This window comes from Adiantum capillus-veneris, chromosome 8 (genome assembly GCF_014529385.1).
Source record: "Adiantum capillus-veneris isolate H3 chromosome 8, ASM1452938v2, whole genome shotgun sequence".
Taxonomy (NCBI): Eukaryota; Viridiplantae; Streptophyta; class Polypodiopsida; order Polypodiales; family Pteridaceae; genus Adiantum; species Adiantum capillus-veneris.
This window is the reverse complement of record NC_140938.1, coordinates 154,628,092-154,700,180: the sequence shown is the minus strand read 5'-3', so window position 1 is coordinate 154,700,180 and position 72,089 is coordinate 154,628,092. Positions and strand designations below refer to the sequence as shown.

The 72,089-nt window shown below is 41.9% G+C and overlaps 1 pseudogene; it reads left to right on the top strand.

Annotated features, from left to right (window-relative positions):
• Nucleotides 1-34,900: 34,900 nt before the first annotated feature.
• On the top strand, nucleotides 34,901-39,035 carry LOC147453200 (uncharacterized; annotated as a pseudogene).
• Nucleotides 39,036-72,089: the final 33,054 nt, after the last annotated feature.

Sequence of the window (72,089 nt, the reverse complement as noted above, 5' to 3'; positions counted from 1 at the left end):
CTCCAAGCCATGGACCCTCATCGGCTACATCCTCCCTAACCCTGTTCCTAATAGACGGCTAAAGTCAAAAGTTAAAATGTGTTTAAGGCCTGGTGCACCTGAGAACTCCCATATTGGACCACTTGTTCTCCAAATCAAGTAAGCACTGAAATAGGCTATAACAATGTTCAAGGAAAAGGGACAAACCTTTCTAGAAATAGTGAAGAGGGAACATATAAGGGCACAATATAGGGCACTGCAGAACAAGCAATTGGATAAGATTTGGCCACAAAAAGGACAGCAGCATCAGTGGGTGTTGGCACATCTGAGCCACTACCAAAAAAAAACTTTGAGCTGCTTTCTTGCTAAATTAAAGAAAGTAGCTACAAAATTATCACTGCCTGTTACAACTTAGACCACTGGCACCTCAGCTGATAAACCCATTGAGCTACCAGCTAGAAAAGAAAGTGCGGATTAGAGCGCACTAGATAAGGAGACTGACAATCAAACACAATATGACAGCCAAAACCACGCGGGTCAAAATCAACAGCAGACTCAGCTCTCTCTCTCTCTCTCTCTCTCTCTCTCTCTCTCTCTAATAGGCCACCAACACAACACCTAGAAAAGGGCAAGGGGCTTGCAAAAAGTTGAGATTCAGATAAAGACAAAAGATACTTTCCATTTAAAAAATCTAGAGAATTTTTTTGAAGTCCCACAATTTGAAGAATATTTCTACATTTTTAACAATTTTCTGAATATGTTCTCCAAGACGGGCATTATGGCTCTTGAATTGGAGTCCCAATGGAAGAGATACGGTCTCTTGAAGTTTTTTCAAGGGTTCATCATGCCTTGCTCATCTTGGAATGTGTGCATCAAAATATTTTTTCAACTTGACAAAGTTTCAAGCAGTGGTGCTTGGTGTGAGTTCTAGGATGTGTTTGAATGCTTGTCAATTGCATGTATGCACGCGAAATTATTTGCGGTTCAAGCTGGACAGTGAACAAGGATCTGAAGAGAATTCTCATGTTTCTCAATTTTTGTAAACTCGATACAAATGATCAGGAACCTCAAGGAGTGGAGGGATGCTCAAGTTCATGGCTGGGTTGTATGGCTCAGAGTTGGAGCTTTGAGCAGGAAGTTGCAACCAATTGAAGCTTGCCCAAAATCAAAGTGGATGGGGGGAATTTTATGAGTTTTGGGTGGTGGTTCTCAAAAGGAAAGTTTTCCACAAGCTACCATGTGTCTACTATATACATAAGATGATGCCCGCAGTATTGGTATCTCAAAGTCAAACACTTTGTTTACCATGATACCGAAGTGCAAACATTCAATCTAGCCATATCAACTAGTCCAAAACTCTTTATGTACCTAGATGTCTGACTAGCTACCTCATCCTTTTGGAACTCTTGATGCACTCACAACAATATCTAATCATCTCCTCCAGATAAAAATATTGATGCGCTAAAATCATATTCACTTAGCCATCACATCTAGATCCAGCCAGTCTCTAATAGATGTCTTGATGCACTAAAATAATCTCATCATCAATCAGAAACAATGATGCAAACATGTCATCTTTCCAATACATACTCTATCATAAAATCTTATATCTAACCAACCCAAATGAGTTTCTCATATTAAATTGGCCATTTAATGTGGGATAATATAGACATGTGCTTATGGATCTATCTCAACACGGGGCCAAGGTTAAAGGGTCCAAATGAGAGATGGTCTATCAAAGAGCAATGCTAGTTAATGGAGTTTAAAATATATTAGGGTTAGCTTCATTAAAGACCTCGGTCCAAAGGTTAGTGTTAAAAGTCCTTGGACCGTAGGCAAGCGAGGGTTTTGCATGAGGTGGGAACCCGACCCAAGCTTGAGGTGCCTGTCGTGCTTGTTGACTAAGGTGCTTGAGGTGATTAATGAATAAGGTGCTAAGGTGCTCCATGATTACGGTGCTTGAGGGGCTTAAGGTGTTCCCAAATTCAACCACAATCTCTACTCCGGGGGGTGGGGGGCTTATTGTAGGGATAGGAGAGAGAACAAACGCACCCTCTCACAAGTCAAGCCTTGTCTAAAGAAGCAACAAGGACACATGTCAAGTTCCTCTCCATGTTGCCCTTATAAGGTGTGCCTAAAGCCTATTGGTTGTCCTCTCAAGGGGTCCCATGATAATTTAGCTAATTTAATTAATTGTTTTTGCATTTATCAAGTCCTCTCTCTCAAAGGGGAAAGGGGGACACTTGTCCCAAGGCTAGCATTGTTGCTTGATATACACTATGCATGTGATTGGCTAGGCTTGTTGGGTCCAATCAACTTCCAGCATGAGCTACAAAGGAAGGGGGGGGGGGGGGGGGTGTGGAGGGGGGACCAAAGCAAGCTGGGGGTGTGCTTGGGGGGTATACTCTCTCTCTCTCTCACACACATGCTCATTCTTGGCAAAGTGCAAGAGCTCCATCTCCTTCTCCAAGCTTGTTTAGAAGTTGAGAGCCTACACCAACACTCTTAGCTATAGAATGCAAATCCAACCAAGAGCCATGCTTCAATTCTTAAGCTTTCCATCTTCTTCATCATCATTTATTATGCTATTATGCTATGCTATGCAAGAAGAGTGATGATAAGTGAGGAACTATCTCGTATGTTATTTATTCTTCCTCTTCCCTACCCTCATTCCTTGCTAGCTCTCTCCACCTTCGATGGTGTTTGAGGCCTTGGGACTGAGGCCGGGGATGGTTAATGCTTTTACAAAGTTTATGTTATGACCTAGGTCACAAGGAACACAAATATTGTATTGTATCAAGATTCTCTTGATGGGAGAATCTATAATACAAAAGCCTATTGGAGGGGGGACCGGCTCCACATAAATCCGGTCCTCAACTCTTGTCATGCTCTCTAATTATCTCTCTTGCAAAAGTATTGTTCATGCCAAGCTAATTAAGTATAATGGTTGTGTTACTACCGCTAATTAATTTCACCCTCTATGTTCTCAAAGTAGTCTCATAAGAATTCTCACTATAATTCTCTGAATTCCGCTATTTTCAAAGTTCATAGGCCATTTCCATTACATTGGTATCAGAGCTATTGGTTTTTCCGTTTTTTCATCGGGAGAGTCTCCCCTTATGGTTGATGTAGCCCTCTCTAGTAGAGGTGGTTGTAGCCCTATGGGCAGTTTTATTAACTAACAGAAGGATCTTTTTCTCAGAAAAAGAATTATGATGGAGTCCGCTTCAATAATTGGTAACTTACATTCGAAAGGAACTCCTCATAAATGGGAGTTTAGTACCTTTTATGCAAAGCAAAAGGCTCTTACTACTGAGACATAAAACTCCCCTCGAAAGCGGCCTTTAGATCAGCCCAAAGGCCTAGAAAAGAAGCCAGAGGGAGCAAAGAAAAGTAAATTCCTCACTTCCTCTCAAAAGAAGGTGTACATGGAAGAGAGAAAATATTTCCATTGTGGCCAAATTACCCTTAGCTTAAGAAAGATTCTCCTCCTCTCGCATCAGATTCAATACCTGACGTACAAGCCAACACCAGGAAGGAGAAAGGAAAAATGCAGCTACTCGAAGGGTGAGGTAGCTTGAATGGGCAAAGAGTATCGATCTTATTTGATCCAAGCTCCACTGACAACTTCATTTCATTAGACACCTCAGAATCTCTTGGTCTCAGTCTCGAGAGATTAGGAACTGCCAAGAGATTGGGAACTCTAATCAGTTCAGGATCAGCCTTTGGAGGCTTGACTACAAATTCCACTCCAATCCAATGACAGTTGAATCTGAAGATCGGAAAGTAATTGATCGAGAGTCTTTCATAGTTTCCCCTATACAAGGATGTGATGTCATCTTGGGTATGCCATGGCATTCCCAAATTCATCCTATCCCAGATTATGTAAGCAAGAAACTGTCCCTTTTCTTTTAAGGGCAACAGTATGATGTAAATGCAAGTTCTAGTGATTGGCCTATTCGTTACATCACTGATAAAAGAGAAATAAAGAAGTATATTTCTTCTTACTGATTTTTGTCAAAGATAGAGAGATGAGTGCTGAAAATGTCTTGTTAAATTTAGATAAAGAGCGGCTAACTTTTCTTAATAAGTACAAAGATTGTTTTACTGACACCCTTCCAGATGAATTACCTCATGAGAGACTGGAAGATCGTCGTATTGATCTAGTCCTAGGGAGTTCACCCCCAAATCAGCCACCCTACCGAGTTAGTCTCTTACAACATGAATAAATTCTTAAACAAGTGAATGAACTTCTCAAGAAGGGTCTTGTTCGACCTAGCACTTCTTCTTATTGTTCACTAGTCTTGCTTGTGCAAAAGACAAATGGCACATTTCGCATGTGCATTGATTATCGTTCTCTAAATAAGATTACAACTAAGAATAGATTTTCGATTTTCCAAATTGTTGATATCTTAGACAAGCTACAAGTGGCACGAAGTGTTTGCTCTGAATCATCCTAGATATCATAGTAATCAACAGCCTCTCCATCGACCTCCATCCATCATAAGTACAAACCTGTCTGCTGCGATGATCCATATTAGGGCTCCATACCTTGACCTTATATACCATAGTAGCTGTGACTATAGTGTCAAATATGTCAAAGGTGCACTCGACAAGGGTGAACCAGGCGCCAATCTCATTTGCAACTCCGAGAAAACCTCATTTCGGGACCGAGGAGTCAAATTTATTCCTTTAGAAGTTGTGTGCATATTGATTTCTAGGATTAGGTCTTTTTTTTCCAAGAAAAATATCCTTTTATTAGTTAACAAACCTGCCGAATGGTCTACAAACTGCCCCCGTAATAGAGGGCTACATCAACAAATAGGGAGACTCTCCCAATGAAAAAACAAAGTCCGTACAAAGTCTAAATCGGGAAATAGGCAGGGGGAAGAGCCACACTGGTGGTCTGTACTACCATTGGGGCACACCCTCAACCATGGTGAAGAAGGGTGCTGGCTGCTACAATCTCAAAAAAGACTCCTAGCGCTCCCGCATGCGGTTAGAGCTACCCTCGAGTCGCTCGAGTTGGCCCCTGAGTGTGTGGACCAGCTCTAGCCAGAAGTCACACACATCTTTGCCGGAGGGACAAGGTGAGCCTCCAAGATGCGAAAGCAGTGGGCTCTCCATATGAACCAAAGTGTCAGTCCGCAAATGAGCTCCCAACACCTCTCTCTATCCCTACTCTGGTCCTGAGGTAGGATCTTGGTGGTCGGTTGAAGTGTAGGCCTGCCATCCTGTATCACAATCATCCTGCTGACTGAAGCCATCTCGAACTGAATTGTTGGGCCTGAAAGGGTGGACTAGGCAGCAGCACCCCAAGTGTACTATTGAACTGAAGAAAGCGTAGGCATCAGTCACAAAATCCGAAGCCACATCTACTGTGCAATGGGACAATCCCACAGACAATGTCATTGGGTCTCAAGTGGATGGCCGTAAGCTCTGCATGCTGCCGAGAGGCCACTCTGTACCATCCAACTCCCAACTAGAGTCGCTCTATGCGCCACTAACCACTAAAACAAGGTGATTCTCCTCGGCTGTCAGCTATCTCACAACTGCTTCCAAAATCCTGACAAAAACTCTGGCGTGAGACCCTCCTCCTGCTAGTCAATCGCTGCAGTGGGATGAGCTTCTCTCCAAGCTATCAGTATGTGGCACCCCAACCGAGTTGTGTACTGAAAGAAGGGAGTCCGGGGGTGGTCAGCTGAGGTAAAGGGGTCCTGCCAAAACCACTCCCTTGGATCCCACTGCACACGATCCAAGGGGCGGCTCTCTCATGCCCAAAGGTGTCAATGGCCAGTCTCCAGAGCAGCAGGATTAGGATCAATGACGCAGGTCCTCCCATAGATACCCACTACTCTGATCCTCTGAAAGCAGCACTTGGCTACCTTTGGTGCCTTGATAGAGATGCTGTGAAGTTTGCCCTCTCCCCGTATCTCGAAAAAACTGCAATACCCTGTGGATGCACAAGCGCTGACTGAGATGAGGACCTCCAGTTACGTGAAGGCCCCCATCCATCGAGGTGCTCTTGACTCCAAAGGGGTGTGCCACTCTGTAGGGATAGCCCTCTGTAATGTCCTGGCACATGCTCTGCGCTCCTTTCATGCCACTCAGCTACAAGTCCTGCATCTTCTCGGTAAGAACTGAGAACTGCAGCCAGTCGCCAAAAGTACGGGCGGGACCCTCTGCTATGGACCCCCAAGAGACGTGGGGCCTGCTACCAACCAGGTGACCTCGCTGTGTACTGACCAAGGGGTTCCAAACAAGTGGCTGCCTCAACCGCTCCTCTATGCATGTAGGCTGATGCTGCTCAAGCCCCTCCCCCTGCAACCGCTCCTAGGACCAAAGCAAGTTCAGCACAAAACGATCCTCCCACCTCTTGCTCAGGCCTACTCTGCTTATCTCTGTAAAGATCCAGTGGGTGGAAGACCTCCAGGTTGTGCCGCGTGTCTGGGGGACCCGAGCTTGAATTCTGTGTAGCAGCAACTCCTTCTAGGGCTCTATCCCTTGGAGAAGACCTCTGACCACCAACTTCCCAAGGAGGGCTCTGCACTGCCGTGCTGGGTCTACGATCCCCAACTGTCCCTGAGAGCAAGGTAAAGTAATGACCTGTCAAGAGACCTTGGCCCAAGCTATCTGTGTGTCCTGTCTTGTCTACGAGAAGTTCGTGACCAGCCACTCAAGCTGGTTGATGCAAGAACTTGAAAAGATCCAGCAAGATGTGATGTACCACATAGTAGCAAAAAACAACTAGTTGACCATGAAAACCTTGCTTGCAAGAGAAAGCTGGGTTGAACTCCAGTGAAGTAGCTTCCTCCTAATGGAGAGAAGGAGGGGAGCTATCTGCTGCTATGTTGAGAAATCCAAACCAACCTGATAGCCTAGGTAGCATACATGAGTACTTGGAGGGATCGATTGAAAGCCCTCGCCAAGTGACCACTTAGGCACATGAGCATTGCCAACCTTGAAAGCCACTGTCTTCTCCAGTTGATCAATGCTCTTGATGTGTAACAAACACCTCAAGAGCATGCTCACACCTGTGAAAGTTGGCCTCTCAGCCCTGCAAAAAACAAACCTGAGTCATTAGCAAACTCAACGTCCAAGAGCTCCTTGCCGCGAATAGGCAGCTGTAAACCGTGTAGACGAGCCTCCTGTGATGTCAGAAATCGGCTCATCGCCTCAGCATAGAAGAGAAATAGGAAGGGAGCAAGAGGGGCAGCCTTGACAAACTGAGTGTAAGTGTCACAAGATGGGCACCACATGCCAGTAGAAAAGAACAAATTGAACAATTTTAAGAACTTCAAATAACAACTGAACTGAAAGAGATGCATGACACGACATAGGGAGTGGCGAAGTTCCACCCCAAGAGAGCACTGGCCCCAAACGTTGGCGCCCCTTTCGGTATTTCTTTATTATTACTGATTTGCAAAGTACAACAGCCAAGGAGCACCTCCTTTGCAATCTGCACACTGAAGAGTGCCAAAGACGGCCAAAGACGGCCCCCAAGGCTCATGTTTAAAGGCCCAAAGCTTGAAAGCATCAAATATGAAAAGGTAACTTCAAAAAAGCGCTTTCCTTAAACTTTGGGATTTTCCTAAAAAGCCGTTGCGAATTGCAGAACGTCCGTATAGGTGCCATGTCATCGTATTTTGATGTGCAAAGTCTTCTGAGTGTGTTCTGCTTTATTTTTTATGCCTTTATGGCACTTGAGCCCTATCGGACGGGATCCCGTAAGTTGGTGGGAACTCTTCTTTAAAAATAGGCCACTCGTCAAGGCTTTGTAAGTCTGTAAAAGTTCTTCTTCTTCTTCTTCTGCTTCTTCTTAGGGTTTTGACCCCTTGGCTAGGATCTGAAGGTTGGTTCCGTTCTTCAGTGGTTTGACACATTAGCAGTTTGTGATAGTGAGATTTGAAAATGCTCCACTCTCCCCCCTGCCAAGAGCACCTGGCTATGAGCCATTCCCCTGATCCATGCATCTGAGAATCCTATGCGCCATAAAGTGCCCTCAAGAAAGTCCCAGTCAACTCTGTTGTACGCCTGCTCAAAGTCGAGAACGAGTATCACAAGGTCCTCGCCTCTGAGACGGGCTAATGCTGATGCCTCCTAGAAGGTGAAGATGTTGTCAAGGATACTGCGCTCCTTGACAAAACCAGTCTGTGTCTCATGGATAAGGCTCTCCAGTAGAGACAAAAGTCTTAAACTCAGAGCCTTGGCTAAGATTTTGTAGGCTGAGTTGAGAATGGTGATAGGTCGCCATTGTCGGATCTCATCCAAGGAGACACCCTCCTTGGGGATAAGATTGATCAACCCCTTACTCGTGCTGTCAGGCATCTTGTCAGTGTGTCGAATGTGTTGATACGCACTACAGAGATCAGAACCAACCACATCCCAGTAAAGAAACTAGGAGTCAAACCATCATCTCTTGGGCAGCTGCCCCTGGGAAGTGCCCTGAGGGCCTTCTATAGCTCCTCTACCGATAGTGATTGCTCGAGCTGCTAACGCATCTCCTCAGTAACTAAACATGGCATCTGTGCGCACACCTACTCGTTAGATGCCTCTCTACGCTCTGATTGTGGGTCAACTGAAAGAAACTCTTTGTAAAAGTTAGTGGCAATTGCACGTATATCCTCTGGCTCAGTTGCAATGGAACCATCGGGTCTGCACAACTGATTAACACTAGTCTGTGTGTGGCAAAAACCCACAATCTCAAAAAAGTCTCTAGTGACTCTGTCCCCAACCTCTGTCCACTGGGATGTCTCTCGATGAAAGGCAAAGTCGTGACGCTGCTCCTCTATGGTGATCAACTCCCGCCGAGCCTGCTGCAACTGTCCCTCTATCCAAGGGCTATCCTGGTGGTCCTTGTAGATCCATTGTAAGGACCCAATGCCCCGTCGGGGTCGCCTCTCCTCTTCCCTGTTCACAACCAATCGAGATGCAGACTCCTGAAGAAACGGCTAATCTCCCTGAGGCCAATGACTGCTCTAGTGGTTGGGTCCACTTGCATGGCCAAGCTATTTGTCCATAGTGTCACAACCTGCTCTCTCAGCTCTGTATCCAACAAGATCCTCTCTAGGATGCGAAGCATGACATTGCCACTCCTCTGTCTATCTACCACTGTGAGAATCACTGGTGCATGATCTGAAAAGGTGGTCTCTGCCAGTATGCCAACTGAGCCACCCAAGTCACAAATATGGTCACTAGTATAGAAGCGATCTATCCTGGATAGATTCACGCTTCCCACTCTACGATCCGACCGTGAGAAGGAGAGGCTGTCTGAGGGTCGTGCAAAGCTTGTATGTTGCCATACATCTGTAATCCGCAAAGTCATACATAGGAGCTCCCAAGCAAGTAGCTCTGGCCCATGAATAGTAATGTGACTGCCTCCAATCCTATCTGAGGGGCCCTCCAACATGTTGAAGCGCCCCCGTATGCACCACTCCTCAGCATGAGGCAAAGCCTCCACAAGAAGTGACCACAACTCAGCCCGTGCACTTGCTTGGTTAGGCGTATAGAGGTTTAAGAAGCCTATCAGGCTGTCCTGAACCTGCATGGTGACCCATTGGGCCTTGCCTGGCATCACAATGCTTGTCCACAATGGCCTGCTGCCATGAATCTGCAATGGTCATACTGACTCCTCTCTGGTTACCACCAGGCCCAAAGGCTGCTGATCAAAAGGTCTCATAGCGGCTACGCAAAATCTGTGCACAACACTTAATACGGCCCTCACAAAGATGGTGCTCCTGTAGCATGATAATATCAATGGGACCACCCACTAAGCATCACTGTAGCTCTTGTCTCAAACGGTCCCGGCTGCGAACAAACTGAGGTCCTCCAAGGCCCTGTATGTTCCATGAGACTATCCTCATGGGATCAATGGGAAAAAAACTGTTATTGTCGCTGCAGCCAGGCGTGCTATCTTTGAGGCTGGTTTGGATGGGGAGTAATCCGCATCCGAACGAGCTCGAGATAAGCGAGTCTGCAACTTAGGTCGAACCCATGTCCAAGAGGCTCGTGCAGTCCTCAGGGCCACATCCTCTGCCAAGAGTCCTCATGAGTATACACATTTCACGGAGGTAGCTGTGCATTTTCAAAGAAGTAAACAACAATGTGCCTGCATCCTATAGCATCTGGCAAGGTCACTGTGAACTTGGCCAGAGACCACAAAGTCTGTACCAAATTGGTGGCCCCAAGCTCCCTTGTGTGGTGGGAGAACTCCATGGCTTGAGTCTGAAGCCAGCCAAGGACAGAGTCCAGAGTGTAGTCCTGCTGGTCACGATCGCATAGTGGAAAAGAGTATCCCACTGCCGAATCCACAACGTCTGTACCATGTGCCGCCAAGAACATAACATGGACTTTAAAATAGGCCACCTCTAGGTCGGCATGGGGGTCGCCCAAGAAGCAGGTAAAGTCCTAGCTAAAGAGGTCCCAACGTCTGCTGACGTTGAAGCTAGAGAGGCCCACTGGAACCTCCGCAAAGACCAAAGTCTCCACCAAAAGAGGAGATCAAAGAAAGGGTTGTCTCTCCCGAGCCAGCAGACTCGAAGCGAAGGCACTACCCAAGGAACGGCGAGCAGTAGGAGGAAGAGAAGACTGTGGAGGCGGAGGCAGAGGGAGAGCAGGAGGAGGAGGTGATGAGACTGAGGAAGGAGAAATGGCATCTGAAGGGGATTCAGAGGGAGGCTGAGGTGTAGGTGGTGGACCGGAGGACTGCGGGGGACTAGGGTAGCAAGAGTGAGGCGGCTCCTCCTGTGCTGGCGAAGAGGAGAAGGGAGCGTCGGTGTTGGTCTCCTGCTTCAAGGTCCGAAGCGGTTTCCTGTAGGAACCCACTCCTGGCGAGGAACAGGAGGGGGGCCACCAGGGCGAGAAGGCTGACGACGGCGGCCGCGAACCTCGTGCCAGTCCTCCTCAAGCTGGTGAGCTGCCTCTACTCGATCTGGATCTCGAACGGTCTCCGAGGCCCCAATAGGGGGGATCCTTGAGCTTGAAGACAGGCCGCTCTAGTGGACTACGGCGACGGAGTAGGACGGGCTCCCTTGGGTGGACCAGGTCCGTGCAAGATGGCCTATCTGTCTGCAGATTAAACATTGTCACGACACATGCACCACGTGACAACGAAAAAGAACATACTGAACAACTTTAAGCACTTCAAATAACTACTGAACTGAAAGAGATGAACGACACACGAGACGAGGAGTGGTGGAGTTCCACCCCGAGAGAGCACTGGCCCCAAACCTTGCCGCCCCTTTGGGTATTTCTTTATGCTACTTGAACTCAGTCAATGCCGGTACTCGCACTGTGCATCGTCACCCGAAAGAGTACCAGAGACTGAGCGCTTTGCACATATTTAAAGGCCCTTGGCCTCTCAAAAGCAGTTACATGAAAAGCATCAAACTCAAAAGCAACAGGTACAAAAGCTGTCAGCACAAAACAGGGAATTTCGTACAATGTGCCACGCCAACAGTCAGCGTAAAGCACGAAAATCTGTACAAGTCTGCCACATCAGCATGTCAACGCAAAATCCGAAAATCGGTACATACCTGCCACGTCAGCAACTGGCTGCGCATTCTTCAATACAGTCTTCTATTGCTTCCTTTTGTTCTTCTGCTACTTCTTCAATTCGGATTTAGGCCCCTCGTTCGGAATAATCAAGTTGGCTCCGTTCTTCAATGGCTTGACACGTCAACAGTTTGTGACAAACACTGGTTTGGGAGGCCCGAATACTTGACTCTCTGACTGATCCACCCTCCATCCACCCATGGAAGAAGAACCTCCTTCGGGAGGGTGTGAGTGTCCCGAACTAAAACCCGTACAGTGGGTAACCCAGCGGCCTTGGCCGCAATTGAAGCTGAAGTGCGTGGAGCTTCCAAGACTGCCGTGAACATGGAGCCAATCTTAGGAAGCTGAGAAAGATATTTCCGCCTCAATCTAGGGAAGCAGATTGAGATGGAGATATCTGCCTCCTACTCAAGAAGTTAGAACGTCTGTAGTCAGCGGGTCAAAGCTGTGGCGCCACTGAAGGAAAAATGCTTGAGCCGCCCAAATGCCGAGCGTGCTCATCGAAACCGCTTTGGCCGCCATCTCTGGAGACTCAAACTCAATCTGGTAGTAGCCTCTCTGGAGAAGCTTCACATCAGTGATCTTGCCCACTTCCGTTAGGAGTCGGGCCTGGAGTAGGTCTCTCACCTCGCCAACAATCTTGCAGATGACCAAGGCGGCTGAAGCCGTTTTACCTCGGCCAGTAATCTCGCTTGCTTGTATGGCAAAAGAGCAAGTCCAAGGGTCGACTCCGCGGGGTCGGGTGGAGCAAAAACTGCCATTCTGTGTCTACTGCTGAAGAAGAAGAGTTCAGTAGGCCAGGACGAAACGCCGAATCCCTGAAGAGCCGGAATGCCCCAATTCAAGACTAATTAGACAAGAACTTGCAGCGAGCAAGGGGGCTAGAAACAAGGAGGGGGGAGGGGGATATCTTTGACAGGATGGGGGGGTGAGTTGACGGGGTAGGCGGCAGTAAAAGAGACGGGCAATGTTGACGGCAGGCTGGGGGCAACGTTAGGGGGGAAGCAGCAAGTAGGCAAGGGAGGGGGCGAGCACTGGGGGAGAAGGGCAGCGGGCGGGCGAGCAGAGGGATGCAATTCGATGGGAGAGGGAGGGGGCAAGGGGCAGGGTGGGAGAGTTCAGCGCGAGGGGGGAGCTGCGGGGCAGGAGAAGCAGCAACAGCGAGCCCTCGATTCTCTCTAGGATACAGATCGATTTGATGTGTCTATTTTACAGGACTGTAGGTCAAAGGTGCTAAACAATGTGGTTATTCAATGTAATTAGTAAAAAATCATCACACGTCTTAAAATTTTGAGGAGATTTCAGACGGTGATGTCAAATATTGGGAGGAGTATACCCTTGAGTAGATGGAGAGTTGCCGAGCAAAGAGGTCCAAGTAATTTGTGTTGTACCTGTGCTTGGGCACATGAGTATCCTTTCCATGTTCTAGGAAATTTTCAACAAGATCGCGTATTCCATTCGTCATGTGCAGAGCACCAAAGCCCAAAGTGTTGGATACACTTCCAACACTTCCAATATAGTGTTGGAAGTGGATTGATATTGGAAGTGCTAGATTACCAATTGTGCGGACTAACCTAACAAGGTACATCAGTTGCGGACTAACCTAACAAGGTACATCAGTTGTCGACAACCTAACCAGCATATCATGCTCTTTTGAATGCAGGTGAGATACAACATCAACAATGTATCTCACCTGCATTCAAACAAACTGATGAGCATGACATCCAACACTCCATTTCAAGCATCTTGACCTCATGGATAGCTGTACGTGTGCCTAAATTTTTTGAAGCTATGCCTAGTTGTTTTAGATAATGTCCCTTAAATTAAAAATGAAAATATATGGGGTGTCCAAGTCCTTACTGTTTTCATTAATATCAGTACTTTGTAAATTGTATTTAGCTGGTGTGCAAGTATAATAACATGATGCAACCTGTTTTCAATACTTTGTGAATTGTATTTAGTGGAGGAAGTAACTCAAAACGGTTACTCCCTTCGTGGAGACACCTCCTAAGTACATTTTAATACACTCGCAAACCAATTTTCTATTATGCTTACAACAAATCATACAACACTATATTCTTTATTTGTATAGTTCACGATCATGGTAAGATCAAAACTCGGAGACAATAGTTAAAAACTAGTCTTGGTTGGTGGGCGTTGCTATAGACATACACAGATTGACATTAAGTATCTAGCACTAAAGTAAACGAAGTACAAAGCGCATTCACAAAATTTTAAAAAAGAATTGCATATAGGAAGACTAATTACCTCTATAGCTGTTTGTAAAATGATCCAATTTCATGGCATTGGCGAACTTTTAAAAATAAAATGCATGTGTATTTATTACTCCAAATCAAGCGTAGTCAATTTTCTCTTATATATGACTCCACACACACACACACACACACACACACACACACACACACACAGAGAGACAGAGAGAGAGAGAGAGAGAGAGAGAGAGAGAGAGAGAGAGAGAGAGTTGTGTGTTGTCACAGTCGGAGGGAGCAAGGAGTCTTGACTTCCGGAGGACAATGTTTGAATCAAGCTACATAAAAGCAATGTGAATACTTAAACATTTTGTTTTGTGGTTAGGCACAAAGTAAAAATGCTAAATATATAGTGCACGTCATCCAGAAGTGCCATACAAAAGTATGGTGGAGAGTTGGCACTGTGGTCTCTCCAAAATTTATAAGAAACGAAAGTCGTGCCCTACTTCATAGCATTTATGTGTTGCGCCAAGCAAATGTATATGCATACGGAAATGGATACAAATAACGCACCTTGCAATTTTGTCGAGTTGAAGTCATGCTTGTGTAGTCGAATGTCCATTGTTGTGATATATGCCTCTGTCAGACACAAAACAAAAGTCAAAAGAAACACAAAAGATACATAATATTGATTAAGCTTAAAGAGAAGCAGAGGTAACTTTATATTGTATGTCAAAGAAGGTACAAGGTTTATTCTAGTGATGAGTTCCCAGTTCAAAAGCCCCATTGAAATTGTCACAAACTGATGACGTGTCAAGTCATTGAAGAACGGAGTCAACCTATAGATCCAAGTTGAGGGCCTAAACCCTAAGTAAAGAAGCAGAAGCAACAAAAGAAGTTTTACCAACTTGCAAAGTCTTGCCGAGTGGCCTATTTTTAAAGAAGAGTTCCCACCAACTTATTGGACCCCATTTGATGGGGCCTAAGTGATCTAAAGATATTAAATAAAGCGGAGCCCATACACACTTTGTGATGACATGCTCACATGGCATGCAATACGAAATTTTGCGTTTTACGTTGCAGGTGCTAATGTGGCAATTGTACGGATTTCCATAATTTGCACTTGCAGCGTTTTAGCTTTGGGCCAGATGCTTTTAGAGTTAAATGATTTTTAGGCCAAGGGTCTTTAAATATGTGCAGAGGGCTCATTCTTTGGCCCTCTTCTGGGTGAAGGTACAGAACATGAGTACTGACATTCTACCAAGTTCAAGCAATAAAGAAATACCAAAAGAGGTGCCACGTTTGGGGTCAGTGCTCTCTCGGGGTGGAACTCCACCACCCCACATCTCATGGGTCTCTTTCGATTCAGTTGTTATTTGAAGTGCTTAAAGTTGTTTAGTTTGTTCTTTTCCATTGGCACGTGGGGGCCGTCTCCATACATTACTCTAAATGACGCACTAAAAATAAATGTACTCGAATGTCTCCAGTGAGAAAAACCCTCACTTATAATTGCAATAATTCACTTATAATTATTTTTCCTAGTGTCCAAACGAGAAAATTCTCTCAATTATAAGTCCAATGATTCATTTGGAATTATTTTTCTATCAAATAACGTCAATTTAGCAACATCTCTCTCTCAAAATTTACTCAAAGAACACTAGGACCTACTGCCCTCTTCTTGATAATTGCAAACTTGAAATGATCATCTAGGATGGGCATGTGACTGTAAACATTGAGATAATACAATACTCATCAAGGGTTTCAATAATCAATGAATTGTATTTTCTTTCCCAAGAAGTCTTTCAAAAATATGTTGCTTCATTTCCAAACTTAACAAGTGATAAAATCACAAGGCCTGCCAGGTAGGATAAAAATTTCTTTTTGACATGCAATTTTTCAAGCCCCCTTTCATATGCTTTGTGTAATGCAATCAAATTATATTATTTGCCATATATAACGTTAACTTAAAGATATAAATACAAAAAATGACAGGCAATTTTGAGATTGTTTTGATAGACAAAATAGCCCTTAACAAAATAATAGGCGTCAATTTTAGGCCTTGATCTGAGGCTAGATCCCACTTTAAAATTACTACATCTCTAAGCTTTTATTAAATAAACATAAGCACATAAAACTGAATTAAAAAAGCACCCTTAAGCTCTACACCCTAAGCTTTAGATCTCTATGCTCTACACCCCACTTTAAAAATTCTACATTTTTAAGCTCTAGAGCCCTTTCTACAAATTTAAAACTGTAGATCTCTAAATTGTAAATCCCACTTTAAAAGCTTTAACGTTCTAAGTCCTAAAACTCTAACGTCTCGGGGTGACCCTCCCCCTACTTGTGGATCCATGTAACATTTTCCCTTCTTTCATTCAAAGTTTTACCTTCTAATAAAAAAAAAACTCTAGGTCCTCATTTATTGGATCATTGGACACCTTACTTTAAAAGTTCTACATCTTTAAGTTCTAAACTTAGCTTTAAAATCTCTAAAAGTAAAAATAAAAAATCTCAAAAGGTTAAAGGCTAAATGATAAATTCCTTCCATAAAGTTTTAACTAACAAAAATGACAACTTTAGTTTATTACCTCAAGTTTAAAGTAAACTACCTCAAGTTTAAAGTGGTGAACCAAATTCTCAAAATGAAAAGGTGGATAAAAGAACTTCTCATATTTCAAAATGAAAAGGTGACTCTTTGGATTTGTGGAGCCTCTAAGGTTTTATCATTTAACATGTAAGGCTGTCAACGTTTCATGCTTCCAAAGGCATTGCGCAACCCAAAATCTTTTCCTTGATACTAGTATGTGACCCGCGCGTTGCTGCGCCACCAAAAAGCGCATGGCATTCGTTCATATAATCCTATTAATAATTTTCCTTTGCATATATATACAATCAAAGTAATTTCTAAAAGTGATCCAAATTTGTGACCCTCTAGAGATGCCGATTTCAGTTCCTATGCAAGTGCTCTAGAGAGTAAGTGGCTTCTTGATAGATTATATATATTTGTGCACAAATCCTTCTTTGATACCAAGCTTGAGAGTTTATCATACACTTAAGAATAAAAAATGCGTGTACATGCAAGTGCTCAAGAATCAAAATTGATCGGCTAGATCTTTGTGATCTCTTATGATTACAAATTAATCTTCTTTCTTCTTCTTCTCTCTCTCTCTCTCTCACACACACACACACACACACACACACACAAAATAACAAAAGAGGAGCCAAATCACGTTAAAAGGAATGATTGGATGGTCATTAAAAGTATCAAATAAATTGATGTTGTTATGGTTTTGAGCTACTTTTGATGCCGATGGAGTCGTAGCCAACACAATCACACTGGCCAAGATCCAAGGTTGGCCAACACCCTTTTCCCAGCCAGGTTCAGATTGCCCCCTGAAGTGTGTGCTCATCCTTGGAGATTGTCAAGTTCAGTTGTTGGTAGTGACATTCTGGGTGGGCGATCAACACCTTGTTGTCATCGTTGCTTACAAATTTGTTTGTTTGCTCACCCTCGCGTTCTTTAGTTTAAATTTTTTTATTAAGAATCAAAAGCACACTACTAAAAGCACCAAATAAGTAATAAACAATAATAAAATCCCCAACAAATTACCTCAGACTACACCTCTGAGTGTAGATTGACCACTTGCAAACAACCTGTTGTTGAATGAAAACATCCTTGTTATTTTGTTGCAAGAGTCTCTCTCCCCCCCCCCCCCCCCCCCCCCCCCCCAAAACACACACACACACACACACACACACACACACACACACACACACACACACACACACACACACACACACACACACACACACATGCATGCACAGCTTTGGGAGGTGATCCCTTCTCTTCACATAGTAGGTTGTGCATGGCTTCTAGATTTCCATGAGCATGAGGTGGAAGCTTTGAGCGTTCCATAAAATATTTCTCTCTCCCTCTCTCTCTCTCACACACACACACACACACACACACACACACACACACACACACACACACACACACACACACACACACATGCATGCACTCTCAAATTGGTTAACGTAGCAATAGGCTGTCCACAAACCCCCTCGTTTTCTTTGTGTCCTTTGTGTGGCAATCCATAGAACGATATGTGGATGCTTCCATCCTCCAAAGTTTTTTAAATCTCCTCACAAGAAGGTATAGATGTTCTTGTTATCTTATCAAACAGAATTGAAACTCCCACCTCCTCTACAAAGAAAACTAAAGTGAGTTGAGGCTCTCTAGAACTTTAAATCTCACGGATATATAAAGAGAAAGCCCTTTCATGATTCCTAGTGTCACCGACCTGGTAAATAGAGTTGCCACTATCTCTAGCATATTATTGTTTAGCCTTAACTATTAGTACTAATCTTTTGATTTGAGCTCCCTAAGCAATGCCAAGATATAATGTGCGATCTTTGGTGCTTCTTAGAGAACAATAATTTTGTGATCAAGGACAATGTGGGTTGTGCAATATGGAAAGTGGGCATTGCTATATTTTTTGGCACGATACATTGGCAATGTACAAAAGACTCTTTCATTATTGTTGTTTGGGGGGGGGGGGGGGGGGGGGGGGGGAGAGAGAGAGAGAGAGAGAGAGAGAGAGAATGTAAGGAGTGGTCAAAAAATGGTTAACTGTGATTAAAAACCAAGTGCTCAAGTAGGGTATGACATCAAACTCTCAAATTTATAACCCACAATGTGCCTTATCGTACACCAAACACCAGATGGACTAGGCACTTGCATCCATGTCATCCTTGGACAAAAAACCATTCCATTATTGTGAAATGTAATTAGAGAAAGTAGATAGTTCAAAAAAATGATTAGTTTTTCTTTTAAAAAACACCCAATTTGTAGCATAGGAAATGTTGATGTCACTATTCATCATCTTAGGTGAAGAATGGGGATGTCAAATACAAATAGTCGTAGCATATAGCTATGATTTACCTAAAAAGAGTAGCGTGTTTTAATACGAGACCACATCTAACCAAAACCTTCATTGTTTGGCTATTTTTCGTCAAGCGGCCCTTTTATGCACACCTCACTTTACCCTAAGCGTTGCAACAATCAAATAGATCCAAGTGGCCTTGAATCCTCAACATTGGGGAAAGTATTGAAGCAACAAGTCTCTTCTCTCTCTCTCTCTCTCTCTCTCTCTCTCTCTCTCTCTCTTACTCTCACACACACACACACACACACACACACACACATAAGTAGTGGTCAAAAAGTGGTTAAATGTGATTAAAAACCAAGTGCTCAAGTAGGGTATGACATCAAGCTCTCAAATTTATAACCCACAATGTGCCTTATCGTACACCAAACACCAAACGGATTAGGCACTTGCATCCATGTCATCCTTGGACAAAAAAGCATTCCATTATTGTGAAATGTAATCAGAGAAAGTAGATAGTTCAAAAAAAATGATTAGTTTTTCTTTAAAAAAACACCCAATTTGTAGCATAGGAAATGTTGATGTCACTATTCATCATCTTAGGTGAAGAATGGAGATGTCAAATACAAATAGTCGTAGCATATAGCTATGATTTACCTAAAAAAAGTAGCGTGTTTTAATACGAGACCACATCTAACCAAAACCTTCATTGTTTGGCTATTTTTCGTCAAGCGGCCCTTTCATGCACACCTCACTTTACCCTAAGCGTTGCAACAATCAAAATAGATCCAAGTGGCCTTGAATCCTCAACATTGGGGAAAGTATTGAAGCAGCAAGTCCCTTCTCTCTCTCTCTCTCTCTCTCTCACACACACACACACACACACACACACACACACACACACACAAGTAGACCTCTCTCTCTCTCTCACACACACACACACAAACACACACACACACACACATAAGTAGATCTCTCTCTCTCTCTCTCTCTCTCTCTCTCTCTCACACACACACACACACACACACACACACACACACACACACACACACACATAAGTAGATCTTGCAATCAATAGACTAAAATATAGCATTCTATAGCAAAAGCCCTAGCTCCATGGCTCGGGAAAAGATAGGTTCGCTTTATCCAAAGCTTGTTCAAAATGAAAAATGGCCGGTTCAAATTTGGGCAAGAAGGTTCTCTAGCCAATTCAAATTATGGAATTTTTAGTTATATTATGAGATTTTTAGTGTGATTATCCCTCTCAAATTTAGAGTTAGTCCGTTCGTATGCATGCGAAAAGGTTCCAAAGCCGGGTCCACAAAAAATGTTTCCCAAGCCCTGCAAGCTAGCTCCATCGTGGGCCATACCCCACGATGGACGTACCATGCAATAAGTGCATTTGAATAGAGCCATTCCCAAGCAAAATCTCCAAGAACAAAATGTGTTTTGAAATACACCACACCTAGCATACATGTCGATCAAATCTTTTCCAAGCACAAACATTGACTAACAATCCCATGATGAGGTTGTTTACCCATGTGAGTGTCTTGCATAATGCTACATTCCTTAAAAATGCAAGCACAAGCGATCACATTTGCATTTGCACTTGCACTCATGCTAAGAATAGTATAGAGGTTTCTAGCCATGCCCATGTTGGGCATATCCCATAGTAAGTGCAATTCAAGAGGCAACATCAAAACAGTAAACTCCTTAAGAACTCGTGCATTCAAAAGTACACATAGTTGGACATGCAACCAAAGCATCTCCAAGCAACATATTGCTTTGAAGAGGCCTTAACTCACAATCTCATGATGAATTTTTTAAATTGATAGCACTATGCACTCAATACCCTATGCTTGGAACCGCCTCAATGTCAAATTGAGTTGCTTGAGAGGGAGATTCCACATAAGGATCCAAAACAACATAACCTTGAATCCATTCAAAATGAGAAAGAGCATGGATGACCCTATGTTGTACATGCTTAAAAGCTATGCAACACAACAATAACATCTCAGACTAACTAACTGATAACAACATCTTTGGGTTACTCTTGTATCATCTATATTACTCTTGTCTCCACCTTTTGCAAACAAAACAGAGGACTTTGTTCATGCTCTTCCATGTTCATCTATCAATTGTCATGGTAAAACTTTTAACACAGAAAACATGACCTGAAGACTTTCAAAGATTAGTAAAACCCTAATTTTCTAGGTGCATAACATTACAAAGACAAAGAGAGAGGGCAAAAACAATGAGCGAACCTGATGTGGTTGGTAAATAGTCGCTTTAGAGGATTATTGAAAGATTCATCTGCTCCTGCTTTTTCCCTTTTGGCATCTCAACTATGTTTTGCTCGTTTGAGTCTTCAAAAACACTTTATTACCGAAGCGAGCACTACGTGGGCTCCTTATCAACATGTAGGTCATGGGATGCATCTCCTGCAGATTCAAATAGGGTAACTACTACTTGCACGTATCTCAAATGAGTGATTGGGATGTATGCAATTGTGAGGTCAAACATAGATGTGAGAATTTACAAAGTTTTGGGTAAATATAAGTCTTGCAAGATCCAGATTGATGGATTAGTTTTGTGTGCGTGTGCACATGCACATGCTTGTGTGTGTGTGTGAGTGAGAGAGAGAGAGAGAGAGAGAGAGAGAGAGAGAGAGAGAGAGAGAGAGAGATCACCTGTTGAACTCTTCCCCTCTGCCATTCAATTGGGCAAGTGCTACTTCTCAACGATGTCCGCACTCCTCGAGTTGTCGCAAGGTGGCCTCCCACCCCTCTCTCTCTTTCACATACACACAAGCGCTCGTTGGTCTCAAGCTTCTTTTCTTTGATGAAGCCACTTTAGTCTCCATCCCTTTGGAAAGATATAGCTCTGGCTACTACTCGACATGCGGCTGAGTAGTCGAATGAAGCATTAGAGCTTGCCGACATAAGTTCGGGTGAGGTTTCATCGAAAAGATGCTCGCATGGCTATGCAAGAGCTCACAGGGAGTAGCAATTGTGAATGTGCAAAAATTCAAAAGTAGCTCTCTCTCTCTCTCTCTCACGCGTGCACACACACACACACACACACACACACACACACACACACACACACACACACACACACACACACTGTGCACACGTACAATCGTACGTCTCTCTCTCTCGCTCTAGATCTATGTCACACACACTATCAAGAGTCAAGACGCTTTCAAAGGGTTGACAGGAAGGATGCATTCCACGCAAGGCTTCTCTCTCTCTCTCTCTCTCTCACACACACACACACACACACACACACACACACACACACACACACACACACACACACACACCTCACCTGCCAAGAATACAAGCAAGGCTAAAATGTTGCAATCATCAGTGTAAAACTTGGAGAAATAGACACTTGGATACTCTCTCCTTCCTCATGCCCAGCCAGTAGCCAAAGGAGTCAGGACCAGCTCAACGATGCTCTCTCTCACCTACATAAACCATGATTCTGAGGATGGATGCAGTTGCACACACACAGACCCCAACGTCCAATTCATTTAAATGCTTGTGCAAGTTGCAACCATGGTGTGTGTGTGTGTGTGTGTGTGTGTGTGTGTGTGTGTGTGTGTGAGAGAGAGAGAGAGAGAGAGAGAGAGAGAGAGAGAGAGAGAGAGAGAGAGAGAGAGAGAGAGAGAGAGAGAGAGAGAGAGAGAGAGAGAGAGAGCGATTGTTGCACTATAGCAACCTCATGATCAGGCACATAAGGCTGTGCTGATTAGCTATGATCCTTGAGACCTGTCACGTCAGCTTATCTCCCTCTCACACACACATTCATGTGCAGGGTAGTGCTGCGACACGTCGGCCATGCTGACTCCTCTGAGTACTCTCTCTCTCTCTCTCTCTGTGTGTGTGTGTGTGTGTGTGTGTGTGTGCGCGCGCACACGCACATTGTGACACACACACACACAAAACTCACTGACATCGACGTGCTGATAGAATTTGTCCTCTCTTGCTCTCTAGAATCTCACACACACAACGGCCAGCTTGTTGAGACTCTCTCTCTCTCTCTCTCTCTCTCTCTCTCTATCTCACACACACACGTGTACAATTTGACATGCAAAGTGTAATGGAATTTGCCTATTCAATCTGAGAATAGCGGAATTTAATGAGAGTACTTTCAAGAAATGATTTTGTGAGCATAGCGGGTAGACATAATTGAAGATAGCAACATAATCATAGCAATTAGTTACCTTGGCATAGACAATACTTTTGCAAGAGAGAGAGTTTAGAGAACATGACAACAATTGAGGACCGGATTTATGTGGAGCCGGTCCCCCCTCCAATAGGCATTTGTATTATGATTTCTCCCATAAAGAGAGACTTGTTACAATACAGTCTTTGTGTTCCTTGTGACCTAGGTGATGCCATGAAGATGGAAGGCTTCATGCACCACAAACATAACATAAACTTGAAGAAAGCTTTAACTATCCCAAGCCTCAGTCCCAAGACCTCAAACACCTTCGAAGGTGGAGAGAGCTAGCAGGGAATGAGGGTAGGGAAGAGGAAGAAGAAACATTTCGTAGGAGAAAGAATTAGTTCCTCACTTATCATACTCTTGTTGCTAGCATACATAATAGCATAGTAATGAAGAAGAAGGAGATGGCAAGCTTAAGCATTGAAGCATGGCTCTTGGTTGGATTTGCACTCCATAGCCAAGAGTGTTGGTGTAGGCTCTCAACCTCTACTTGCTTGGAGAGGGAGCTCTTGCACTTTGCATATCACACTATGAGAGTGCTTGTGAGTGTGTGTGGGTGAGTATACCCCCTAGGCACCCCCCTAGCTTGCTTGGGTCGACCCCCCCTTGTAGCTCATGCCTGAAGCTCATTGGACCCCTCCAGGCCTAGCCAATCACAAGCAGGAGCCATTACAAGCAACATGGGTAGCCTTGGGACAAGTGTCCCCCTTTCTCCTTTGAGAGAGAGGACTTGATAAATGCTAAAACAATTAAATAATTCATGTAATTTATCATTGGACCCCTTTGAAGCCTAGCCAATAGGCTTCAAGCAACACATGAAGGTAACATGGGTAGGGGCCTGACATGTGTCCTTGCTGCCTCTTCAAGATAGGCTTCCCTTGTGTGTGTGAGTGGGTGTTCTCTCTCTAGGCCCTAGGAAAAGGGCTTGCCCCCCCTCTTGTAGGAATGCTTTTGACTTTTAGGTGATCAAGCACCTTACTCACCAAGCATGACAAAGCACTTGAACTAGGGGGGGTTCCCACAAGCATCTCAGGCAAGCTTCTCAAGGCACCTCAAGTACTTTAATCATGCAGCAAGTCAAGCACCTCAAGCATGGAGCCAGTCAAGCACCTCAAGCATCTTAATCAAGCACCTCAATCATGAAAAACACCTCAAGCATGACAAGCACCTCAAGCAGGACAAGCACCTCGAGCTTGGGCCGGGTTCCCACCTCAAGCTCAGCCCTAGCGTACTTAAGGTCAAAAGGACTTTTACACACATTTATTGGAGGTCTTCAATGAAGCTAACCCTAAGGTCTTATGCTCCATTGGTTAGCCTTGCTCTTTGATAGACCATCTCCCTTTTGGGCCCCTTTACATTGGCCCCGTGTTGAGATAGATCTAAAAGCACATACCTATATCTTAACACTTGTTCCCGTTTATTCTCCCACATTAAGTGATCAATTTAATATGAGAAAATCATTTGGGTTAGTTAGATATTAGATTTTATGACATTACCTCTCTCTTGAAATCATAGTCGTCCTCGACTATGAGGTAGAAGAGATAAAGTCTTAGTCATTAGTCAATCGTACTTAGCGGGTAAAGGATCCCTTTTTACCCTACGACATCTTTCCAAGATGGATGACTAGTCCATTTGGTGCTTGGGAGACATAGCTGCCGCAAGCATGTCTGCTCTTTAGTCCATTTCATTCTCCCAAAGTAGAGTGACAAATTCTACTTGGTGTTTGAGAGACGTCGTCATCACAAACATGATTCTAAGCATGCATACTAGTTAAATTTGTGCACAATTAAAAAGAGGACTAGTCATATAAGACAAAAACATGAGTTATTTAAAAGAAATTTGTACATTTGCTTACTCTAATGTAGCATTGTAAGCATTGACAAGGTTCATACTATCCTTAAGTTGTACTCCTTGCATCCATTTAGCATCTTCAAAAGGATAATTTTTGAACTTAATAAGATACCGTCGGATAATCTTACCATGTCGTAGTACCTTGTCTTCATGCCGAAGGATAGCTTCGGGTTGTAGCACCTCTTCTTGGTCTTCAACTTCGGGAGGGTCTTCAATAATTGGTTCAATTGGTGGCTCTCCTTTGTAGGGCTTAAGTAAGCTTACATGAAAGGCATTGTGTATAAGCCAATGGTTGGGCAACTTGAGTTGATAAGCCGTCTCATTGATAGAGTTCAAGATTTGGAAAGGACCATAGTATCTTTTTGCTAGTTTAGAATAATACTTTTGATGGCCCGTAGGATTTTTGCCCGTCGTTTGCCTTAATCGAGCCTTAGGAAACTTGAGTAAGACCCAATCATTTTCTTTGAACATTAAGGCTCTTCTGTGCTTATCAGCAGCAGCTTTTTGCCTTTGTTGAGAGATGGCTATAGCCTCCCTAATCTTTTGAAAAGATTCTTGTAGGTCACGGCTATACTCATCGGCGGCGAAGATCTTCCCATGTACTTTCAGTAGCAAGGGACTTTTAGGTCTTCCTTCTATGATCTCGAAAGGTGCTTTGCCCGTAGAAGTATGTACAGTATTATTATAGGCATACTCTACTAGCGGTAAATACTTTTCCCATTGTGAGCGTTGATCTACTTCGGTAACATAAGTCTTGAGTAGATCGAGTATCGTAAGATTGGCTATCTCACTTTGGCCATCCGTTTGTGGGTGATAGGCCGAAGAGAAATTCAATCTTGTTCCTAGATTTTCAAAGAGACCTTTCCAGAAATTACTGGTCATTCTAGGATCTCTATCTGACACGATGGATGTGGGTAATCCATGGTGTTTGAAAATCTGAGATATGAAGAGAGTTGCCATTTGATGTGCCTTAATAGTCTTTTTGACAGGAATAAAATGTGCTTGCTTGCTAAACCTGTCGACTATTGTCCATATTCCTGTATTCCCATGGATAGACTTGGGTAATCCAAAGATGAAATCCATGGATATACTCTCCCATGGTGAATTTGGAATAGGCAATGGCTGGAGTAATCCAGGTTGCTTCCCTCTATCATACTTGGTCTTCTGGCACACTACACATTTTGAAACATACTCTTGTATGTCCACTTTCATGGTAGGCCAATAGAAATACGTCTCTACTCCTCGGAGAGTAGGTTGAATACCTCTATGCCCTGCATATGGAGGAGCATGGGATTCATACATAACCTTCTCACGAAGGAAATGGGTAACACATAGCCTATTGCCGTGGAGAAGATAACCATCCTGCAAGGTGAATGGTTCCTCTTTCTTCCCCAAAGCAAGGGCTGACATTATGTCTCTAAAGTCAGGGTCAGTAGCATACTCATCTATCATAGAGGATAGATCATTGTGAGTAGCTATAGACACCGCATTAACTTTTGGTCGTCGTGAAAGTGCATCGGCAACTTGATTGTGCTTACCAGCTATGTGAGCAATATGGAAATTAAATTGCGAAAGAAAATTTGCCCACCTCATTTGTTTGTCGGAAAGCTTGGTTTGCGTCATGAAATACTTGAGACTTTGGTGGTCGGTTCGTAGGATAAATGGAGTCCCCAATAGGTAGTGCTTCCATGTGTCTAGGGCATGTAGAACAGCTAAAAGCTCTTTCTCATAAATGCCCAAGACTCGTTCATCACCATTGAGCCTTCGGCTCTCATATGCTATGGCATGCCCTTCTTGAAGCAAAACCGCTCCAAGGCAATCACCACAAGCATCACATTGGACCTCAAATGGCTTTGAGAGATCCGGAAGCACGAGGACTGGTTGGGAAGTAAGCTTCTCTTTGAGTTTTTCAAAAGCATTTTGCTCCTTAGCAGTCCATACAAACTTAACGTTCTTCTTGGTTAAGTCGTGTAGTGGTCCTGCTACTTGAGAGAATTTTGCTATGAAGCGTCTATAGTATGCACACATACCAATAAAGCTTCTTAGCTCATGTAGATTCCTTGGGTTAGGCCATGATTTTATTACCTTTAACTTTGATGGATCCATACGAATACCATCGTGAGAGATAATATGGCCTAGATATTGAATCTCTTGAAGGAAGAATTCACTTTTCTTTTGGCTGAGAAAAAGTTTGTTCTCCCTCAAGGCTTGAAAAATCACTTGGAGATGTTGCTTATGTTCCTCCAAAGACTTGGAGTAGATGATGATATCATCGAAGAACACTCCAGTGAATTTTCGATATGGTCTAAAAATTTTCTCCATCAAACGATTGAACGTAGCTGGTGCATTAGTCAAGCCAAAAGGCATGACTAGATATTCATAAAGACCAAATGTTGTGTGAAACGCGGTCTTTAAGATATCCTCATCCACTATCCTTATTTGATGATAGCCACTCTTAAGGTCAATCCTACTGAAGTAGGTAGAGCCTTGTAGCTTATCAAACAGATCTTCTACCCGAGGTACGGGAAATCTGTTTTTGATAGTGATATGGTTTAGTGCTCGATAGTCCACACACATACGGTATGTACCATCTTTCTTTTGCACTAAAAGGACTGGAGAACAAAAGGGAGAGGAACTAGGCCTCACCATCCCTTTGTCTACCAGCTCTTGTACTTGCCTCATGATCTCCTCTTGTTGAGCTTGTGAGACTCGATAAGGAGGTTTGTTAGGCGGTGAGCTTCCTGGAAGGAGCTCAATACGATGGTCATCATCCCCTCGTTTTGGAGGTAGGTCCATAGGGATATCATCGATGAACACATCTTGGAATCCTTTTAGAAAAATAGACAAGTCTAACTCTTCTTGATTCCTATCATTTTCATTTGATGAAACATTATTAGCTTTTAGAGACTCTCTGACATAAATCATGTACGCAGAAACTGAGCTCTTCATTGATTTATCAAAAGAAAGAGGATTTACAAGTGGAATAGTGCGACCACGCTCAGTAGCATCTATATACATGTTCTTTCCCCTGTAGGTGAAGTAAATTCTCCTTTCAGGGAACTTCATGTTGGCAGCCATGCGATCAAACCATGGTGCCCCTAGGATAACATCCTGATGTTGGAGGGGAGAGATGAAGAAGTCTTCTTTGTCGACATAGCTTTGGACATGAAGCCTCAACTTCCCAATCAAGGGAGTAACGGAGGCTTGTTGTCCCTTGAAAGCTGCATCAGCTGTTACTATATCTCCCATCTCAAAAGCTTGAATGCCCAACTTGGTGGCCAACTCTATTGATATGAAGTTGAGAGTAGAGCCAGGGTCAAACAAGATGAAGGCATCATGCTCTCTTACCTTTCCCCAAGCATAGGAGAGTGATGATCCTTTGCAATGAGCATCCTCTTTTGGAGCTTCGATGGTGGAAGCCCTAGGAGTCTCATTGCGAGTATTCTTCTTCGGGCAAGAACGATAGCCATGTCCTTGCTCCCCACACTTGAAACACTTATGGTCCTTGCGAAAAGCTTCAAGCTCTTCAGGAGAGAGTTTGTTTTTACCTTTGTAAACTCCCTTCTCCTTGGACCGATTGTTGTTGTTGTTGTTGGAAGTGCCTTGGGAGTTATTTTGAGCATTGGATTTCCCCTTTGCATCATTTTTATCTTTGTTTTCCATGGGCTTGACATTACGTCTAGCCCCTTGATGGAAATTGATGCGTGAAGCAACCATGGTGTGGTGGATTCGGCCATCTCTTCAGGTAATCCCGCACAGAATTGTTGTCTTTGCTCGGCAAAGTCTATCTTTTGAAAGACAGTAGCTTTGAGATGTAAATCCCAAAACTTATCTACATACTTGTTGATAGACTCATGAGAGAGAAGCTTCAAACCGTGCCATTCGGTAAGAACTTTATCTTTAGTATCGCTTGGAAGAAATTGCTTCATGATGGAAACTCGTAGAGTTTTCCATGTCTTTGGGGCTTCTCCATTGCCACGAAGGCTAGCCCACCATTGACGAGCTGATTTTTGGAAGTGCATAGCTACATGGCGTAGCTTGGAGGACTCTGTGAAGCCCTCGTCCCCAAAGGCCGCATCAAATTGCTGGATGAAGGCCAACACTTTGTCGGTAGCACCAAAGGTGCCATCGTAGGTGAGAAAAGAGATACTCTTTCCTCCCTCCTTGAACTTCTTTAGCTTTTGTGACCTTCGCCATGCAGGAAATGATTTGCGATGCCCTCCCCTCTTGTATTCTCTAGGAGAATAGCCATAACTTTCATCGGAAGAGAAGGAAGGTGAAGAAGAAGGAGAAGAGGGTGACCTCTTCCTAGCCCTTTTCTTCCTTTGTTTCCTCTCTTGCCTTTGAGAGTGATGAGGAGAAGGACTATGGGTTGCTCTTTTCCTCTTGGGAGGAGTAGGCGATCGTCTAGACCGCCTTCTTCGTGGAGCCACATCTTCAGAAGAACTTAGACTTTCATTGCTTTCTTTCTCTTTGAATTCCTCCTCTCGAATGGGAGAGAGTCTTCTTTTGGGGGTCTCTTCAAGAGGCCTCCTAAGCTCTCTCTCCTCTTGGAGAGGAAGGGAAATTCCATAGGCACGAAGTTGTTGAGTAACTTCGGCTTGCAAGGTAGGGTTGCCCATAGCTTGTTGCAACCTAGTCACAAGATAATTCACAAACATGGGAGCATCATCATTAGCACCTTCATGTGCAAAATCAAAGCTATCAATGTTCATTCTACTCTCTTGATTATTGTCAGCCATGTTAACAAAATTTTATGTATGTACTTAGTGTATGCTTTGGCAATTCAAAACCTTAGTTGCCACTCCTCTTAGCCTTTGAAAATCGGCTCTTAAGTATCTACACCCACGGCTCAAAGTGGTTAATTATAGAGAGTAGAGGAGTAGGTCTAACATAGCAGAGTTGCCAAGGGCTAGCTCCTTTCGGACTTCTTATGGCTCAATAATGGTAAAGCCGTAGGCAAGTCTTAAAAGACTCCATTATTAAGTCCAAAGCTCCCGAGGTGTGCACCATCCCCCACATAGTGGGCTTAACAAAACCGGTATTAGATCCCAGTTCCACTTACTCTATTATAATTAACAACATCAACCATTTATAGGCTACTTAAGGACCTCTCTTCTTAAGCAAGAAAAGAGAAACCAAATGCTCTGATACCAATGTAATGGAATTTGCCTATTCAATCTGAGAATAGCGGAATTTAATGAGAGTACTTTCAAGAAATGATTTTGTGAGCATAGCGGGTAGACATAATTGAAGATAGCAACATAATCATAGCAATTAGTTAACTTGGCATAGACAATACTTTTGCAAGAGAGAGAGTTTAAAGAACATGACAACAATTGAGGACCGGATTTATGTGGAGCCGGTCCCCCCTCCAATAGGCATTTGTATTATGATTTCTCCCATAAAGAGAGACTTGTTACAATACAGTCTTTGTGTTCCTTGTGACCTAGGTGATGCCATGAAGATGGAAGGCTTCATGCACCACAAACATAACATAAACTTGAAGAAAGCTTTAACTATCCCAAGCCTCAGTCCCAAGACCTCAAACACCTTCGAAGGTGGAGAGAGCTAGCAGGGAATGAGGGTAGGGAAGAGGAAGAAGAAACATTTCGTAGGAGAAAGAATTAGTTCCTCACTTATCATACTCTTGTTGCTAGCATACATAATAGCATAGTAATGAAGAAGAAGGAGATGGCAAGCTTAAGCATTGAAGCATGGCTCTTGGTTGGATTTGCACTCCATAGCCAAGAGTGTTGGTGTAGGCTCTCAACCTCTACTTGCTTGGAGAGGGAGCTCTTGCACTTTGCATATCACACAATGAGAGTGCTTGTGAGTGTGTGTGGGTGAGTATACCCCCTAGGCACCCCCCTAGCTTGCTTGGGTCGACCCCCCCTTGTAGCTCATGCCTGAAGCTCATTGGACCCCTCCAGGCCTAGCCAATCACAAGCAGGAGCCATTACAAGCAACATGGGTAGCCTTGGGACAAGTGTCCCCCTTTCTCCTTTGAGAGAGAGGACTTGATAAATGCTAAAACAATTAGATAATTCATGTAATTTATCATTGGACCCCTTTGAAGCCTAGCCAATAGGCTTCAAGCAACACATGAAGGTAACATGGGTAGGGGCCTGACATGTGTCCTTGCTGCCTCTTCAACATGGGCTTCCCTTGTGTGTGTGAGTGGGTGTTCTCTCTCTAGGCCCTAGGAAAAGGGCTCGCCCCCCCTCTTGTAGGAATGCTTTTGACTTTTAGGTGATCAAGCACCTTACTCACCAAGCATGACAAAGCACTTGAACTAGGGGGGGTTCCCACAAGCATCTCAGGCAAGCTTCTCAAGGCACCTCAAGTACTTTAATCATGCAGCAAGTCAAGCACCTCAAGCATGGAGCCAGTCAAGCACCTCAAGCATCTTAATCAAGCACCTCAAGCATGAAAAACACCTCAAGCATGACAAGCACCTCAAGCAGGACAAGCACCTCGAGCTTGGGCCGGGTTCCCACCTCAGCCCTAGCTTACTTAAGGTCAAAAGGACTTTTACACACATTTATTGGAGGTCTTCAATGAAGCTAACCCTAAGGTCTTATGCTCCATTGGTTAGCCTTGCTCTTTGATAGACCATCTCCCTTTTGGGCCCCTTTACATTGGCCCCGTGTTGAGATAGATCTAAAAGCACATACCTATATCTTAACACTTGTTCCCGTTTATTCTCCCACATTAAGTGATCAATTTAATATGAGAAAATCATTTGGGTTAGTTAGATATTAGATTTTATGACACAAAGCATTGAAGCCGTGCTCTTCCTCTCTCACACACATGCACAAACACACGCTATTCTTTTAAGTTCCATGGAGAAAACACAAGAGTTGTCTTTGAATTGAGATTGGAATATTGCTTCATTCCTTTGGGTCGAGCAGGCCCATAAATACTCCATTCTTCATAGATTCCACAGGGGGATGTCGAGTCTATTACATTCTCCAAGGAGGATTTCATTAACTGTAAGAGGTCGAGGGTGTAGGCTTGAGCAATAGTATTGAATCATCTGCAGCTTTCTCTTATTAGCTTTGCATCCAAAATATGTAAGATAAGTCTTCTTCTGCCTGACATCTTTTGCATTTTCCATCTCCAATTTTAGCTTTAAGTGCTCTGGCTCCAATCCATACACCTTGATGCATAATGGACAAGATAGCTATGCTTAATGGGGTAAGCAAAACTCCAAATACATTTAAATCTGTAGCTCCATTGCCTTGAGTTACATTGCAAGTTATTTTTCTTATTCAGATTCTTCCTTAGTGCTTCATCAAAATTCTGATCCATGCTGTAGTTGGAGATTGCTTTCCAGGCCCAGTCTTTGACATTTCCATGCTTGGTCCTAGCTGTCACTTGAGTTTGGAGCAGACCTTTAAGCTCAATAATCCTGTTCAGAAGTTCAGAACAACAGCCAGGAGACAAATTAGTGTTAGAAAGCATTTCAACTGAGACCCATTCACCATTTCTATACAGGTCTGCCCAGTTGTGGAAGCCTGCTTTGCAGCATTTATGAGCCTTGATATTAAGTTTTCTTCCTATTTTCTGAGGGATGAAACCAATCCATATAGAGTCCTGCATCAGAAAGTCATGAGACAAGGCCTTTTTCAAGGAGATATGCATGCTTTTCCTAATCTCAAACCAAGACTTCCAAAGAGCAACAGTTAGGGTGCTGCCTGCAGGTGTCAGCATGACAGTGGAGGTGATAGTGTCCCACAAGGAGAGATTTTTCCAAGCTTTATAAGACTGAACTGAGAATTTGCTAATATTCCTTTTGATAAGACAAGCCCAAAAATCATCAGAAGACACAGATCTAGCTATCCACTTACCTGCCATCTTGTTGGCTAGCTTTTCCAAATTCAGAATGCCCAGACCTCCTCTTATTTTGGGCATACAACAAGTGTTCCAAGAAACTTTTTCAACCTTATGTATTTCATCTGTGCCCCCTGTTAGGAAATAAGACGTAGCTAAATAGATATTTGAGTAGATTACTTAATGGAGAGAGATAGATTCCACACACAAAAGATTATAGAGTAGAGAGAGAGAGAGAGAGTACACACAATATACGTGGTTCACCCAATGTGGGCTACGTCCACGGGAAAGCAGCCACTCAATGGCTTTAGCACTTCAAAAGAAGAAGTAGTTTACAAAGGGATTAAACCCTTAATAGAGCTCCCGCCTTGCTTCACTCTCACCACCTCACACTCACCTTGTTGCATCAACTTCACACTATGAAATGTGTGTAGAAATGGACTCCTTTTATAGGCCAAAAGGGTTGCCCTCTCTTATGAGAGACAGCCATGTGTAGCTGCCCTTGTGCGAATAAGTCCAAATCGGACCCTTCAATCCGCCCATATTCCGGCCTTTAAAGTTGCCCCTGATTCTTGTCCGTGAAAATTTTGGTTTCCGGTGAGTGATTTTCCTTCACGCACGATGGCTTCTCCTCATAATGGGGGCCTTACAAATGTATGCTTTTACGACAGAAAATTACAAGGGTAAATCAGGCTCCATACTTAACACCCCCCCACAAAAATCTTCTAGCAAGAGTTATGACCTGGTTCAGCTGTTGTTTGGTGGGTTTCCACCAAGATAGGTAATAAATTATGGATGGCAAGATATAGTGATTGAGCACAAAGGATCTGGAAGCCAGATTAGGCTGCATATTTTGCCACATCAAAACCTTCTTTTCGAATCTGTCCATAACCCAGTCCCACCTTTGGGCCATTGACACCTTAAAGCCCATTGGTATGCCAAGCAATCTGAAAATGTGTCCATCAGGAAGAATCTGGCAGCCAGCATCAATCACTGATTGTGGGACTGAACCTTTTGAAGCTTTAACTCCTGTTTTCTGATGGTCAATCTGAGAGCCACTGGCTATACAAAAAGTGTTTAAACAGTTCAAAAATGCATCAACAGACCCCTGATCAAGTTTACACAGAGCATTAGTGTCATCTGCAAACATATGGAGGCATAAATCAACATCTGAGCCTGCAATTTGAATACCCTTGAGCAAGCCTTTTTGCATCTGATCCTTTACCAACCACCCCAATGCATCTGAAACTATAGTAAAAAGCAGAAGTGGGACACCCTTGCCTTATGGATCTTTTGAGAGTAATGAGATCAGTTAAATCACCATTTATGGCTACTTTAGCAAAAGCATTTCCAAGAAGAACATGCACAAAATTTATGAACCTTTTACCAAAACCAATATCATGCAAAGCTTGCAGAATGAAGTCCCACTCAATTCTATCATAGGCTTTATCAAAGTCAACTTTGAAGAACATAAAATCTTGTTCAGTTTCATAGGCATATTCCATGCCCTCCCATAGAGAAATAATTGCATCCAGAATGAATGTACCTTTAATGAACCCTTTTTGGTCTTTGAGGATGATTGTGTCCATCAAGGGGCTAAGTCTTCTGGCCAGAGCTAGAGCAAAATTTTTGTAGATAGAAGTTAGACAGGTGATGGGTCTCCAGTTATTCAACTCCTCCTTGCTACCTTTTTTATGAAGGAGTTTGACCACCCCAATATTTATACACGCTGGAAGAGATCCTTTTTTAACAACTTCTTGCCACACTAGAATCAGGTAAGGGGTCACAAAGTCCGTTCTAACAAATTGACCTTAGAGAAAAAAGAAGAGTGATGATACATGGGGAGCTCTCAAAGCTCAGCCAGTTCTGACCACCCCTCTAAGAGCTTAGAAATGAACTCAGGCTGGAAGAGATCCTAAAGAAAAAGGCAAAGGATTTCATACCCCCTCTTAGGGGACAGGGAGGTCTCTTGGCCCAGACCCAAAAGGAGACTCAAGAAAATTGCCTTGCTTAGAGGGAAGACTGTGCCTAGTGCAATGGCCAGCTCCCTGGAAGCACCTATCTCTGAAGGGGAGCTCAGAGAATTTTTTGAGCTTCAAAACTTTAAGCTACATAATAGAAATATAGATATGAAAGTTCATTTCATATTTCAAAACTGAAGACATGTCCATCATTAGATTTAGAAAATTCATTTCAATGAGTGTCCACTATTTTATTTCAACCAATCAGCATTTTTGGCCTATCAAAAAATGCTTGAAAATACAACTCAACCTTTTTGTCTATTTTAGTCAACAAAAAGAGAAGGCATCTCTATAGCCTTTGCCCTTTGGGCATGCCAAAAAGTAAATGCAGGCATTCGAATTGTATTCACATTATTTCAATCATATAAGAAAGATACTTGTTTCCACAGAAAGAAACAACACTAAGCACATGCATACCTTGCAAGTTCGCTCTCCAAAGCGTTGGCAACTTTGGACCATCAAGGAGTTGAATACAGAGGGTAGCGTTGCTACAAGCGATGAGCAGTCTCTGCAAACGAGAGTTGGTGACCAGAGGAGGGAGTTGACCCTCAGCTTTAAATGCCACGGGGTCCCAACCATAGGATCAATGGCTCTTGTGCAAAACCAAGGCCACACGTAGATCTCGGTCGTCGATATGTAAAAACTAAACCCGAGATCCCGAGTTTAGTTTTTATGTCGAGATCTATCATTTTAACTTTAAGTTTATGAAAAAACACATCAATTTCAAGAAAGCGCACATGGGCATTATGGTTAAGGCCCTGGACTCTCAAGCTAGCGGTGAGGGTTTGAATCCTGGCTAGGGAAGCGACGACATCCCGAGATTAGGGCCCCCGTGGGCGTAAAAAAAACTCGAGATTTTGAAATTAGTTTGAAAAAACTAAACTCGGGATCCCGAGTTTAGTTTCAATAGATCGATGGTCCAGATCGATCTGTCACTTGGGACCATTGATCCCATGGTTGGGACCCCGTGGCACTTAAAGGGGAGGGGAGTTGACAGAGCAATCAACATTAATTTTTTAATAAAAAAGCAGAGTCACATCGTGAGAGCACTCATCCAGAGGCTCTTGGCCGTGGGATTCGATCTTGAGCAATGGCCAAGATCATGACAAGTGGCCGCTTGTAGGGTCAAGAAGCCAAAAAAAACCTCCTTAGGCTCACCAAGTAACCAAGATAAAAATTTCTTAAAAAGATTTTTAACATAAGCCTCTTTAAAGCACTCAATTTTTAATCCAAAATCCAGCACTGAAGTGTCTCGTAATAGGATGCCATCGTATGTCTAATTATACTTTGAGCCCAATGGTAAAGTAAATAAGACGAGTAGGCCATAATATATCCATGTGTTTGATGTGCATTTTGATGCTTTGCTTTAGTGTGTTTGATGACATTGTATAAGGATAGTACTCATAGTACCAGTATGCATACTATCCTTATTTTCTTTTTAAACCTAAGGGTGATGCTCATCATGAAGAGGGGTGGATCTCATAGGAACTTTAATAAAAGTCACCCGTCATATCTATCCAAGAGCATACGAAAATAACAAGGTGAGATTTCATGATGGCTTTCCAAAAAGGAAATCAAGATATGAGGAAAATAAAAATACAATATATATATATATATATATATATATATATATATAGAGAGAGAGAGAGAGAGAGAGAGAGAGAGAGAGAGAGTCGCAATCGTTTGTTCTTGTGAAAAAAGCTCTTTACTCTTTAAAAGCTTTAAAAATAAAAAGGTACACAAAATAAAAGCAATGAGGTCCCATCCTAAGAAAAAAGAACAAGTATAAATTGTGTGTTCATGTTGAAAATAATATAAGATGAACAAGGACAAAAAAAAAAAAAAAGGCAAAGTCTTAAAAAGCCCTGTAAGGCTATGAAATGAAAGAGACCCATTTGACAAACTCCATCAAAATTTAAGATGAGTCTCCATCGTGGCACTGAAAACATTCGAAGGATGCCTAACTCGACTCAACACTAAGGCTTCTTTTAGAAAGCCAAAAACAAAGTGTTTGATGCCATTGTATCAAGGCTCTTGGCTTTACTTTTTGGCCTACAGAAGGCAAGAGTGGGGTGGGTGGGTTTTTGGTGCAAATTGTGGACCATGGATGCAAGTTGGTCGGATGGAGGACACATGTACATTCTGCTTGATTTTTAATATTTTTTCTAAGCTTTTGTAAAGGTGTTGACATTTGTGTACCTCTTTCTTTAAAGAGGACCATTGAAAATTGGGTCACACACAATCTTTTTTATCCTCTTCCACCTTTTTTTGTTATTTAAGTTTGTGAAAAAGCCCTTTCACTAACGAGCATGGGCTCCATTTCATTAAAAAATTTTAATAAGCTAGTCGATTGAATTGGTTTTTATAATTTTCTTGAAAGTGGGGGGGTTCCTTAATGTTAGGTCTTTTCTTGATGTAGCCCGAAGTCGGGCGGCGGGTCTCTATAGGTCGATTGTAGACTCTCGACTCTGCGCATGCCATGCGGTGCATTGAAGGCCCGTCTACAGGACGTCATGTCTTTAGCGCACAAGAGACTGCGGCTTCACTTGACAGCGTGTTCATGGTCTTTTCGTACTATCGCCTGAAGGCGAGTGGCTCTCTGTAGTCCAATGTTCGGGAAAAATATGTCTCAACTTAATATCGTGTCGTTTTCAATTTCAAAAATGCCGGTTGAAGGCAAGGGGAAAAGGAGAAATTCCACCCCAACTTAAAGAAAAATATTGTTAAAACCCAAAAAATAAACCTAATTTTCTAAAATTTCCTCTTGGTAAATTCAAAAAAAGGAGTTTTGTATGTTTGGAAATTTTTCTCCAACATTGTTGTAGCCAGACTCTACGCATTCAGTGCATTGAAGCTCTACGTGTGTGATGTGATGGGCTTATCATATAAAATGTCATTTTCCTTGGTGTAGTTGAAGACGTGCTCTAGCTCTCCTATGAGGCTAGCCGCTGTAGCTTGTTGAGTCCTCTGTCTCTCTCTCTCTCTCTCTCTCTCTCTCTCTCTCTCTCTCTCTCTCTCTCTCTCTCTGTACACCATCACAATCCTCAATCCAAGAGCGCCTAAAATTGAGAGGATGGTCCACGTTGAGCTTGCTCCTGAGTCCTTTCCACCTTCTTGAGTCGAGCGCTCTCTGTCTCTCTCTCTCTCTCTCTCTCTCACACACACACACACACACACACACACACACACACACACACACACACACACACACACACACACACACACACACACACACTCCTGTGGCTATGGTTTAGGACATGTGCTCGGCCAATCTAAGCCATACCTACTTTTTCTCTAGCCTCCAAGCGAGTATCTTGCATGTGCTGACAGATTGCATGAGGTTGTTTCTATTGGCTATGGAGTATATCGGCGCTTTGGCAATTTGTCCTCTTCATGTTATGTGAGCCCTTTCAGCCAGGGACAATCAAGCAGTGAATTAAACAATTCTCCCTTTAAGAATGCAATAGTATCTGTGTTTTGGGACGCTGACAACAAGCCCCCAACATCATCTCCATGTGATGGAGGTCTCTACCTTTGACTTGCTGCTTCACTATTTGGCTCTGTTGTTGAGATGGTGGCATATATGAACCACCATGCTTTCATGCATGTCCCAAATTGGGTGTGTGAATAGAGACACAACAGAAAAGAGGTAGAGATTTTTGAAAAGAAAGGCCTTGTGCAACCCTATGTGTGCAAACTTTGTGGTTAAAAATTCAAAGCTAACATTCTTCTCAAGAAGCATTTCAAGCAGCTTCACGAGATAGAGCATAATAAGAGGATGACAAGGCTGAATTCTTTGAAGGGAAAGAAGAAAGAGAAATGTAGAGTGGCAATCTTCTACAGATGCAGATGTATAAAGAAGTGGCAAGCCCAATACTGGTTCCAAAGGTTGGCTAGATTTGGCACGAGCGGGTATCTTTGTAAAGACAGTGTAGTATAAGCCTCAAGCTGCAGACATTGAGCTAAAGAAAGAGATGGAAGACTCCATACACAAGGGCATCAAATGTGTTGTATCTGACGACATGGATTTTGCACGGATGCTTGCAGATGCTAGAGATTTGGATCTTTAGACAAAGCTCTCTAGACTGTTGTTTTTGGAGAGTATAGGTCATTAAAAAGATATACTAATTTCTAGTTTCCTTGAGAGGACATTGTCGAGGTGTATCGGCACAAGATTTCCAAGAATCTATTCAGGCACGGGCTGTTTATCACGATTCTTCTTGGAAAAGGGAACTTGAAGTATTGGGCAGGAGTGCGCAATAATGATTTGGACGTGGAACTCAAGGTTTCGGTTGTGATGTGCCCGTGAAAAATGCTAGCTTTTGAGCTTTCTCAGAGGAGGAGCGGCATGATGCACATGGTTTGCATCAGATGATGACATGGAGTGATCTTTTGATGAGGAAGATGAAGAATTTGATGATGAGTGTGACTTCAATATTGGCAATGATGAGGTGGTTTGACTTCCTTATACTTATGTTTACACAGCTCAAGGGTAGAGAAAGGTTATGATTGTATAGTTGTCTCTGAAGACAAGAGGCAAGTTGGAAGCACATGATTGCAGCGTGATGTTTTGGGTGTTGACTGTCTTGTTCATGCCGAGTAACTTAAAGTTCATGTGGGATCTTGACTATCTTCTTCATGCGGAGTAAACGTTTCATGAAGTATGGGGTTGAAAGCAAGTTGTTTGTTACGTGTGTCCTTTTCAATGTGCCAATGTTGTACCTTCTTGTGTGCACTTCGTATCAAGGGGTTCAAGATTTGGTGTAGCTTAATAGGTGGTTTCACTGCATTCAAGTAAAATTTTGAAGCAAATAGATGGCTTTGCTGTAATGGACGCGGATAGCACGAGTTGCCTATGCCTAGGAAAAAGCCTCTACTTACACTTGTTGTACGGTTATATCTTCACACTGAGAATATTTTTAATGTATTGCATGGCTAATGGTTCTTTATTCTTCAAATGTATGAGCTAGGTGTAACTACCAGGTAGAGAAATTGCACGAATTGATGTTGTATTGGTACTCTATCTGAGCCATCAAACACAATTCTATTACATATGTTCCTCTCTAATTTTTTATTTCATATGTTGAATGTTTCTTTGACCATGTTATTTACATGTGCATTTATAAGTTGATTCTTAATGAGCATCAAAGGCCATGTACGGAGTGCTGGAAAATGAAGTGACAAGATCTGGTTGAAAGCGGATTGCAATACCTCGATTGGAGTTTGTAGGTTGCTTGTATGATGGTGTACTATCTAGCCTACTGGAAATACTTTACCACCGCTTACTACTACCATACTTTGATGGTGTAAGTGCAAGTGCTTTTTCCTCATCACTCCTCAGAAGCATATCACTACCATATTGCTTTATTGGTGGAAGTGCTACTAGGGATTTATCATCATCACTCCTAGAAAGCATATTGTGTTGACCATATATGCTTGAATGGTGTAGCAAGTGCAAGAAATTTGTCCTCATCACTCCTAAAAAGCACATTAGTACCATGCTTGAATGGTGTAAGGGCAAGTAATTTTGCCACCTCCTTACTCTCACAAGTTGATGATCTCTTTGTGTTGCTCATGTGAAGGCCTTTTTCTATGCATTGCGGCTCTAACTCGGCCTCTCTAGTCTTCTTCCCCTTCATGGCCTCCATATTAGCACTATTATAATTGTGATTGGAGTCTACTATCAAGGGAACCCCTAGCTTGGGGAAAGGCTCCGTAGCTCCTCCACTCATATACAACCTCTAATACCATATTAGTGAATTTGAGAATTTCCCAATTTCCACTTTCAAAAAGAGCTTAAGATTAGACTACATGGTAAAATCTTAGCCAAATTTTTGAGAGCATGGCTCTGAAGATATTTTCAAGTATTACCTTGTGGAAGGCTTATGGCCAAATCTTCAAGATATTGCCGATTCTCAAATGGGCTCTAAAGTCTCAAACTCTCTAATATGGTGTTCTCTCCTCAATATAATTATATATGCATGCATCCTCTCCATCATCCTCAAAACATTGATGGATTTGTTGAGCACCTCTTATCAAAGTAAAGGTGCTAGGGCTCACCACCACTCCATTCTTGGTTCACATATTGATACCTTTACACAAACCAAGCAAGAGTTGTCCTTTCAATTTTTTTATAGCACTACCTTGTACTTTATAGAAAAGGAGAAGAAAGCCACTAAATGGATCTGAGTACCAAATTTGCATTTGTAAAGAAAACATAAGTTCTCTCTCTCTCTCTCTCTCTCTCTCTCTCTCTCTCTCTCTTTTGCGTTCAACTCTCCTCGTCGGCAGATAGATCTTTAAGGTTTCTTGGGATAGTTCCCTACGACATTAAAATTCTCTTTTTCTTCTTCTTCTTCTTCTTCCTGTGTGTGTGTGTGTGTGTGTGTGTGTGTGTGTGTGTGTGTGTGTGTGTGTGTGTGTGTGTGTGTGTGTGTGTGTGTGTGTGTGTGTGGAATCAAGCATGGAGTTCATACCTCACCGGAGATCGTTAAGGACTAGAGATCGTTAAGGTTTCCATAATAACCTTTGTATCACCTAAGTTTGGTAGATTGGTTATCCTAGTTCCCTTTGCACTATCAAGTCTTGAGTTCAAGATTCATTGGATAGATCTTGGGATTCTTCCTACCACGTAAAAATAGATCCTACAAACACAATTCTCATCTACTTTTTACATTACATTTCCTTACCAGGCCACTGTGATTCTTCACCTTGTTAGTCTATGATTTTGGCACAAGCATAAAAAGGCGACAACAAACATCATATACAACATTGGAATTTGGAATTTATAGTCCTCACCTTTAGGCAAGCACATCAATCCACCAAAAAACAAATTTTTATAGAAAAAATGTTAGTTAAGCCCATACACGACATGCTGTGACTCACATTCCTTAATTTTATTCACAATTTATTTATTGTTACATACTGGGTCTTTCTTAAACTCATTAATTAATTAATCCTAAAGATTCCCTCCCTTCGCCCAATTTCAAAGGGAAAGTCCCCCCTCACTGCCGTTCCCACCAAGGATGTGCTCTGGCTCCCAATGTCATCATGCTTACCCTTCCTGACACATCCCTCTCATTGAATCCTTGTTACCATTGAGTAGATTGGGAGAGGGACAGGCTCTGCCTTGCAACTTCTTCTACTATTGCTGAGCACAACCCATGTGTACCATGCAGGGTAGCATGGCACAGATTGGGAGAGCTGCAAGCATTCGCCCCTCCCTCCTTGCTGTTTGACGCTCTCGCAACATTGAGTCCACCACCCCTACGCCCTTCCCCCCTTTTCCGCCTCGCTACGATCCACCAATTTACTCATCCTCATCGTGATACTTCTTCAAGATGCTGTCATCAACCTGACTTGTCTAGCACACGTCTCCGCGTTTGCAGATTGAGAGAGAGAGAGAGAGAGAGAGAGAGAGAGAGAGAGAGAGAGAGAGAGAGAGAGAGAGATACAGAGAGAGAGGCTCCTCATCCTCTTCCTTTCGCCCCAAAAAATCATCACCCTTGTTCCACGCGCCATGCCCTGCCTTTTTCCCTTCAAAATATAACCGTCTCTTAAGTCAACATGAAGACAAAACCTAACTTTGTTTTTCCCAAGCTGAGAAGTATCTCCCTAGATTCCTACAAAAAGAAATGCAAAAATGATTTGAGCGACATACTTGTCTCTATGTTCATTGTGCTTCTATTTGTTTGTTGAAGCATAGTGGTGGCAGCAAACCACTATCCAACACCTAAGTCAATCATAAGGTGTCTAAGACAAACACACTCAACCATAAAAATATGCCTTATTTTCAACCTCACAAATAGTAGTGGTTGTCAAATTCGGAAGCGCGAGCGAGAGAGAGAGAGAGAGAGAGAGAGAGAGAGAGAGAGAGAGAGAGAGAGAGAGAGAGAGAGAGAGAGAGAGAGAGAGAGAGAGAGAGAGAGAGAGAGAGAGAGAGAGAGAGAGCAACCAACCACAACAACGCTTTTAATGACTTACAATGGGGGCTTACATACTACCCAAGAATCATGTCAAAATAAGTAAAGTAAATATATAGTAGATAGATTAATAACTAGGGTTACATTAGGCATTCACTTGAGATGCATAAACTTTAGCGCCCTCTTTGTAGCTCATAGTGGATATGTGTAGGATGACCAAGTCGATGAAGAATCTACCATGGACACCTAATAACGCATCTACTATCGGATACACAATGGATTTGCAGTCACCAATTTGTCACCAAAAGGAATGCCATCTTGACCATTGGTTGCCTTATAGAAAGGTGAACTATAGATTGCACTTCATCCAAGATTCCCATTCGCGAACTATGAACACATCACGTATAAACTTTCCGAGATAATGAACTTTTGAACACATCCAGACCATAATCTTGCCAACACAATGGATCATGCACACATCCAATGCGTTTTGTATATGTCACTTGGTCCCTTGCTACATGCAATGTGCCTTGAAATTCAACACATGTGTTCGAACATTGATGGCTTGAACTCTGACACATGGCTTTCAATTAAGTATAGGGAGCTCCAATTGCCCCTCTCTTCTACTCACAAGCCTCTGATTGAAGCATATTGGACCAATGTCCACCGAGCTATGAGGGTATGGTGGACATTGCCATGTGCACCTTGTCACTCTCCTGCATGGAATCACTGGCTCTACCATCCATGTCAAGCTTGTCTTTACCTCTATCCCTTTTTTGTGCTCTTCCATTTTTATTTAGCTCTCAAATCCCAAGAGCAATGGATACATGCCTCCTTGAGGGACTTTGTGTGAGCAGAGGACGCAAACCTAGTACTAGTCTTGTCACTTTCCATAACCGATAGTTGAACTTGGTTCCATTATGGCATTTTTTCCCTCTTGGTCCTCCATTCCAAAATGGCATGGCTTTTAATGCCATGCCATTTTGGCATGGCATGTGGCATCTCAAGACGCACGCAAGAGGAGCTACACCTTTAGTCCAGAGACTTCCTCTCCAAGAGCATTTTAGAATGCAGCGAAGATGAAGACTACACAAATAGACATGCATCTTATGACAACAGAGGAAGGTGCATAATCTTTTTGGGACAGTAGCTCTTAATAGAATTAAGGGAAAGAGATTCTAGATGTGATGCTTATGGGGTTGTGGTTGTAGGCACCCCTCGTACAATTTATAAGAGCCCTTGGAGATGCTTTCTTGCAATTCATTTAGACTTAGAGTTTTGGAGGGTTGGACTCTCAGGAGGTGAACCTTTGTGGTAGGCAATCAAGAAAGAAATACCAAAAGGGGCACCAATCTTTGCAGCTAGTGTATTTGGAAGTGGAACTCCACCGCTTCATGCTCATTCTTCTCTCTCTCTCTCTCTCTCTCTCTATATATATATATATATATATATATAATAATAATAATAATAATATTATATATATATATATATATTGAATTTCAATTATTTGCAACATTCATGTGTCGCTATTGTCCAAGCTTGTAGCAGTGGTATCAAAACCCAAATGATTCTTCTCCTATGAAGGATCCAATCCTTTTTTAACAGCACACATGGATTCTAGTAGTGAATCCTATATAGATGACACCCTTGTGACTACTCGTCTGTGCAAGGAGATGAAGAAAATTCAAATATGAGTGGGAAAAGTGAAGAAGCCAATGGAGAATCCAGTGGGATCAAGATTCATGCGGATGATTTGGGAGCCTTCATGACATGTTTCTTGTGGGGGATCTCTACAAGACCGTGTATTGACGTCAACTCTAGGTTGCCAAGTGCACAAAAATAATGATCACATAATCCAAGGACCGTAATGTGTGAAGTACCTGATGAATCATCGATTGGACAAGGTTCACTCTAGATGGAAAGAATATGTGTACTCACCTCTCCAGCCGACCATGAAGACAAAAGAAAAGTTGAGTGCAAATGAGCAAAAACTAACTCGAAAGAAGACTTTGATGAAGCCCCTGAACAGAAGACCATTCAATTCATGAAAAGCACAAAGCACTCTCAGAAGAAAAGTAAATTAGAGGATTACCACGATTATCTAGGCCAAAAATTTACTTTCAAGGTCGGTAGTAGACCCTAAGGAGTGTATTGGTTTTGAGGATGACCCCGAATTTTCTTCGTCTTCCAAAAGTTTCAACAATTTTTCCTCTAGTTTTTGTGAAGATGAGGAAAAGCAAAGAAGTGGAGAAAGAGCAAGAAAAGTAGATCTGAGAAAAATTATAGTCCTAGCAGCTTAGAGGAGGAGACCTTGTTTTCTTTTGATAGTTCATAAAATTAAAACAAGGAAAAGAAGACCAAAGAGTTCAAGGATAGGGGGTCAAGCAATAAAATTTGACACTTTTTAGGCTTCTAGGATGCCCATCGAGCTCTTGTGTTCATACAGCAGTTTGACACCCCTTTTTTTGGGGAATGTTCTTTCGAAGCCTCCAAGGTATGAAAGGAGGTGCCTTTTCTGAAAGGTAATGCACAAACATGGTGGTTGACCTACTGTTGCACAAGAAAGCACCCAAGAAATGGGTAAAGTTTAAAGGACTGTTCACTGTGGCATGGTTAATGGAAGAGTATGAAGCAGACTTCATTATGGCTTGGCATCATTTGAGGATGACAAAGGAAGACACTCTGGTTGGCGATTGATAGCCAAAGGTTTTGGGATATAGTTTTTGCCAGTAGCTTCTCTTTTGAAGATTACATACAAGGAACAAGTAGAGCGATTGTGGTCTTTTCAAAGAGATTCAACGGTAATCTTCTGAAAAGAAGCTACTAACTTTTGCTTTAGGCCCAAATTGATAGAAGAGTAGTGTAATCTTCTGAAATTGATAATCTTGTGAAAAGAAGCTACTGTTCCTTATAGGTAATCTTTTGGAAAGAGTAGTTGCTTTGGGCCCAAATTGATAGATAATATTTTGAAAAGAAGCTACTTCTCCTTATACAAGATTACCTGTAAAGACGAAATCCACAGGGCCCAAATTGATAGAAGAGTAGTGTTTTGAGTACTTCAAAATCTGCAAGAGTTATGGTTGTGGTGAACAGAGACATGTCTTGTAGAAACGTCCAAGGAACAAACCAAGAGAACTAGCTGATAGTTCATCAGAGAGCTCTGACGATTAGAATGATGTGCTGGTGGATGTTTGGAGCAGTAGCCAATAGGTCCCAAGGCACAAGAAAAAGAAAAGAAGGGTAAGGTAGATACATTGATAATTTGGTCTTTTCCACTCTTGATCCAAAATGGATGGGGAGGAGGACTTCATAGATTCTCCTCAATCTTGAGTTGTACCTAAAGGCATTTGGATTTTTATCAATGTCTATTCTTTCAGCGTATGTCAAATCAACGGGTTGAATCTAGTGCAATGCGTCTTGCATAAGAGGGGAGCCACCCCACTCCTTTGTCCTAGATTGCCCACATTGAACAAAGTTGCTAATTTCTACGTGAGATTTTAGAGACACTGATAGTCTAACGATATTCCACGTCATGAATTTATGAAAATTTGTACATTGAATTGGGAATTTCCTAGATTGAACTTGTTCACATGTGTGTATTGCTAGAGAATGTGTTGGAAAGATGACATGTTTGCATCATTTTTTCTGATGAATGATGAGATGATTTTAGTGCATGTAGACATCTATTAGAGATTGGCAAGATTTGGATGTGATGGCTAAGTAAATGTGATTCTAGTGTATCAAGATTTCTATCTGGAGGCAATGAGATGGCTAATCAGACATCTAGGTGCATAAAGAATTTTGAACTAATTGAGATGGCTAGATTGAATGTTTGCACTTCAATAGTCAGGTAATCAGAATGTTGTGACTTTGAGATAGCAATAGTGTGGGCATCATCTTATACATATATAGTTCTTACTTTTCACCCAAAATCCCATGTGGGTTTTATTCAATGCCAATGGTATCTTGTAGCAAACTTTCCATTTTTGAACACCCCCCCCCCCCCCCCCCCCCCAAAACCACCACCACCCAAAACTCATAAAATTCCACCCACCACTTTGATTTTGGGCAAGCTTCAATTGGTTGCAACTTCATGCTCAAAGCTCCGACCCTGAGTCATACAAACCAGCCACGAGCTTTCATATTAGACTCTAAGTTTGAGCATCCCTCCACTCCTTGAGGTTCCTAATCATTTGTATCGAGTTCACAAAAATTGAGAAAAATGAGAATTCCCTTCAGATCCCTGTTCATTGTCCAACTTCAACCGCAAATAATTTTGCGTGTATACATCCAATTGACAAGCAATCAAACACATCAAACACATCCTAGAAATTACAAGAAGCACTACTGCTTGAAACTTTGTCAAGTTGAAAAAAATCTTTTGATGCACACATTCCAAGATGAGACAAGGCATGATGAACCCTTGAAAAAACTTCAAGCGATGGCATGTCCTCCATTGGGACTCCAAGTCAAGAGCCATAATGCCCGGCTTGGAGAACATACTCAACACTTTAATTCCATATATTTGAACACCACTCGGGCTATAATTTCATTAGCATCATTAGGTAAAAAATTGCAAAACACTTTAACTTTCAATTGCCATAACTTGGCAACTTTAAGCCCCTTAAGGATCTGTAAAAAGAGGGTTGGGGAGTGCATCAAATGGCACAAAATTCATAAAAAAACCAACACTTGATCAGCTCTAGGTAATCATCCACGTAGCACCAAAACCATGCACTTTGGCCTATAGAACCACATCTAGCATACATTTCTTGATCCCCTTGCTTACCCTTGTACCTAGCTACTGTTCAAATACATTGAATTGGTCTTGCTTGCTTCCATAGTTGCATTTCCCACCTCTTCTAGCATCAATAGATTTTTGTTGCACCACCATTGCCGGAGTGCATGGTTCTCCATGGGTGACCGGGTAGGTGCCGAGCCTTTGTCTGTGAGAGTAGTGAGAGGCGAGCAAAAATAAGAAGAAGAGACTAAAGATAGCACTGATCTAGTGCTAATTAGCAAAAAAATAATGAGGATTTAACATAGCTTAAGAGAATAGCATAAAATAAGATACATTCAATCCTATAATCAGAATTTGCTTCTAGTTAATAAATTTTGATAATTTGTAGCTCACAAATTGATCATACACGCATTGTAGGTGTACACATTGATCGTGTATCCCAAACCAAAAACCTAAACCAGTTAATTGATAGACTCAAACACAAGAAAAAGCTAACTGATCACCAAGTTTTATTTTGATCAAAGAGAGACAACAAGAGAGAGAAAAGCTTCACTGTAGCACAAGACCTATTGATTCACTTCTTTTGCTTTCCCTCTAGGGAACCCAAATGTGTACAAGATTATTTACCTTATATCCTTGTGAGAGCTCCCAAAACTATGTGTGATCCCCATGTGATGGCAAAACTTTCCCAAAACCCATACACACTGTATTCTAAGCCCAATAAATAACAATTTTTGCCTTTCATAGATTTTGACATTTAGTTTGACTCTTCGTACTAACAACACATAAATTATGCCTATTGTCAAAACATCAGTTAATCCACATAGACATTCCATTGATTATTACCTCACTATATCTTTGGCACATTCAAAACCATTGAATAATGAAGAGAACGGAAAACATGATATTACAACACATTGTGACAAACTATCTTCTGCATGAGGCTTCTCAGGAATCCGTCATAACACACAATAATGTCATAACACACAATAATCCGCTAGCACTCACAAGTTACATAATTGAATGTCTCCTCTTTTTTTCCCCATGAAAGCCAAAAAGACACCCTTAACTGTAAGATCCCAAAAGTCACTACTACTTTTACTAAGGTTCATACATAAGTCAAAATAGTAAATCCGCCAAGGTCTAGCCTAAACACACACCTTTAAAAGAATCTCCTCCTCCTCCTTAATATCTCCATCGAGAGCATCCAAAATCCCCTTGAATTAATCCCCTTGAATTTATCATTGAGAGATGACTTCAAAGAAAAATCCCCATCAAGTTGTGTGTGTGTGTGTGTGTGTGTGTGAGAGAGAGAGAGAGAGAGAGAGATAGTTCATCACATGAGTCTCCTTCCTCCTACAAACATGAATAATTCCCTTGCTTTGTCTTCCTCTTCAAGAGCTTTCCATTAGCTCCCCCTTTGATAGCAAAAGAAAACCCCCCTTTTGATCTTCATCACCTTTGACAAGAAAGAAGAATCCCTTTCCTTTCTCCCCAAACTAACCTCCCCAATAAATAATCCTTGCTCGTGGCCTCCCAAAAGCATGCCATTTTTTTTTCTTTTTAGCCCTTTTATAGTATACTCAAGATCTCGATTGAACCCTCCTAACCACAACATGTATTCACCTTCACTTTATCTCCCACTTATGTCCGTACAAGGCCCCACTAGCAAGGTTGCTAGTGGAGCCTCCAAGCCATTTGCAGCTTCTTAACAAAAAGGCACATTTTTTTCATAATGGCATCCAAAATTAATGTAGGCAGCAACCCCACTATAGATCCAACACAAATGACTGCGCCTATGCTTAAGTCTGCATGGAAATTATTCCCAATCACTAGCAATCTTGCAAAGCATGGGGCCAACCTTAAAACACATGGATTGATTCAACAAGAATAGAACAGAATCCCTATTTTGAGTTAGAAACATTTTCAGGCAACAAAATTATCAATTTTTGATGACCAAACTTTTACTAATTCACAAAGAACTATGTAGATGATATGGTCTACTCACATTTTTGAATTGATTCCATGCATGGCATCAATAGTTAGGTCCTTGAGAGATGTAACAAAGTAATTACTTTTGCAATAATTTTGGAACTATGTGTGCTCAAACATTTTGGGTACACAAATGTAGTGAGTGCAGATGCATTGGTGCATGCTCGTGCGTTGTTGTGTTGTGACACATACATAGTGGGAACGAATGCTACAAGATCTATCTTACAGTTTTTTAGATACATAAGTATAAATTCTCCTATAATGTACATATGCATATCTAAGTATAATAATAAGCTTTCTATCTCATTCTATCATTTATCTCAAGGATAACATATTCTTACTTTATCGTTAGAAAGTACTATGGAAAAAAGCATCAATCGCTTCGCTTCTTTAACTTGGGGCAAAAGACATTGGTTCTTTCTTTCTACTTTCTCATTATCATCTCACACCCTAGCTAGATCCTATATCTAGGGTAACTTTCAATATATATATATATATATATATATATATATATATATATATATATATATATATATTCTATGTATTTTTCATATTTTTCTTATATTTCTTTTTAATAGCTACTAGGAAGGAATCATATCCTAGTGGGACACTAGCTTGCATTATTTTCAAAGATGCACCAATTTTAATGCATTATCAAGAGGATGCTTACAAAACTTTGTCAAGGAGAAATGTCATGCTTTCATATTGCATGAGGTCTCCATTGGAATCAAGTGGAAGTCTAAGCTAAGGGGACCACAAGAAGACTTTTGCTGCTAGAAAGATACCCTATTTTGGTAATTTTTTAACACAAAATTTCAATCTAAATTGGAAAATGTATATAAAATAAGAGTAGAAGATAATGAGATGAAATTTTTACCCCTATTTTTATGTTTTTATTTGGAGCCATGGTTGAGGAGATATGATCAAAATGGTGGATCCCAGTGTGCCCACATCATGCAGGGACAACTCATTTCAAACTTTGCTAGTTCCTGTTCACACTGGCTCTTCTCTTTCTTGTGTAACCCTTGGGGGTGCCCTTTACCTATAAAAGGGGACCTCTTCTTCCTTGAAATTCATTCGTGAGGGAGTGAGAGGATTGATGCCTAATTGTACTTAGCCCCATAAACATAAGCTTAAGCCTACACTTGCTCCTAGAGGAACTATCCAATCTTGTAAGCTATCCTTGGAAGATCAACTCTAATCAAAGAAGGTCTTGAACTTGGTGCATCAATCAAAGTAGAAGTCTTCCCTCTTCTTCTCTCTCCATTAAAAATGGTGAATAACTCCCGAGGGTTTGTCAAGTAAGATGTGTTCTACTTTGATATTTTGTTGATTTCTTGTTGTTTTATTTTTTATCTCTCATCCAACATATATTTTCTAATGCCATCTTTCTCTCTAACCAAATATATCTCTTTCACTCTTAGAAATTCATTCTCTCTTCATATTCTAGGTTCTCCTTGCTACATCTACATCTCTTTCCGCAGTATCCTTATTACCTATGGTCAAGAATAGGGCTTGGGAGGAAAATTCTTTTTCCTTCACTTATCTCATATCTACAAATTGCACATACTAGAATTGTCCTAGAGTAAAAACTTTCTTTTTAGAAACCCTATAGCTTAAGATTGTCGTCTTTTGCTGTGTAGAGGTAGCTTGGAGGTAAGTTGTACTTGCCGAGTGCCTTTAGGATTGTAGGATTATAAAACTAGATTAGGATTTTGAGGATGATTGATAGACAAGACAAATCTTAAGATCAATGATCAAGGAACCATAAAAAACAAGAAAACGAGTGTTTGTTGCCACTCTCCACAACCCCATTGCATGAGAACCTAAGAGTAGGGTAAGTAGAATTCGAGGTGGATTTCAAAGGATTGCTCTCTCCGAAGGAATCATTGTGAGTTGTTCTTTGAAGGTGCAGAATTTTAGGTCTACGGTTAGAAAAAGCACGAAAAGACTCCAAACCACTCAATCCGACTGGAGAGTATGCTTAAAGGTTGTATGAACCAGTGGGTAAGCTCAAGGACACATTGAGGTAAAAATTTCAAGCGTTTGCAAAAACTCAAATTACTTACTTTTTCTTGACATTTTAGGCCAAATTAAGTTTTGACTTGATTCCTAAGCTTAAAATAACTCATGAAAAGACTGTCCATTGAAAAAGTGCAAAAACATGTTCAGTTTAAGCCTGAAGTAAATAATTTCGATTAATTACTTTCAGATCAAAATTGACCAAGGTTGATACCAATGACTCATTCTATGTGTACAAACAACTTTTGTAAAGGCACATTGGATTTCGATCACCAAACTGGCAAAAAACTAGGTAAAAACTAAAGTTTGTACTGACTTTTGAGGACTTGAGTGTAAATTGGGAAAAAATAGTCCAAACTTGATGAAATTTGATTCGTAGGCTTATATTGATGTGATAGACATGTGTATATGCTCAGTTGACAAAAAAGATGCAAAAATTTGCCCGAAGTAAATAATCGCGATTATTTACATTTGTCTCATTTTTCAACTTTTTTGACCAAGTTAGCATACCATTAGTTTTATCATGTTGTAATAAGCCCACAAACTAAATTTGGTAAGATTTGGATCATTGGATTGAAAATTATGATCAAATTTGCAAAGTCAGTCTGCGGACACAAAATTGATGACCATTTGACCAAAAATTATCCAAACTTGATAGAACTTGGCTAGAGACCTTAAGTTGAGGTGCTTAATAGATCTGTGTCAAGATTGGGACAAAAAATTGTAAAAAAATAGCTAGAGTAAATAATCATGATTATTACATCTGCTTTAAAAATTCAGAATCTTGGAGATTTGAGCATACCACAAGGTCAAGCATATCAAGTAGACCACACAGATCAATTTTGGTGAAATTTGGATCACAAAAGTGAGACTTAAGCCAGATTCTTGAAATCAGAGTCTGCGGACACGAAACAGTTGATAAACTTGAATAGATTTTGTCCAAACCTAGCAAAACTTGTCCAAGGACCTTAACAGATTGCATACTTGTCAAACCAAGCCAAAAAGTGCAAAAAGCCGACAAAATTAAATAATCACGATTTTTTACTACTGCTATAGAGGGATACCATTTTTGACTTCTGAACTTATACAGTGTTAGACCAGCATAAAATAAAGCCACCGGGAAATTTTGGATTCAATTGGATCTAAATTGGTACACGTTCACTCAGTTTCCAGGTTGCAGATTAATCCTTTGATTTTTGTCAAAGTCGAGTCTGAAAATCTCAAGTTCTGACTAAATTAGCTCGATTTGAAGTGATACGTATATACCAATCACAATAGTTAGCAAAAATTACACAGCCTTTGTAAAAGAATAGCTAACTTGATCAAAATTGATGCAAGAATCAGGTTGTAGATGAGGAATCGGCAGCTTGACAGAAGTTGCAATCAAGTCAAGTTTTTTGGAAGAAATTGACAACAAGTCAATCTGACGGTAAGTACTCTATTCAGGGCTTCACAAGTCTTTATGAGCCTTAGATCTAGCCATGTACTAGGAAATCAAGGCATATTTGGAGAAAACTCTAGTAGAATATCCACCAAAGAAAGTGTGAATCAAGGCAATTCCTTGCACACTATCCTTGAAGAAGTCTCAGACACTTTTTCCGATTCAACATCTGAAGTGTCTTCTTATTCGACTCACTTAGAAACCAGAATGACAGTGAGGTATAAGAATATACTCTCATTTTATAAGACTAATCGCCATGGAGCTGAGATTTACGTTGATCCTAATGAAGAGTATGCTATTCGCATTGATGACCATGGTATCCAGTTCGAAGAAGAGATCCGGGCAAACAAACAAGAAAAAATGTACATGGATAAAAATGAAACTCATTACTTACAAGTTGAAAACCCTGACGTGATAGAAAAGTGGGGGTTAGAAGTAAACACCATAGCTGTAAAAGAAGGACCACCAACTTTAGAATTCGAGGGATACGATCAAGTTAATTTGAAGCCTTTGAGACGGGTTAGTACGGATAATCCTAGGATTGGAGTCAATTGTTGAGAGGATAGAAATGTAAAAGATCAGGACAACTAACGCCCATGAAGATCATCTATATCTCCAAGATTAAGGATAAGGGATCAACATATCTACCAACCTACTTGTTTACGGATTGTTATAACAACAACTTTGTTATGATGACTCTTGGGGAGGTAGAACAAACCAAGTATCAAGGGTATTCAATAAGGGATTGGATATTGTACCAAGGACCAGAAACTGTTCCAAGAGATAAACACCATGAGAGATCTTCTGAGAGTAATGTTAAGAAACCAGTTGATTTTCAAAAATGGATCAAAAAATGCATTGGATCAAGGTATCCATACGACCACTTAGCAAGCTTTAAGCAAGTGTTAAGATCGAAAACACATAATTGATTTCCATAGTCAATTAGAGGGGTTTGGAATGACATTAGAAGGAAAAGCATTGACATGGTTTCAAAACATTTCACCAAGGTCAATCATGGACTTGAACACATTAGCTCAAGGATTTGTAGCTGCTTGTTCCAAAATGGGGATCAAACACAATACGGTAGCTCAAATCTAAAGCTTTAAACATAAACAAGGTGAGTTTATTAGGGATTGTTCAACTCGAATAAACTCGAATGAAACAATACATTGCCAGATGCCCAGAGCTAGAGATACCTGCAGAAGAACGACTAGTATCATTGTTTCTAGAGGGACTACTAAACAAAGAATTTCATGCTATACTGTATAGCAAGAAGCATACAACCCTAGAAGAGTGTGTGTCATATGCTATTAACTTAAGATACAATTGTGATACTTTCAATGAAGAAGATGTCCCTAAGGATAACCAAAGTGAGAAAACAACATCCACTAAACCAACACAAGTGGGAATGGATGCTGTAGCACCACTTTCAACCATAGAAGACATGCTCAAAAGGATGAATGACATGATGAATAACTTGCAAAAAGCACCTATGAGGGGACCATGACAAGGGATACCTCAACAGGGACAGCCAATTAGACCGCAAAAATGGTGTGCAATCGAGGATAGATGGACCAACCATGAGACCAATGAATGCTATTACTGACCAAAGTATGATGGGAATGTTCAGTACATGCCCATCAGGCCACAAGGAAAACCCATGTACAGATACCAGCCTCAACCCGTGTTGGGCCAATAACCTCCAAAATCCGGGACATAATGCAGTGCTTGTAAAGTACATGCATTCAGAAGGAGTCATAGATGAACAAGCACTAATGCATGTTACACCCTATGCCGAGCCTAGTCCATCTACAGTAATGGTAGAAGAAGATTGGTATAGTTCACATCCACCACCAGTGGAAGAACCTGTGACTTATACTCCACCAGAGCTTACAACAATGTATTATGTAGCTAATCAATGTGTTAGACCTCCCATGGTAAGACCCATGATTAAACCAAGAACGGAAAATTTCCATAATTGTGGTGTAACTAATCATTGGAAGAATGAATGCCCAGAGCTTGACAAGAATCTCAAACCAGCTGAAGCTTATTGCATACAATGTTGCAAAAAGGGAGGACACTTCCCAAAAGATTGTCCTAAAAATCCTTTAAACAAGGGTAAAACAGTAGTAAATGTAGTCCAAGTGATACCTAGTAGCTCATCTGAGAGTGAACTGATTGTTCCAATCAAGGTAATCACTAGAGCTCAGGCTAAGAAAAAAAAACATGACTTCTCTAATGATTCAGAGAATACAAAAATTGCCTCTCAAAAGACCAAAAGAAGCAAAAGCAAAAGGTATGAGATGAGAAAACAGAAACAATGGGCTGAAATCGACGAGAAAGCAATGAATAGCGAAAAGGTGAAAGAAATTGGAAGTGAAATGAAAGAAACCATCGTGAAATCCGGAGGATCAATTTTGGTTAATAAAATTTTTGAGCCTATTAATGCAGCCTTGGAAGCCTACCAAGGACTTAAAGCAGGCCAAAACATGGAAAACAAATTGAAAAAACATCCTTCTCTAGACATGGAAGCAGCTAAGCTTGAAGCTTATCAAAATTTGGTAAGAATCACACAAGAGTTGCTAGAAAAACAGAAACCCAGCTCGAAAGTATAGCAAAACCTGAGGAGCTTGTGGTAAGAGACAATCAAGAAAAATTTGAAGTAGTGGTAGAACCCCACATTGAACCAAAAGAGCCAGAACTTATAGTGCCGGACAACGAAGATGCCTTGGATGGAATTCCATTCATAGAGGAAGACTGGCCAGGACACTTCTGAGAAAAAGTTAGAGAGATCAATGATGGGAGCCTAACTCTAAAGTCAGCTTCTATAGAGGAAGTTTGGTTAGACAACCTACCTTAACAAAGCCAAAAATCTTGACTAGCTTAAAAACTAAGCGAGCGATAACATCAGTTGCCAAAATAAGTAGGGTGAGAGAGAGGGGAGTGAGAGGAAATTCTCTAGAGTGTAGAGAAGGGGGGAGGGGGAGGAGATCTTGCAAAAAAGGTTAAACACCAAACGCGTTTCGCCATTAGCTCACCAGTGGTGTTAACCATATAAGAGGGGTAGGAGGGTTTTAAATAAGTAACCATTTGGGAGAAGAGAAGTTCCCAAGGTAGGTACAAGGTTTCAAGAGGAGGAGGCCAATTTAAAAGTGGGGAATTAGCTCTTAAATGGGGTAGGAAAAGGAGGGAAAGAGGGAGGTTTAGCGGCGCCCTCAAGCAAGGAGCAGGTAACGCTCTCCCTCTCTCTCTCTCTCTCTCTCTCTCTCTCTCTCTCTCTTTCTTCTCCACACACACACACACACACACACACACACACACACACACACACACACACGAGGAGAGGAAGGAGAGCCAGGTATGCTCCTTCCCTCTCCTCACTCTCATGTTCCCTTCCCCTCTTTCTCTCTCCCTCTCTCTCTCTTAGACACACACACACATACACACACATAGTGTTTTTGAGAGAGAGAGAGAGAGAGAGAGAGAGAGAGAGAGAGAGAGAGAGAGAGAGTACAAACATAAACAAAAACGCACACACACATACATAAACAAAGAATGCACACACACATTGAGAGAGGAAAAGAGAGAGAGAGAGCATGCATAAACAAAAAACGCACACATTGAGAGAGGAAAAGAGCGAGAGAACATGCATAAACAAAAAACGCACACATTGAGAGAGGAAAAGAGAGAGAAAACATGCATAAACAAAAAAACGCACACACATTGAGAGAGAAAGAAAGAGAAACTAATTTAACGTCGTAGGAAACTAATTAAAATTAAAAGACCTAAAGATCTAGCCGACGAGGAGTTGAACTCAAGACCTCTTATTCAAGAGGGAAATGGCATAACCAATCTATCATACTTAGCATGGGTGATAGAAAGGTTATACCATTTATCTCTTTTTATTGGTACACACATCCACACACGCGCACACACACAAGAAGAAGAGAGTTATAACGTCGTAGGAAACTATCCTAAAAGACGTTAAAGATTAGGTTAGATGTAGACTTACGTTAAATTAGATTTAGGTTTATTTAAGTTAAATTAGATTAGATTTAGGTTTATTTTTAATTAGATTTACGTTTATTTACGCTAGATTTAGATTTACGTTATATTATATTAGATTTAGGTCTCCATAGACTGCGATGCCTGCATGAAGCGGGTGAAGAAAGCCCTCAATGGAATATAGGGTATTGCTGCCTTCACTCATGGTGGGCTCCGTCGATCCAAAAGTACTGGTGAAATGTCTTCAGAAGATAGGGAAGAAGGTGGATCGTCAGGGCGGCAAGAGTCACTACATCCCCGACACAATGACCATCTAGACAACCTCTAGTCATTCAACAGCAACTTCAAAGTTAGTAATAAGAGCAAGAACGGTCTAAAGGGCCAATTGCTGTCGTCAGATGTGGATGGAGATGAGGCAGCGTCACCGCCGGAAGTTAACTCTCACATCTTTAGTGATGAGAATGCCAACTCTTGCCGAGTTATGTGAAAAATTATGTGTTAAATCAGTTTTAAGGTTCTTATAATCCCTGTTAGTTTTGTTCTTTGTTTTTAATATAACATAATTTACATTAGATTTAGATTTATGTTATATTAGATTAGACTTAGGTTTATTTAGGTTTACCCACACACACACACACACACACACACACACACACACACACACACACACACACACACACACACACAAGAAGAAGAGAGTTTTAACGTCGTAGGAAACTATCCCAAAAGACGTTAAAGATTAGGTTAGATGTAGACTTACGTTAAATTAGATTTAGGTTTATTTTTAGTTAGATTTACGCTTATTTATGTTAGATCGAGTCCACGCAAGAATTACTTACGGTTTAGGGTTTAGAGTTAGACGAACAGTGAAAAGATCTACTGTGAAAAGATGTTAAGATGCTGTGAAGTGCTACAGCTAGAGAAGAGGCAAAGGGGTTTTGTCCACTACATGCAGTATCATGTAGACGTGGGTCTGTAGATTTCTTGTACCCACAAATATAGGTATTGACCAATAAAGACGAGATTATAACCCGGTGGTTCTGATCTCCGTGCACCTCTAGACCGAGGTGTGCGGGGATTGGACATGACTAGAGAATGTGAGGTAAAGAGAGAGAGAAAGAGAGAGAGAGAGCGAGAGAGAGAGAGAGAGAGAGAGAGAGAGAGAGAGAGAGAGAGAGAGAGAGAGAGAGAGAGAGAGAGAGAGATAAGACTAAGAATGCCAATAGAATATTAAATTTGTTGTCCAGGTTATAAGATTTTTATCCTCATTATGAGTAGTGACGAGGATGTGGGACCGTCCAACCGAAACACCTATCTCTCAACGAGGGTCTTATGTCCTTGTAATCAATGCAAGCATGCTGTGCGACGGACAAGACGTGTTTCTTTGCAGCACGTTCGCAAATTTGGCGAGTTCGATCCATCTATTATAGATCGAGTTGTTGCCAATTATAACTCGTCGGACTCTGACGCTGGCCAACAAGCATCAATCTTGCAACCCAATAGACGTGTTCGCAGGCGCTTTGGTCAAGCAGCATATGTGAGGCCACAAGATGTAGCCTCTGACAGCTCGGGGGATGATCATGCAAAGCACATTCCCAACGAGGCAATGTTTGAGCCCGAGATTGATGAAATGATCGAGACGATCATGGATTCAGAAAGGCTTATCTATGATGATATGAAAAGTGAAGCCGATACGCCATTGTATAATGGAGCACGTATGTCTAGATTGAAAGCACTCCTGGTTCTTCTCAACATGCAGGCAAAGTTTGGATGGAGTGACACTAGCGTCACAGCGCTTTTCAGGTGATCTATTACAATTAGTTTACTTTAATAAAACTCTAAATGTATAATGATCTGATAGATTTTTACATGACTGTATCGTATTTTTATGTTGTGTAGATTGCTTAAAGAGCACATACTACCAGCTGACAATGTGATGCCAGATTCCCGAGATGAAGCAAGAAAGATTTTGCGAAGCTTGGGGATGGATTAAAATTCTATCCACGCTTGTCCTAATGACTGCATTCTTTTCAGAGGGGAATACATAGACATGGAGAAGTGTCCGAAATGTGATTCTGAAAGATATCGAGTAGATCTCCACGGGACAAAAATTCCACAAAAGGTTTTGCGACATTTTCCTCTGCTTCCTCGCATCAAGCATTTCTTCGAATGTAAGTCCATGGCCGCCCTAGCATCATGGCATGAGGAGAATAAATCTTCGGATGGTGTGCTACGAATTCCTGCAGATTGCGCAGCGTGGAAACATATAGATGGAACATGGTCGGATTTTACCAAGGAAGCTCGAAATTTGCGCTTAGGCCTGGCTATGGATGACGTAAATCCATTTGGTCAAAGATCAACATCTTACAGTGTATGGCCCGTTGTCATCGTCAACTACAACATTCCCCCTGGTTGACTACGAAGAAGGGGCACCTATGGCTAAGCTTGATTGTGCCAGGGCGATATAAAGTGGGGAATATGGATGTGTATCTTCGTCCACTATTGGAAGAGCTACAACAATTGTGGATTGGCATAGAGGTGGTGGATATGAGCCGACACACAGGACGACGGAATGCTTTGATCAGAGGCATTCTAATGTGGACCATGCATGACTATCCCGGGCTAACAGAATGCTCAGGTGATCTATTGACACTCCTCACTCAGACACTGTAAATCTTGTTTTTTCCCATAGTTGATCTATTATCATGTGTATACATGCAGGGCTTCAAACAAGCGGATACAGAGCATGTGTCACATGTGGACCTAGACTGAATGCACGTAGGGCGCCCTCACTGAAGAAGCAAATCTACGAAGGTCATCAAGCGTATCTTCCAGAGAATCATGTGTTACGCGACGGCTTTTTGGGAAGAGAGCCACCAAGGATGTCTGCACAAGCATGGTTAGAGCAGAAGGAGATGTGCGATGACGGATTGCCTCTAGGGATGAAGAGACTATCTCTATGGTACGAGTTACCATACTGGCCCCGACTCATGATCAATCACTTGATCAATCCAATGCACATACTCAAGAATGTGGGTAATCTACTATGGGACCATCTGATCGGTAAGAAAGATACTTTGGGAGCCAGAGTTGACCTTAGAAATGTGGATCGTATGGAGCAATATTGGCCGCAAACAGCGTCTGATGGATCGATAAAACTCCCTAAAGCACCATGGATTTTCACAGAAGCCCAAGAACGCAAAGTAAAAGACACCATTCGATTTTTGCGGACCCCCACTGGCGTAATGCACTCGCTCCGAACGTGTTTTACTAAAGAAGGAAAGCTTACCGGTTTGAAGTCACACGATTGGCATAAAATGTGTCAGGTATGTTCATAGTGGACTTTAATATCATTGCATAAAATGTGGACTTTAATATCATTGCTGCACATACTTTACAGTTTATTTTACCGGTTGCCATTGAGGGATGTTTGTCTCTCGACATCCGTAACACAATCTACAAAATTGCAAAGCTGGTGCAATGGATCTCACAAAAGGAGATCAACGTAGACTCCATACCATTCGCCAAACTAAATGCTGCGGAGCTTGTGTGCATGTTTGAGAAACATTTTCCTACTACCATGCTAACCATTCAAGTGCATCTTCTTGTTCACATAGTTGATGAGGTGGAAATAGCTGGCACAGTTCATTCCAGATGGATGTTCTTCTTAGAACGTTTCATAAAAACGCTTAAGGGATATGTGCGTCAAAAGGCATGTCCGGAGGGTAGCATGGCAGAAGGTTGGTTGGTATCAGGGTCCGTAGTGTACATTGGAGAGTGGCTAGACGAATTTGATAAAGCCCGGGACACACTATGGCGAACCATAGATGATGAGCGCATATCTGGGATTGTCATGTGCAATCTCGGTGTTGAGAAGAAGATGACGGAAGATCTAGAGGCTAAAATCAACCGATTTTGCATGCTTCACAATCCAGTGATGCAAAAGTGGATTTCACAATATGAGGATGCAAAGCAAGAGCGACAAAGAACACGAATCGAGTGGAGACGGGGAAGACGACCACCGATGCACTATCCGACGGTTCTGGAGAGCCTACCAACCTTCATGAGCTTAAGATGGTTGCACAACCAATTGAAAAGCGCACAACAATGCGGTGACGAAGTGACTGAGGAAGAGTGGGAGTAATCTCGGGGTTGCGCGACCAAGGTAAGTTTGCAAGGTACGACTAGCTAGTGACTTTATTTCTAAACATTTGAACGGCCACTCATAATCTTTGTTCGTTGTGGTATAAGTCATACACAGCAGCATGGTGTAAAGGTCGACATTTTAGGGTGGAACGAATCGACAAAAAGCGTTTTACTCAAGATTGTGGAATCATGGCAAAATTTGAACAGTCTAGTCGACGACGTTCCTCTGATGCAGATCCTGTGGTGGCGGAACTCACTTACTTCGGCACGCTGCAAGAGATTTGGAGGATCGATTACAGAGGATTTTTTGTCGACTTGTTCGACGTGCAATGGTTCAAGATAATCATGGAGGGTCGCAACGCTACTGTGCGTAGAGGAGAGTCTGGTTTTCTTGAGGTGGATTCTACTAAGAAATGGACTGACCTAAGAGACACTTTCGTACTACCAGAGCATTGTGAACAAGTAAGTATGTAAATAGTTAACATCCCCCTTTTACAAGTTATGTGCTTGAAAGCTCTCATGTAAGTTATGTGGCTCTGGCAGGTAATATTTCATCCTACAAAGTCTACATCAAACTGGTGGTACGTCATAGAGGTAGCCCCTCGTAGTGCAAGGACGTATGAAGGCTACCATGTGCCAATCACAACGGCATCAATGGAGGAGATCAGAGAAGATGCTCAATCAGAAGCCGCTGCGGTGGTGCCAGACGAGCATCAAGATGCTACTACTCTATATGGGGTGCATGCAGAGGAGCTACAAAATTAAACAGAGGATATGTGTTTAAACGGAGAGCTCTATATAGATATAGGAAGTTATGCTGAGTTATGCGAGGATGAGAGAGAGATCTCTTAAAGCCACAAATATTGTATTTGAACAATTTTGCTCCGTGTTGTAAAAGCTCTGGCTCTCTAAGTACCTTCCATGGTGTATAACGCTCTTTTCTACTCGCGCTCACATCTTTTGATTGAAAATTCTGAGTTTTCGACTTGCCTCTTCTATCACTCAATTCATTGCGTCATTGTATTTATATGCGTCATTACGTCATTGTATTTAATGGTCTTTGCGTCATTGTCTACTCTATTCATTCAATATTAAGTTTAAATATTCGTGTGTTTAATGCAGGTATGGATAATGAGGAGTTTCTTTCTTCTTTGTCACCGCAGCAGAGACAGTGGTACGTGGAGCGTCATCGCTCTGGCGCATCATCGCGCGTTCCTACTCCATCCACATCTCCCTCTATTTTGGAGCATTCGGCGCGCTCCGAAGCTTCGGCGTCGACGAGACGAGCTTCACACTCGTCTAGACACCGGCGCTCTAGTGGTGGCGGTGGTGGTTGTTGTGGGGATTCCGCCACCGATGCCTCCACACCGCCTCATGTTCGACGAGGCTCTTTACCCTCCCCTTCTTTGCCCGCCCCCACACCAGCCACAGCATCGCCATCTATGCCAGGTTTTGCACGGCAGACTGTCCCTAGCAGCTACACACCTCTACCTACTCTGCCAGGGGCCACCCCACTCGACACTCCTCGCTTCGGGGCCCAGACGCCGGTGGAGACACCTGACGTCCGTACCCCCATCGACATGCCGCTAGAGACCCCTGTCGGGACACCCAGGTTCACGCGTCACCGGCCAGAGGGCTTGCCTTACTCCGTCGACTTCAGCGGTGGCATCATCATGGATGATGACGGCAAGAAGGTGATCTCGCGCATGCGTGGTCTTTGCTCTCAGCTGTTTAGACACTACATACTAAACAAATGAGTGAAGTACCAAGTGATTTAAAAAACAGAGTCATCAGCATACTTCATGATGAGTTTCCCGTTCCAACACGGGATCAGCGCTTCAATGAAGACCTGATGAAGATTCGAATGCGCGAATACTGCAAACACAAGCGTTCCGAAGTGCAAAAAGCAATCAAGCATGGGTGGAACAGGCTAGATTGGCTGGCCAAAGAAGATTGGAAGAATGCGAAGAAAGCAGCGCGCGAGAATCCCGACAAGTGGAAGCAACAAAAGGATGCAGCCAGAGCGCGAGTAGAGGCAGGGAGCTCGCACCACTTGGGGAGCGGTGGATGGGCATCATTTGAGGCCGATTTTGTAAGTGTTTTTGCATTGCTCTTTATGTTGGATAGTTTAGGGTTTATGAGTTTTTTAATTCTAACATAATGAAATCTTTGTATGTTTTGACAGTGGTCGATGACAGGACGTGATCCCACACTGGACGAGCGCGAGTACGCAGGCAGGAAGGGCTTAAACGCCTTGATAGACATTCTCAGTTCTCGCGGCGGCATGGTTAGTATTAGGGTTTACTCTTTTCTATTTTTTGTATTGTTTAATAAATGTCGTTATATGTTTATACTTACTGAAAGCTGTCTTATTGTCTTTTTTTGCAGAATCCGACAGATACGCCGCTTGGACGCGATGAGACGTCTGACTAGACGACGTCAGTTTAGCCGTAGCTAGATAGCATTAGTTTAGGGTTTCTCATAGCTTATGTATCATGAGACGGATTTTATACGTCTTTTTGAACCATGTATACTATTACATTTGTCACCGCAGTTCATTTTGCCAATCAATTCTTTATGCCTATGATGTTGTACAATTGTCATTATTACATTTGCCAATCAATTCATTTTGCCTATGATGTGTACAATTGTCAATTTTACGCTTGTCAATTTTGCAAACAATGCATCTTGTGGGTGACTATTTTGGGTCTATTATCTACCATTGCACTTTTTTTAAAAAGTGAATCAAGTACAATATGGTTGATGGGTGGCAGGGCATTCAATGTCTTGTCACCAAATTTTTTTTTCTCTCGGGCGTCACTATAACCGTCGCTATTTATGGCTCTGTAGCGTCGCTATGAGCGTCGCTATAGACTTCTGTGTAAACGTCGCTATAACTGTCGCTATGACCGTCGCTATGAGCGTCTCTATATAGCGACGCTTATAGCGACGTATATAGCGACGGTTATAGCGACGCTCTCGTAGCGACGGTTTTAGCGACGCCAGGGGTTATAAAAACCCAGTGTATTTCCATCGCTAACAGCGTCACAAGAGCACACAACCTCTTGTAGTGTGGTGCTGTTTTGGTGATGAACAACCCTCTCTTCTATTCCTTGCAATTAATGGTATTCAAACCACAGGTACAGTAGCTTGAGTGTTTTTTCTAAAGGGATAAAGAGGAGTAGCAACTAAGGCTGGAAGTGCCAAAGTACACCTAAAAAGTTTACACCTAAAAGTTGTTAGAATGGCTGAAAATAGTAAAGAGAGTGAAATTAATGTTGATAACTTTGATTTTGCTAATGAGGAGGCTACTAATGATGCCCCTATGCTTGTTAACTATCTTGTTTGTAGTCTTCAACAAGCCATGGGCAGTCCATCCCTCCAAAGTGAAGTGAAACGACAGCTTTGTGCTCATGGGATTCTCCAAGCTCCCCACCATGACGAGAGAGTACCTAGGAATCCTCCTTGTGAGACTTCCAAAAGAGGCCTCTCTCCGATTCGGGAAGAAGAAGAGGATCCATACGAAGGGCTAAAAAGTTTTCTTCTTGATGACGCATCTCCTTCTGAAAGGAGAACTCAAGAGCCTCCATCGAAGGAATGAGAAAGAAGTGAGTCTCCTGCCACCTCGGTGGAGATGGCTCCAAGAAGACAGCGGGCTAAACGCTCTCCATCACCTCCAAAATGGATAAGACCACCGCACACTTCTCCACACTATAATTCAAAGAGGGATAACAAAACACAAGAGAAGAAAAAGGCGAGAAAGAGGACACCGTCTTCTCCATCTTCTTCATACTCTTCCTCTTATGAAAGTGATGGTGAAGACAAAGAAGATCAAGGCAAGAAAGAGGTCACCTTCTTCTCCATCTTCCTCAAATTCTTCATCTTCTGAAGAAAGTGATGGTGCAACCTTTGAACCATAAAAAAGAAGAGGCCATAGGAAATCCTATGCCGCATGGAAGAGGTCATCCAAGCTCAAGAAATTCAAAGAGGGAGGGAAGAGCATCTCTTTTCTTACCTATGATGGCACCTTTGGTGCTATGGACAAAGTCTTGGCCTTTATCCAACAATTTGATGCGGCGTTTGGAGATGAGGGATTCATGGAGTCCTCTAAGCTACACCATGTAGCTATGCACTTTCAAAAGTCTGCCAGGCAATGGTGGTCTAGCCTACAGGCCAATGGTGAAGCTCCACAAACATGGAAAGCTTTAAGAGCTTCCATTATGAAGCAATTTTGTGCCACTGATGCCAAAGACAAAGTACTCACCAAATGGCAAAGCTTGAAGCTATCTCCCTACGAATCCATTCACAAATATGTAGAAAAGTTTTGGGACCTACAACTCAAAGACACTGTCTTCAAAAAGTTAAATTTTGGAGAGCAAAAGCAATAATTCTGTGTGGGCTTAGCTGAAGAAATGGTGGAGTACGTCAACTCCCAAAGGCCACGCACGATATTGGCGGTTATACACCATACTATGGTGGCTTCTCAAATAAATTTCCAAACGGGGGCTAAAAGAAATTCTAAGCCCACAGAAAACAAGGGTTCCAATGAGCCTAAGGGGAAGGACAATGTCCAAAAGTCTCCTAAGGGAAATTCCAACAAAGCTAATGAGAAGGGAGTTTACAAAGGAAAAAATAAACTCTCTCCTGAAGAGCTGTGAGTGTTATCGCAAGGATAACTGCTGTTTCAAGTGCGGCAAGCAAGGGCAAGCATACCGCGCTTCTCTCCAAAAGAACACCCGCCATGAACCTCTTAGAGCTACCTTGGTCAAAATCCAAGAGGAGGAAACTCGCCACAAAGGATCTCCTCTATGCTATGCTTGGGGAAAGGTAAGAGAACATGATGCTTTTATTCTCTTTGACCCTGGTTCTACTCACAATTTCATATCCACAGAGTTGGCCACCAAACTAGGCATACAAGCCTACGAGATGGGAGATGTCCTACCCATAGATGGTGCTTTCAAGGGGCAAGAAGATCCAGTCACTTCCTTAATTGGGAAATTGAGGCTCCATGTCCAAAGCTTTGTGGACAAAGAGGACTTCTTTATCTCTCCTCTCTAGCATGAGGATGTATTCCTAGGGGCACCATGGTTTGATGAGGCATGACTGCCAATGTTAAATTCCCTGAAAGGAAAATATACTTTAGGTTCATGGAAAAAGATATGTACATAGATGCTAAACAAATGGGTAACACCATACCCATTGTACATACGCAAGCTTTCAATAAGTCAATAAAGAGCTCTATTTGAGTGTACATGATTTTTGTTAAAGATTCTCAAAATGAACCTAATGCTTTAGCAAAAGAAAATATAAACAATCACAAGGAATTGGAGTTATCCAATTTTCTCAAGGGGTTTCAAGATGTTTTTATTGACGACATCCCTTGTGAGCTACCTCCTAAACGAGGCAATGATGACCATGCAATTGAACTTCTTCTAGGAAGTTCACCACCTAATAAACCTCCTTACAAAGTTTCTCAAGCTCAACAAGAGGAGATTATGTGGCAAGTGCATGAGTTAGTTGAGAAGGGCATGGTTAGGCCTAGATCATCTCCATTTTGCTTACCCATGCTATTAGTGCAAAAGAAAGACAGCACATATTGTATGTGTGTCGACTATAGAGCACTAAATAGGATCACTATCATGAATAGGTTTCCCGTTCCACGGGTAGAAGACCTATTTGATAAGCTACAAGGGTCCACCTACTTCAGTAGGATTGACCTAAAAAGTGGCTATCATCAAATAAGGATAGTTGATCAAGACATTGTAAAGACCACATTTTGCACTATGTTTGGTCTTTACGAATATATAGTCATGCCTTTTGGCTTGACCAGTGCACCAGCCACATTCAACCGCTTGATGGAGAAGCTATTTAGGCCTCATCAAACCTTTACTTGAGTGTTCTTTGATGATATCATCATCTATTCTAATTCATTAGATGAACACAAGCAACACCTCCATGTAATATTTCAAGTTCCAAGAGAGAATAAAATTTATGTTTATCGAAAGAAAAGTGAATTTTTCTTACAAGAAATTCAATTTTAGGTCACATTATCTCTCAAGATGAGTCTTACCATACACCGGGCGAACTTTATCAAGCAAAATAAGAACCCGAGCGAGACTTACTTACAAATAATGTGTGTGTGTGTGTGTGTGTGTGTGAGAGAGAGAGAGAGAGAGAGAGAGAGAGAGAGAGAGAGAGAGAGAGAGTTCTAAACAATTTTTGTACAAGATAAGGAAAAAATGAGGAACCTACAAGATAGCTACAACGAACAAAAAGTAACATCATTTCTTAAAAACACTATTGTATTTGCAACATTGGACTGTATCGGATACAAAAGAAAGAGTGAGAGAGTTGTAAACAATTTTTACATGCATGAAATTTTTAAAAATAAGGACAATAAAAGAATTCTACAATGAATATAAAAAAACTTCATTTCAATAAAAAAGTTGTCTATTCATTTCAACAAACTTTTATGATGACGAATCACACTCATCATCAATTAAGACATGTCTTTTATGTGGCTTGTCAAGAGGACGCATATCGTATCTTGGATCTCGCACCATCCTTCTTGCTTGTGCCTCAATGTATACCGGCAAGTCACTTCTATGAAACAAAAATTAATTCATCAAAGATCAACTCAATAGAGATGACCACAAAAATACACATAACTACATCAACAACCTACTATGATGTCATACCATGGTAGGTAAAATATACTAGTCTCCGAAAACCCAAATGTATGTCAAGAGATTAAAATTAAGAAAACACATGTATGTAGTATGAACTATGTCAATGTGCATAAGAATCCATGACAAGATAAAATGCTCACAAGTCATCAAACGGGTTTTCACCCAATGGTATGTCTCCCTCATCCACCACATCTGCAGATGTTGATGCCTCTCGTCTCTCACACCCACTAAACTGAGACTGAAGTATAGGCAGCCCAAACATCAAAATCAAAGCCGCATCACTATCCAAGGATGCACATGCACGGCCAGAGCATAAACATGCCCGAAGAACTGGAGCAGTCCCACAACCAAACTCTAAGCATATGCCCTTAGGCCGACAAAGGAGATCCACCAAGGAAGAAATAAATGAAGAACAATGCTACATAGACCCACGCCAAGGTAGACCAGAATCCATCATCGCATATGCTGTTGCTGGCATGTAGTGCCGCATGATGGTATCTGTAGGAGTCATACCTACAGCATGAAAAAAGGGTGTACTCTCAGCAATGTAAATAGGCGGAAGAACTCCACACCTGTGAATGAAGAACAACATCAAACTATCGCACCGTAAAAACAAAAAGCGTAAATAGCAATAATAGTGTTATTTAACCTTAAATGCATACATAAATCATATACTAGAGACATAACCTCATGAAGATCTCCGCCAACCTCAACATATCTGTAAGGAGAGTGATGAATAACTACCACATGTTGATGAATAAGTAAGTCATATGCTCTACACACCTTCTCTATCCAAAATAGGCTGTCACATTTAACCAAGAAAAACAATGTGTTAGACAAAGACCAAAAACACAACAATCAATACACAAACTACAAGCAATTTTTTTCGTCACCTGTGATAGAAACCAAGACAACCAGCCATCCAGAATCTGCCAATGTACTATGTGTCAAATGGATAGCAGCTCTCACATGCTCCTTAGTGAATGCATCCCATGGTGGCTGCAATGGAGAAGAGTACAAAACTCCTCCAAAAGGCAGATCTACAAAAGAAAGTCTGCTTCCCAAGGAACGAGTCAACCACCCCTCCTGTAAATAAAATCTATAGATTGTACTCTTGCCATATGCCCATGAAGCGACATCCAAGTCGGTGATTGCACATCCGAGCAAAACTCGCTAGTAATAGAAATGTAATCTCCAGACAGAGCTAAGCATCTATGACCAGCGGATGCATGTAGAATAGGCTCCTCACTGGGAGAAACAAATCACAATGAATGTTGCAAGGTTCGTGTGGCACCAATAGCTGTCAAGCAAGGACAACTTTAAAATTGATTGTTATACATTATAGACATACAAGATAGAAATTTTAGGCTAGCACTTGCCATGTCAGGTTCATGCCCCATGTCATGCTGCTTTCCATTAACCTTGGGAAGTGATACTGTTTCATATACACAATCCCAATCTCAGAGATATTTATTAAACACAAAACACACCATTAGTCATCCAAATTTATTAAAATCATTTATAAAATACTCACTAGTATGACTGGATCTAACATTTTGTCGAGTCCCCTAAGAATCTACTCCATGTGTGTCAGGTGCTATGTCATTGTTTCTCATGCAATCTGCTCTCGTCTGTGTAGAGTGTAGCTCTCTCTTTGCACAATAACATATCCCTGATCCATGTCTATCCACCATGGGCAATGATCTAGCTCCCATTGTGGATGACTACGCATAGCTGAAAGATACATACATCCCTCTCCACTATCAAGCTGATCCCATGATTGTTCTAGTAGAGGAATGGCCACAATATTCCGCATCCCAAGTAAATGATAGAAATATCTATAGAGCATTTAGCAAGCAAAAGTAAGAAAAGAACCAAATGTTTGCTAACAATGTCAAAGAAGTTTAATAGTGATGAAATCCACCTGTAGAGAAGCCTCTAAGATGACATATGATAATAGTCAGTCTTTTTTAGTGTTTGCAGCTCCACTTCACTATTTCTGCTCTCTAGGGACACCTCAATAGGAAATAGAAATTTCCTTGCCTCCACAACAATCTCCCCGTAGTAAAGATCTAGCACAGATTCTGGTGGGATAATGATTCCTCGCGGCACATCAACAAATTCTATCAAGAGCAAAGTAGCACCTCGAGGACTCTTTGAATGGATCCCTCTCTCTTGAGCCAACTAGACACACATGTTTGACACAAATTTTAATGCAAATGATCACTAAAAAAGCACAAGAGGCAAAAATGTTAACTCTTTGGACTCACCTATGAAATTTGTAGTCACCTTTGGACAAACCACATGAGACTCGAGTAATCTTGATAGCCTCCATTAAAGATAGCCAAAGAACTTTATTCTCTATCTCTGCATCATGTAATGCTATGAGGTTTAGTTTTCTAGTGTAGCCCAGCTATCATTATCCCATTTTAAACTCAGCACTTTAGTATACCACTCTTTTCCAAGGTGAGGGTCTACTATATTTAGAATCTGAAACATAGAGTTAAAAGTTATACAACTTTACAGCACTTGGTAGTAGGGGTCTACCATGCTCCACTGACATAGCAAGACATTGGGGATGGTAAATCCTCTAGCAAATTTCACACAGTACAAAGGATTTCTCTCAATGCCATTCAGAGAGGTGATGATGTGGAAATGTAACTCAAATGGCATGCTTGTTTAATGATACTAACTATGTGGCAGCCTAACATAAGCAATGGTGCACATGTTTGGCACCATAGGTGGTCATAGAGCCAATGTTTTCATAGATAATGGACCCAGCCATAATTCTTAAACTACTTATTGGTTAAGAAGTTAAGGTTGACCAAGACTGTAAGAGATCATGAGTACAATGTTGTCTTGAAAAATGGTTATGATAAGACGGTATGGAATACCATAGTCTTGGGAGCTCCATTAGACATGCATGACTACAAGGCTTTGGTTGAATTTTAAGTAATGCACTTGGCTAGAGCAGATGTATACATAAGCAGAGAGTGGTTGTACAGCCTGACCCTTAGTCTATTGAGATTTAGTTACACAACACGCTATAATTTGAGCATGGTGGTAGGGCTATCACCCTATAGGGTGATACCCCTCTAGCCCTAGCCTTAGCCTAGTGAAAAGTTATTTGCACAAGATGCTACAATTTGAGCATGGTGGTAGGGCTATCCCCCTATAGGGTGATTGTAGTGTCTCCTCTACCCCTCCCATCTCTTCCATGGGAGCTACACAGTGAAGCCCATAGAGACCAAATAGCAGAGGTATTTTCTTGTTACCTTCTTTTAAATTATTTTGTTTTAAATGAAAATTAATAAGTGCTTTTGTAGTTGAAACTGTAAGTAATATAAGTGTAGACACACACACAAGAACATGGCCGTGGACGTGACCAAACCATGTTTGGCATGCATGTGGATTTTAAAACAAAAAAATACAAGGCAAAGAAGACCCTTGAGAAAAAGTGTGTAGATGATTTAATGAATTTATTAGAGGCATTTTAGGATGTATTTCCTAGTGACTTACCGGTGTCATGCAGCTCCAAAAATTATCAAAAGGATGCACATTGCGCTTGATTGAAGTCTACTTGGTTATTTATCAGTGATCATGGCTTGATAACAAGCTAGTTTTAAGCTTTATGTATGCTAGATGTGGCTTTAAAGGGCCAACAGATGCCTTGATGATGCTAAAAAAGAGTATGCTTAAAGTGAGCATAGATGGGATTTTATGATCTAGAACTGCAGTGCTTGAAGTGCTCTATTGGCCTGTCTTTACGGCTCGTCTATTGGAACCACAGTGAAGAAGTTATGGCAGCTTGAAGTTTAAATTGATGCAAATCCGTACCGGATTGAGCAAGTGTAGTTGAAGAAACAGATATGAAGTGAATGCATGGGCCTAAATTGCTCACTTTGTGGAGTGGGTTGGTCTTTTCAGATCAGCGATCGGAGTTTCGATTGCCAAGATATTCGTCATTAAAGATTCACCAGGGGGCCGGTAAATTTTTTTGTACCAGTCTGGTCCGCTGGATTGGTGTGCCATCTTGGAGTTTTGAGCTTCATCTAGGGTTTTGAATGCAGTAGAATAAGTGCTCAAGGAGAATCTTGTCCAGAATGTCATCACTTGCAGTGCATTGGTAGTTGGGTGTGCTTGGTAGGCAAACTGGGTGTGCTCAATAGGCAAAAATGGAACTCGGCACTGCTTAGGTCAACAATTATGGAAGCTCGATAATGCTTTAGCCGATGTGTATACCAAATGGTCATTAATGACACTTCCTCAATAATTTTGCATCAATTTTGACAGTGGTATCAATTTTCAAGCAATTTTTGTGCGTCGTTAGCATTACTTGGCTCTCAATTTTTCCACAACCAGCACCCTGACGCTAGCCTGCGCTGACTTGGCTCACATTTTAAACCCATATCCCCCTACAACATGGTGAACCTGACGTGGAAACCGAGCCGGTGTGGGAAAATAGTTGAAGCCTATGTCTACACCGCAAGAGGCATCCATGCAGCAAAATGATGCAGCAGTTTGCAGTCGTACATGCAACAGCAACAGGCTGTCCA